Source organism: Vanacampus margaritifer, chromosome 10, assembly GCF_051991255.1.
Source record: "Vanacampus margaritifer isolate UIUO_Vmar chromosome 10, RoL_Vmar_1.0, whole genome shotgun sequence".
Taxonomy (NCBI): domain Eukaryota; kingdom Metazoa; phylum Chordata; class Actinopteri; order Syngnathiformes; family Syngnathidae; genus Vanacampus; species Vanacampus margaritifer.
Window position 1 is genome coordinate 24,719,837 of NC_135441.1, and position 72,089 is coordinate 24,791,925.

The following is a 72,089-nucleotide window of genomic DNA, read 5'->3' on the forward strand; positions in this document are numbered from 1 at the left end:
TGAACTATTTATTTTAGTTTCACTCTGTCAGTAAGATGGGGGCTTTAGGACCCAGATGCGGGAAGGCAGAGCAAGGAGGCAGAGGTGCAGTCCAAAAAGAGGTTTTAATTTCTAATCAAAAAAACTAACTTCAAAATACAAAATAAACTGAACTAACAAAACATGAAGCTAAACATGACAAAACAACTAAGGCGAGACTTACAACATGACATGGATCCTGATAAGGCAAAAAGGTCAGCGTGACGTGGCGAAAGACTTACGACAGTGGCAACAATGAACCGACACAGACAGGGGGGAGACAACCGACTAAATACACCAACACTAATGACAGAACAAGACACACCTGGCTGAGGGCACTGATTGGATGACACATGAGGGTAATGGGGAAAGGTGGACACAATCAGGGATCAGGGTTGACACAGACACCACACAAGGAAGGGCAAGTGACCTGAAACGAGAGGAGTCAGACTTTTCACAATAAAACAGGAAATGACACGACAAGGGGAACACACAAGGAAAACAGAGGCTAAACATGACAGGGACTAAACAAGACTGAAAATAAACATGACACACTCCCCCCCCCCCACACTTTTGTTAACAAGAGTATGAAAACCTAGATTTTTTTTAAATTGTACATTAAGAACAGTTTACAAATTTGAATCGCCTGATATCCCTAATTAAAAAAAGAAAGAAAAGATTATTATCATTTTTTTAATTGTAATTAATCGCATGACTTCACTAGCTCACGATTAATCCCAAATTTTATATATGTTCTAAATGTACAATAAAAAAATTCTGTTTAAATGAATTTTTGACGTCCATACCCGTCAATGGCAGTGAATGAGTTATGATATATACCAATTCATGTTTTGTTTTGTTTTTTTGCCGTACACCGCTCATGCATATACATACAAGGCAATGAACGTGTTCTGCGGATGTTCTTTGTTTTGCTGTACTAAAAGCACATTCAGCTCCCTGGTTGACTGACACACTTTAATGGTTTCAGTGCCGTCACGCTCCTCGAATAACATTGGGTGTAATCGCCAGTTATCTCGCATGGCACATGCACAACAATAGCCTCCTCGGAGTTTACGTGCAATTATGAAGAGCCTCTTTTTGTCTTGCCTGTCGGGCCGGGGAACAAAAGAAAATGCAGCAATTAGATATTTGCTGGATGGCGCTATGAGAATGCATCAATTGGAACTGCAGTGCTTTCCACTGATATGGAAATAATTCCCATTAAGTGCAGCTCCTCTGGGGAGATGGGAGCATAATCAAAAATGTACAGACGCCGTTAATGTCAAGCCTGCACACCTTTTAAGCTTTTAAAGCCTTATAAAGTACTAAAGGAGGCCCGATTCGGGGGTCCGTGGACCGGCGAGATCACATCCCTACGGCGGTTAATCAAATCTGATTTAATTTCCTGCGTCTTTGCTCATTTGCATAATGGCAAACAGAGCTATAATGGGTGCCTGTTAAAGCGTACACTATAAACTCAGAAACCCAAAATGGAAGTGAACAAAAGAAAGCTTATACTTTGTCGTTGAACTGACTTTTTTGTAGAAAAAGCACAAAATATTAGAGCACTTTTTATCTATATACTGAAATGACAGCTATTGGTATTTGGCAGCATGTGATGTTCAAACATTACTGGTCCAAGTGCAGACCCCTGTGGAACGCCATGGTTGAGTTTTGTGTATTTGCTATTGATTTACAAACTGAAAGTGATCGGACAAGAATAAATTAAAGGTGGCCGACAAGTTGGTTGATTGTTGCTTTTATTCTTACACCGTCTTGCCTTTGTCTTCAACAGTGAATAGTTACTGTCCGCCATTGGCAATACATAAGGTTGTCAACACTGCGTCTATTAAAACAAAGCAACGACCATTGGTTTTCACCATTTTGTGAGTCTTCTGCGCTTCTTAAAACCGAAGTTATTTTTGTTAACGAAAAAACTAAAACTAAAATTCAACAAACAATTTTGTTAATGAAATAATATAAAAACGGAAATGCTTTTTTTTTTTTTTTACGGAAACTAACTAAAACTACATTTTATGTTTACAAAACTAACTAAAACTAACTATCATTATAGCAAAAATGTCCTTCGTTTTAGTCTTTGGTAATTAATTTAATACATGAGCTTTTGGGGATGATTTTAAATCTGATTTCAAGTATATTTTTCGATATTAACCGGAATAACGACGTTTGAAAGTATGTCGCACAAAAGTGATGTCATCTAGCAGCAGCCAATAGAAACGCACCTTCAGATGACGTCGCTCCTTGGCGACAATTTTGCGTGCTTGACTTTTAGCTCCAATGGCTCGGCTGCTTTTTCATTTAACTTAGCCGAAATGCAACGCTAGGTGAAAAATGTGTTACTTTTTTTCATTTTAATATGTTTTTATTAAATATTGCGCAAAAGTAATATACATTTTAAAAAAAATTGTTTTTTACAAAAACTAATACTGAAACTAAAACTAAACTAAAACTAAACTAAAACTAGGCATTTTTAAAGTAATTAAAGCTAATAAAAGAAACACCCTGAAAACTAATTAAAACCAACTCAATTTAAAAAACAAAACTCAAAACAAAATGAAAAATAACTACAATAAAATTTTCAAAAACTATAAGAGCCCTGCTTAAAACAAAGTGAAGACGTTTTTGGATATACTCGTTCAAAACATGACAGTCAGAATTCAAAGGACATCGACACTCGGTCACTAAAACAAAGTAATCGAATTGACTTTCAACTTTTTACCTTTTTGAGAGTCTCTACTCATCTTCAATACAAAGCGAATGTGGTTGACTTGACGTGCCAGGACGTGTGATCAAGGTGGTTGCTTTTGCCGTATACGCACTTTTATTAGCTAAAATAGCGCTTGTAATGCTTGCAAATACAAATCAGATTTATTGCAAGAAAAAAGGCATGTAGGTGTGAATTTAATGGCATGACAAATGTTAGCGGGCGGCGGCCAATGCACAGGGGGTCTTGATTCAGCATTCGTCTTCATTACGGCGATCAATATAGCCAAATAGATTTTTCAAGCAATTCCTGAAACCCCATTATGCATTGTCTGAGTGATCAATATTGCTCTCTGTAAACATGGAGATGGAGGGAATACATGAAAAATGCATCAAAGCGGCTTTTATTTGTGAGTCTGTGTGGTGCCATGGCTTCCATTATTATTAGCTTAAACAGAGTCGGAGGGATGTGTCAGTGTCAATAAGCCAATAGAGGGGGAGGTCTTTATTTGCACAAACTGACTATTATGGAGAGAGAAACGAGGCAGACCGGGCAGAACAAATCAGTCTTGAACATAAACACGGACACACACAAGATTGTGGAGCGACCGCATGACAAGACTCGGCCTGAACGTTAATTGTCGTAAAAAGGCGCCGAGCCTCCATATAACGGGAAATTTATACTGCACAGGGATGTTGTTAACATTGACGTGCTTTGGTAGGTGCTGCTAATTTGGTTAGCATGGAGGTCACATGTACGAGTCTCAAGTGCGTTGCGACCTAAATAACAATGACTGCTTGCGTCCAAATAAAGTTTCGACAAAAATGTATTCAACTGGAAATGGTTTTGGAAAAATGAATCTCATTGCCTTAAATACATGTATAAATTATATGCTTGATGATGTTTATAGGCGGAAACTTGTATCTATATTTTTTAATTAACTCATTCATTGCCATTGACGGCTATAGACGTCAAAAATTCATTTGAACTATTTTTATTAGTTTAACATTTTTTTCCCACTTTTGTTAACAAGAGTATGAAATCCTATAAAAAAAATACTGTACATTTAGAACAGATATAAAATTTTTGATTAATGTTGAGTTAACTAGTGAAGTCATGCTATTAATTTTAATCGCCTGACGCCCCTAATTTTTAATGATCTTAAAAAAATAACATTCTTAAAAAATGTCTAGGTTTTCATACTCTTGTTAATAGTTCAAATAATTTTTTGTTGTTTATAGGCGTCAATGGCAGTGATTTTTTTTATTTTTTAAATTAATTGGTGGATTAGTCGTTCTTTGGAATTATCCTGCCAAATATTGTAATCAAATCAACACCAGGACAAAGACTCCATATCAGTTGGGCCTATTTTTGGCTACATCTTGTGGCATTTTAAGGAGTCCCAGAAAGCCCAAAAACTTGACATAGGTGAGAATATAGCTGAGGATATGTTTGTCAGAAAAAAAAAATGCAAAAAAGATGAATTCATGAATAGAACTGTGGAGTATTACTGTATAGAATTCCACCATATTATGCATCATTCCACCACAAATGCCGCTTCCTCATTCCAATATAGTCACAAGGGCTCCAGGGGACAGCCCACAGAATTATTTCACGACTGTTATTAATCCCTCTTAGTCTCAACAATTACGGGAATAATGCGGGCCATGAATATTTCAGACAGAGCCAAGGAGGGAATCGACTTGCACGCTTACACACACACGGGCAGACGCACACACTAAAGAAAAAGCAATACATGCAATATTAATGTTTCATCATAAAATTTGGGCCCCATCTGAGCACGAGTGAGAATCCAATGAGGAGTCAATACTTCACAGGGAGAAAGTCCAATGAAGCGTGCTTGCGTGTCTTATTAGATCACTGGCAGGCGCATATGAGAAGTCAGTGAGTTCCTTCCTGGGAGTTTTAATTAGAACAGCAGTCACTCGACTTTATCTTTGTTTTAAGGAGGGGGCTTCCAACATTCCTCAGCAGGAAGAGAGAAGACTGATTCCACCTGACATTACCACTGGATTTTACAGCAAAAAAAGATCCATTAAAAAATTAAGGCCTGTAAACAATCTCAGCACGATACACTCCACCCGGGAAACCTGCGCACACGCCATACTTTTGTGTCCAAAAATTCTTTTGCAAATATAATAATGCTCATTTCTGATTGACACGAACAGAAAGAGTCCAAAAACCTCCGCCAGGGAAGCTCAGTTTCCACTTTGGTTGCATTCAGAACAAGACTTGAGCTCTCTTTGTTTACATTCACTGGGGATTGCACTCTGCTGCCCCCTGTTGAAAGCTGTGTAACATGACCTAAATCTTTACATCATGGAATTGGGGGTGGTGGTGGGGGGTAATATTAAGTGTGCACATAATAATAATAATAATACACGCTTTACATTAAAACAGAAGTTTTGGGACACTTTGTCATGTTTTATGATGACTAGGTGTGTTCAAACTTTTCACTGTTTTCTCACATGTGGTCACTCCATAATGTTCAGCGCATTCGTGTTTATGTTCAGAGCTCTACGAAACTGTTATGAGTCCCCCCCCCCCCCCCCCCATCCCAATTTATAATTTAAACTCCAAATCCACTTATAGGCTCCACCTCCATGATGCATGACCAAAAATACAATAATGTCCACTATGTTATCCCTTATTTAAAAAAATAAATCTAAAAAAAAAAGCTGATGTTTGAAGCAGTCGTGATCCACAACGTGGTTCCGAGAAAGCCCCTCCCACCTCTCCCTCCTTATAAGGCACAGAGCGAGCACTGAGAGCTCAGATGAGACCACCACACTGGAGATATCGCACCATCCGGGAGGATTTTATTCTTCCCGTTCCCCGGCCAGCATGGATTTTCTCAATCACAACTACTTGAGCGCCAGGGGGCCCTACGACTACACTTTTAATTTCTGGAACGACTACCTGGGCCTGACCACGCTGGTCACCAAGAACCCTAAGCTGAGCATGCCCTACATGATGAGCCCCAACTCCATCACCGAGTCCCTGAAGGCCACGCTGGGGCTGGACGACGCGCCCGAGTGCGCCTGCGAAGGCGGCGCGCTGGAGGGCGGCGGCGGCTGCTGCTGCTTCGGATGCCCGCCCGGCACGCCCCCGCCGCCGGGCTGCGTCGCAGACCTCAAGGAGCGCTTCTCCATCCTCAGCCCCTTCCAGAGCCAGCTGCCGGAGCGGGAGGCGCACGGCTGCTTCCCCGGCTTCGAGCGCATGAGGAGCCGCGGCAAGCCGACGTCCGTGCGCGCCAAACTGGAGCCCAAAATCTGCGTGTTCTGCCGGAACAACGGCGCCCCGGAGGAGGTGTACGGCTCGCACGTGCTCAAGACGCCCGACGGCCGGGTGGTGTGCCCCATCTTGCGGGCGTACACTTGCCCGCTGTGCAGCGCCAACGGGGACAACGCGCACACCATCAAGTACTGCCCGCTGTCCAAGGAGCAGCCCCCGCAGAGGCCACTTAAGGGCGGCCGGGCTGTGGGGGGTAAGCGGATGAAAATATTCTAATAACAAGAGAAGTGATCGAAAGAAAGACAAAACGACTCTAAAATATGATGAAGAATTGCACTGAACAATTTGCAGATGACTGTTGCTTTTATTTAGACTTTTGACTATTCGTGCAGGGGTGTCCAACAAAATACATACAACAAAAATTCATACACCAATCCAATGAAGTGTAGTAGTCATATTTTAAGCAGTTAAATATATATTTTTAAATATACTGTATGTTTTGTGTTATAGGTGACAAAGCAAATACTGTATTCGTTTTTTAAAAAAAAAATATAAACTTTTTAGTGTGATTCTTAATCTCATTGTCATTTCTAATACTTAGACAATTTAATATTGTTTTAATTTTTCTTTATCTTTTAGTGTGTGTGTGTGTGTGTGTATGTGTATATATATATATATATATATATATATATATATATATATAATTTTTGTTTACTTTTTTTGTTGTTGCTCTAATTTGTTGATCTAAGTCCAATTTGCAATGCTAATTTTGATTCTGAAAAAAAGTTCATAATTATTCATTTATTTTTATTTTTGTTATACATATATATTTTTTCTTTTTTTTATTTATTTAAGTGTGGTCCTAAACCTCATATTTGTCATGTTTTTTTACACTCTTATTCAAATTAATACCATTTCTTTTCTTCTTTTTTTTTCAATTTAGAGTCACCCTAAATCTATTTCAACATGTTGATTTGAATGCTTAAGGCTTTTTTGTTTTGTAATTTTTTAAATGTTTTTTCACTTTTCAAATCTTTTATTTTCTTGCAACGGGCCCATGGAAAACATATTCGGCTGCACAATAGCCTCCGAGCCACACTTTGGACACCTCCCCCCCATGTATCCAGATGTATTTTTATAGTTCCTGTATATCCACTCGTAGACGCCTTGTACATTGAATTTATTTTTTCCCCCTTGATGAGCTAATGTGTGTATATTTCAATACACCAATGTACAGTAATCATTCAGAGAGATGAACAAAAACTGAGTATTTTGGTTAGTGGGCTTTTGAATGTCATGTTTCTATAATGAGTATTTTTGTATATCTGGCAGCAAAGCTGACCTCTTTTGTTGTCGTTTAGAAAACCAAAGTTTTGTTGGCCATCGAAAACCCTCCTGTTATGTTGCGGGTCAACTTGACCCATTTGAGACTTGAGAATTTTAAATATTTTGTTGGAATGGTTAAGAGATGAGCTATTAGTTACACATAAGTAATGCTTATTGTTTTTTTTCTTCCTGTTTTGAATACTTTTGGATTAATTATTAAACATGGCCCGGGTCGAATTGACCCAAATGAAACTTATTTTTGGCTTAATGAAAATGATGATCACATCTGTTCAATGATATAGTTAGTCACCTAGTTAATATTGACATTTAAATGATGCAGTATGGGATTTCGCCCCCCCCCCCCCCTGTTTTAGACACTATAGGTAGTGGTTCATGCAACACTCCCCGGGTCAAATTGACCCATATGATACTTAATGAAAATGATATAGTTCACATATTTGACAAGAAAGTTGTCATTTGAATAAAGTATAGGTTATTGGGATTTTTAAAAACGAATTTTCAGACATGAATGGATCATTACACGTTTTGGGTCAAATTGACCCATATGCAACTTCTTGATGAAAATGGTTAGTTTCATAAAATGAAATTGATATTCATGAAGTTAATAATGACATATAAACAATGTTTATTGTGACTGAGACTTTTGAATCATTAAGAACACCCCGGGTCAGAATGACCCGATGAAACAAATTGATTAAAACAGTTCTTTTCACATATTTGAATTAAAATGTTTCATAAGTGAGTTCATAAAAATATTGATTGGTATGTTTAAGTGACTGTTTTCTTTTCATTTCGCACAATTTCAGATCATTAAAAATAAAACACACACACACACATCTGGGTCCAATTGACCCACGGACATTAGCGAAAACAAAGGTAACAGGAGGGTTCAACAAAAGAATGTGTCTAGTCAGGAATTGTTTGATCCCACAAAAGTTGACAGTCGAGAGAGTCCGCAAAGAGGCGGGACACAATGTGTCCTCTGTTTAAAGGAGCTTCTGTTCTTTTCCTCCCAGGAATGTTTTTTCCCACCAAGTTTCTCAAAGCCAAACGCCTTCGTTTTTGTTTACATTGCCAAATAAGGGCATCGACACACTGGATTTCACGCTTCTTCTTCTTCCCACTCGGAGACAAGCAAATGAATGTCAACCACACGGCGGTTTTACTGAGGAGTTCCCAAATAACAATAATCATGCAAAACTGTTGCGAATGTATGCAGGACTGCGCTTGTCTTGACAGTTTACCAAAGGAATCAACGGTTCAGGCTGGCATGCGTGCGTGTGCGCGCGTGTGACGTCAGCATTTGAACAAAGAGTGACCACAAGAGGGTGCTACCTCAACCTGATTTTTGTACTTAAAAGAAGAAGAAAAAACAAGTCTAAGGCAGTTTATTGATAGAATGCCATTTATAATAAGGATTTTTGATAGTATTTTGAATCTTTGTATAACATAATTGTATTTCTGTTGCATTTAACACAACGGGAGAGAACGTTACCGAGCGCGTTTTTTTTTTGTGTAAATACTAATGAACATGCCCATACTTTTTAGGCAAATATACTTTGTTGTTGTTGTTATTGTTGATGTTTGGATTAAATGAAGAAATGATGATGATGATGATGATGATGATGAAAACACTGTTGTTATTTATATTTGAGCACATTTCTTTTGGGCTGTATGCTGCTGTGCAGAATAACAAACATATGAAGTCATTAGAGAAATAATAAACTGATTAAATATTTGTCCTTTTACTTGGTCTACACTGAATCTTTACTCCACTGTTGACATGATTCATATCTATAATTCGTAGCGGGGAGATGGCGGAAAGATAACAAATTTTCGGACAAATATAGGTCCGATTGATTAATTGTAATTTTTAGAAGTTGAGCTGCAGAACCAATGTCCCCGATGCCATGTTAACTACTTTGGACAGCAAACTAGTGGAGACTGTTTTTGGATACTTCACTGTCGGACAAACTAAATATCGCCAACTACTGGCCTGGCATGCAAATTACAATGTTTTCAGTAAACTTTGGACAATGTTATACAAAGTTTAATTGAAAAATAAATCAGAAACTAAAATAAGAATAAACATTTATACTAATTATAATGAATCACTTATAGTAAAAAAAACAAAAACAAATTATTAACATAATTTTTTCCAGGGGAGTGGCAAAATTACTGCCTTTTCATTCATATCTGCGCATCCAAACATATGAAAAAAGCAACAAAACATATTTTTTAAGAATTACAATGTGTCACTTTAGTACACAATTCACATCAATACTATTTTAATTTTAAACTTGTAAGTCAAGACACTCTTATCTCAAGGCACCAATGTATTGGGACTATCTTAGAAACGTTGTTTTTTTTTCATGGAAAATGCTTATTGACATTTAAAAAAAATGTTGGGATTTAAAAAAAAAAAAAAGCATTTATAAATGAGTGTCAATCGTGCGATGATTTTCACGATTCGTGGTCCAGCCTGGTCATTATGCCCTGCGAATAGCGCGGTTCCGCTACATAAATGTATCATAACATCACAACTTTTGTTGCATGCAGCCCGAAAGAAACGCATATTCCCTCCAGCCTCAGCCCCGCCATTAAATATGGATGACGACTAAGTGCGACTGCGATTGGCTTTGGCAAGCCCACACTAGGCTATAGCATTGCAGGCTAGCCGTGTAATTCCCCCCGAGTCGCCGCCTCCATTAGCGCAGCGCACGCTGGGCCCCGTATAATCCAGTTAGCCCAGCCACTTATGTGATGTGTATCTTACATGAATGTATAATATGCCTTAGCTGGCTGACTTGAGTGCACAATAAAGTCTGATGAAGGGAGTGGAGGCTTTTAAAAGAGTCACATCATGCATGATTTTTCCACCATTTAAAACAGTTCTCAGGGCTACCACTTCACATGCTTTAGTCCAAATAGGCCAAGGATCAAGCATCACAGCACGGTTTATTACTTATTAGTTATCGTTCTGAAATTAGCCACCGAGAACTACAGTAAGAAAACTCCATTGTTGTCATTTTATAGGAAAGTGGTTTAAAGTAGGGGTGTCAGGCATGACTTCAGTAGTTACGTACTTACGTTCAGTACTTATGATTAAGCACCAATTTTATCTAAATGTACAGTAAAATATTTTTTCAAAATTTTCATACCTGCAAGTAGGAAAAAAATAGAAATATGGCTGCATCTTTTAGTCATTGATACAGTCGTTTCATAATAATTCATAAAATGTAATTAAAAATAAAATGATTTACCGTACTGTAAAAAATTAGTGTGATATTAATTTGTGTTTTGATCATTTTTCTGCCACTAGATGGCATAATTGCATTTGTAAGACGTTAGTGACAGCGCAGTGCATTTCTCTTTTCATATTAAGATCCATCTAATCTTTAACATGAAGTAACTTGTGAAATTCTGCACGTTTTAAAAATTGTAAAATACAACTTGACCCCAGTATCCACAAATATATGCATTATTATAAAATTTATTACTGCAAAATTTTGATGTGGACGTGTCTGCTGCATTGCGACTACAATTCCCCCAGAACAGGATTTTTAAGTAGGGGGTGGTCATTAATCGCGTGTTCAAAGAATTTGCGGCCTTAAAGGAACTTTAAATGAATGCACTAATTTTTACACCCCTAGTTTAAAGTTTTAAAACTGAGGTGCTGCCATTATCTTGGGTTTCATAGGTTGAATCACGGATAGTATCATAGCCACCTCTGCATTGCTGTCTTAGTGTCTTGCAGCCAGATGTTGCTTGAAAATGGCTCTGAATCTTCACCATGCCTAGCTAACCATGTCACGGGTAGAGAATATTAAATTGGGGCTCACAGACACGTCAGAAAGTCAAATAATAAAAGCTTTGCCTTAGGTTGCGTACCAAATTTGAGTTACTATCGCAAGCTTCATATATGACTGCATTTGAGTGAAGTTAAAAGAATGAAGCATTTGAGGTACTGCCATGCCCTCACATGTGGGCAAGGAGAGTCGCCGTCGCCAGCGCATAGCTGTTAATGAATTGGCAATACAGTACATTCAAACATACAAATACAAAATGAGAACGCTTGCAAGGAGCTGCTGTAGGCCACAACTGACGGCCAGAGGTTCATACGCAAAACTACTTGACCAAAAGCACATTTTGATTATTGGACTTATTTTTGTCTGCCTAAAGGCCTCCTGTTTTGTTGCTGCTGCAAAGCTTCTAAAGGGCAGCCTAAAAATAGCAGACATTAAGAAAGTGCACTGCCAGTCTTTACAAAAAAGGAATACGTCCGTGTTAGTAGTTAATGATGAGAAGTAGTGTTTAGCAACTCTGAAGCTCAAGTAAAAATGTTGCTTAACAACATGAAGACACTGATGTTAAAAAGAATGAATCACATCATGGGGCCTTGTTTATCTCTATAGGATGACCGCACATTGTTATTTTGCAGGAAATTAAAGTCCTTTTTTCAAGAAGAGGATGGGAGGAAAAACAAGTTCCCTGCTGTCCTTGTTTATTTTTGGTGGAGCGGCTAAGAATAAACGAGTGATAATAGATACGCCGAGAGACCGCCTGGACTCAATGATGCCTTCAGGCGCACGGAAAACAAACACATAGCTCACATTTTGGTGATTTATATTAAAATGTTAAGAGAAAAAAAAAAAACGCTTAAATGGGGAGATTTAAAACTATGAGCAACATTTGTAGCCTTGGCTAATTTAACTCAAGCCTATGACTGCCGTTTAAAAAAATTGTTATCCCTCCACAAAATAGACACGTAACAAGCACATTCATACACTAACAGCACAGCCAAAACTGACCAAGTCGCTCAATGCGCAAACTAAGCTAACGCTACACTCTCGTTCGCTGACTCCGTCATTCAACAGGCCAGATCTTGCCTTTTAAAGCCACACACAATCAAAATCACAGATACTACAGCATACAACGTGAGGGTGGCTCCCCAAAATGGACAAAAGTACCTACACCTCAAATGTATACGTATTTTGTGTAGGTGTTGAGCATAAAGCTTAAAATATGTGTAAATATGAAAATGGATGCTTTTTTGCAGATTTTTGTATTGTAACTGTCAGGTCATACTTAATTAGAAAATATGACAAAAAGTGGTTTTAATCGCAAATTTTCCATTTAATATCACCCTAGATCTTACATAAAAGAAATGCTTATTGAATATAAACCCAATATGGTTCTGAGGTCAGCTGACTTAGGTCAATTAGTGGAACCCAGAGTTCAAAGCACACACGGTGAATCAGCATTTAGCTGTTATGCTGCACGCAAATGGAATAAGCTGCCAACAGAACTTTAGACAGCCTCAAGTGTGCTTTTCAAAACCAGCAATTTAATAAAAAAAGTGATTGGTCGTTATCTACTTTTTACTGCTGAAAATGTCTCAATGAGTCAAGTATCCCCTTTAATATACCACAAAAGTGACTCCAGTTTCTAGTTATTTCATGCCTTCATTTATAAGGACCTATTTAGCCCTCTGACCCACATGAGTCATGTTGACACTGATAATAAGTAACAGATTGGTAGATATGATGTATTGGTCCCATCACACGGGCAATAAGGACGTCCCTGCCTGTCGCCTAGCAACAACTCCCGGAGATAAAATTGGACCGCAGCCAAGCATGAAAGTCATTCCACAGAGCGGGCGCGAGTGTGAGGTGAAAAGGGATAGGATCTTTTAGACCCGAGAGGGAGGGAGCGGGTGAGGCGGGGCCAGCCGGGGAGTCATTTGGCACCGCTCAATTTTTTTACAACAGCTCGTTTAAGCTATGAGGAGGGATGTTCAAAATATATGCATGGTTAGTTTAGCATTTTTAATGTATTTCCATGAAATGAAGGCCACTTTCAAGCGAGGGCTTAATTCCACCTGTGTATTATGTAACACCCCCTATGTACAGATGTAGACCTACATGATTATGCAAATGATTGTCCTTTTGACTCGTACCAGCACTACATAGAGAAGTATTGGGAATTACAACAATGCATCTTCATTCATTGCATTCATTTTCCAAAGCTTTTGTCCTTGTACATTGAGAGAATCCCAATACTGGGGTTAGGTACCCTTTGACAAATGACAGCAGTTCCATTTCCATTAAAACAACTAGCATGTTTTTAATCACACTCATATTTTTTTTTTTTTTGTTTTCATTGTGAAAAGCTTAAAAGTTGTGTCAACGTCTTACTGACTTTGGTTGATTTACTTTGGTTTATTTTGTACTGCTGCGTATTAACTCTTCTTTGATCAAATTAAGGTGCATACATACAAAAATAAAAAAACATCCAAAGTGCTGTCAGAAAGTCTGATGTTATTCCAGCTCCACAATCGAACATTTTCCTCTACTTCCATAGCCAGAGGCTCCACATCATCATCCGGGTGCAGAAGAGATCAATCTTGAGGTGGTTCTAGTGACTTGGAGCAGCCACTCATTAAAAACAATGACTCATTATCTGGACCACAAGGAAGGATGTCGCTCCAGACTGATCCATCTTCTGATGGGACTTCCGTTTTTATTTGGAACACCTGCTGAGGGGACGACCTTTCCACGACCTCAAGGTCAGCACTATCGTCAAGTAGCAGCAACTCTGCATCATCCAGCCCAGCCTTCTGTACACCTGCACTATGTGGTTCCTCAGATTCTAACATCCCCAAAGGAAGTTTCTTATCTCTGAATTCCCCTCTATCCAACTGTTGTGCCTTTTCTTCCTCTTCCCCAGAAATTGTATATTTAATCTCAAACTCCAGTCCTTCATTAAGGTGCTCTGATCTAGACTCTTCTTCCGTTTTTTTATTGGCACATAGTTTTGTTTGACTTGGGAGAAACTCCGCACAGTCCTCCAGAGTGCACTGCAGAAGGCTGTGGATGTTCTCAGCAGGTGGTTCTACGTCTTCAAGAATGATGTCATCAATGCAAAGTGGCACTGCATCCTCCAGTTCAGCCCCCATTGAATTGGGACCTTGTGATTCATCGAGAAAATCCGCCATCAATGAGACATGCTGGTTTTCCCACTGCGCAGAGTTTATAGTTGTAGGTTGACTTCCAACTTCATCGGAAACAACCTGATGCACTTTTCCATCAGTCTGCTGAGCTTGTTCTCTTTGCGCTCCCAACTTTTCATCTCTTCTATCCTCTGCAACTTCACCCAGCTGCTCTAACTGCTCTACTTCAGAATCATCATTGTTTTCTTGGTTTCCAGCATCTTGCAATGTTGTTTGACTTTGGTGTAACTCATCTTGGGCCTTCACTAGTATATCCTTCAGAAAACTTTGAATGGTTTCACCTGGTGGTTGCACATCTTCAAGAAGAATATTGTCAATGCACAGTGGCTCTGGATCCAACCACCCCTCAGAAGATTCTACCCACAACATAGAAATATTATCCTGTTGTTGTGGTTGCTCAATTTGTTTTCCTACTCCCTCAGCAAGAACAAGATCTCCCTCTCTATCCACCTGCTGGGCCTGTTTAACATCTTCCGCAGAAATTTTATCTTCAATCTCGGCCTCCAATCCTTCACTCAATTTTTTCTGTGTTGTTTGACTTTGAAGAAACTCATGCTTGTGGATGTTCTCAGAAAGTGGTTCCACATCCTCAAGCTTAAGACGATCATCAATAGGCAGCGAGACTGTATCTTCCACTTGGATACTGCGTGGCTCTTCAGAAGGTTCTACCTTAATGAAAGGAATCTGGTTCTCCTGATGTTCAAGCTTAACAATTGTTGTAGGTCCAACTGTTGCTTCATCATCAAGAACATCATTTTTCTCTTCATCTGCCTCTTGAGCTTGCTCTTTCTGTTCTTCAGACATGAACACTTCCGTTGTGATCTGAAGTCCTTCATCTAGCTGTTTGGACATGGCTACACCTTTTTCCACATTTTCATTGGATTTTAGTGTTATTTCACTTTGGAGAAACTCATCTTGGGCCTCCAGTGTGTCTTGCACAGGGCTTTGGATGTTCTTAGCAATTGCTTCCACATCCTCAAAATCAGGATAATTATCAATGTGCAACAGTACTGCATCCGGTAGTCCAGTCCCCTCTAGACAGGACTCCTGTGGCCCATCAAGGGAATCTATCACCACTGAAGGAAGCAGCGTCTCCTGATGCTTATTGTTTACAAATGTTGTAGGTTCTATTAATACTTCATCACAAAGTACATGGTCTTTTGCTCCATCAGCCTGCTGAGCTTGTTCTTCGTGTTCTTCTGATGCTGCTTCTTCTTCTTCTTCAGTTCGGACTTCCAATTCTTTATTAAACTGCTCTGATTTGGAGTCTTCGTCTTGATTTTCATCAGATGGCTGAGTTGTTTGACTTTGGAGAAACTCCTCATGGTCCTCTAGTGTTTCTTGCACAAAGCTTTGGATGCTCGAAGTAGATGGTGCGACATCCTCAAAAAGAGGAAGATCAATGTGTAGCAGTACAGCATACCGCAGTCCTTGAAAAGAATCTGCCTTCACCTTAGGAAGTTGAGCCTCCTGGAGCTTGAGGTTTACAATTGTTATAAATTCACGTCTTGCTTCAACGGCAAGAACCCGAACAATTTCACCATCACCTTGTTGAGCCTGTTCATCTTTTTCAGATGCCTCCATTCCTTCCTTTTGGTTTTCATCATATCCCTGTCTTTTATTATCCTCATTCGCCTCTAGTGTGTCCTGCTCAAGTGTATGGATGTTGTTGGCAGTTGATTTCACATCTTCAATATAAGAACTATCATCAGTGTGCAACTCTGCATGCTGCAGTCCTGTGCACAGTGAGGTGGGACCTTGTAGCTCTTCAGGAGAATTTACCACCAAAGGAAGCTGGATATTCTGGAGCTCAGGGTTTATAATTGTTGTAGGTCCTCGGCCTGCTTCATCATCAAGAACCTGCTCGTCAACTCCACTCATCTGCCAATCATGTTCATCATGTTCCTCTTTCTCAGACATCTCTTTGGCTTCCAGTTCTACATCAAGCTTCTCTGATTCTGACTTTTCATTTATTTCTTGGTTTTCCTCAGATGGCGGCATTGTTTGAATTTGGCAGTACTCCTCATGGGCCTCCAGGGTGTTGTGCACAAGGGCGTGAATCTTCTCACCAACTGGTTCCAAATCATCAAGAATATCATCAACATAAATTGCATCCTCCAGAACACTGGGACTTTTTGTCTCTTCAGGGAAATCTACCTCCATGGAAGAAAGCTGTTGCTCAGCGTTCAAAATTGTTATAGGTTCTCTTCCTTCTTCGACAAGACCCTGATCCTGCTTACCATTACCTCGCTGAGCATCTTCATTATCTGCCTTGGACACATTATGTATAATGTCAGTCTCGAACCCTTCATCAAGCTGGTTTGATTTGGAGTCCTCAGCTTTTTCCTGGTTTTCATTAGCTTGTGGTGGTGTTTGACTTTGGATGTAGTCCTCATGGGCCTCCATAGTGTTGTGCACAAGCCTGTGAATCTTTTGACTGTCTGATTTCAAATCGCAAAGAATATCATCAATATGAAGCACCGTTGCATCCTCTAGAACAGTGGGACCTTGTGCCTCTTCAGGGGAATCTACCTTCATGGAAGAAACCTGTTGCTCAGGGTAAGAAATTGCTATAGGTTCTCTTACTTCTTCATTGACAAGAACTTGATACTGCTCATGACCTCGCTGAGCATGTACTTTATCTTTCTCAGACATCTCATGTTTAATGTCAGTCTCTAACCCTTCATCAAGCTGCTCTGACTTGGAGTCTTCACCTTTTTCCTGGTTTTTGCCTGCTTGCAGCATTGTTTGACCTAGCAGAAGTTCCTCATTGTTCTCCACTGTGTCCTGCACAAAGCGCTGGATGTTCTTAGCAGGTGGTTCCACATCTTCAAGACCAGGAATGTCATCAATTTGCAGCAGCTCTGCATTTCCCAGTCCAGCCCCCAGTGGACCGGGACTGTGTGCTTCCTCAGAATCATCTACCCTCACTGAAAGAAGCTGGAACCCCTGGTCATCATGGTTTACAAATGTTAGAGGTTCTCTTCTTGCTTCATCACCAAGAAGATACTTCTGTCCATCTAATTCTTGGTTCTGTTCAACTTGCTCAGACATTTTATCTTTAACCTTGGCCTCCATCCCTTTATCATCTTCCTGATTTTCACTACACCGAATTGTTTGACTTTTGAGAAAATCATCTTGGGCATTCAGTGTGTCCTGCACAAAGCTTTTGATTTTCTCAGCAGCCACGTCCTCACAAGAGACTTCGGAAGAGATGGAAGCCTCAGAGTCACCTGTGAAAAGGCAAGTAATGGTCATATGTATATCGATGACATTTTGTGTTGGACAAAAAATAAAATGCGTACCTCTCTGAGCTTCCTCTTTAAGGCGCAGTCTCCGCTGTGCTTTCTTTTTAATCATAGACAAGGCATCCAAGCTCTCCTGGATCTTCTTTCTGTCCTGGTTGTCCCACTGCTCCCTCTCCTTGCGTTCCAATTCAAGACCACCCAGGGCCCAGGCCTCAGCACAGGCCCTGTCCCTGGGGAAGACGGGCCGGTCGTCCAGGAAGGTGAGCTGCCGAAGGCGGACGATTAGCGTCTTCCTATAGTTGGGAATGTTGCTCACCACCTTATTGCCCATCAAATTCAGCACCCGCAGTTCCGGCATGGCCTCCAAGATGGGGACAATCGCCGGCTCATGGAGCAGGTTGTGCGATAGGTCCAGAACTGTGAGGGCCACACATTCGCTCAGATGCTGGATGTCGTGGACCACCTCCAGCCTGTTGTGGGCAATCTGCAGGGTGCTGAGTTGAGGGAGGCAGGAGATGTTTTCAATTGTGTTGATGTAGTTGTTGGAGACATTCAGGGAGCACAGCTGCTGCATGGGTGCTAGGTTCTCCAGCTTGTGGATCAGGTTCTGCTGCAGGAACAGGCAGCGCAGGTTGATTTGCGCATCCAGGTTCTCAATGCACTGCAGCCCATTGCTCTCCAGCCATAGACACTTGAGACCGGTGTACTCCTCCAAGTTCTCAATGGTGCAGAACCCCTTAAAGTGTAGGTATAGTGTGTCGTTCAAATGTGGTGTACAGTAGAGCCTGTTTTGCTTGCAGTGATTCTTCAGGAACTCTTTGGTCATCCTTGGTCCGGAGAATTTTTTCAACGGCGCATTTTCGTTACTTTTTAATGTACCGGGCTTCAAAGCGGAAGGTGCTTTTTCCATAGTGTCCCTAAACTCAGCACGGCTAACTTCCGGTTTCGTCATTTAACGTAACTCACCAGCTCGTTTGTTTAATTGCGTTATTGAGCCCCCAAAGTCGGCAATTAAAGCTGTCAGGCGCTGAAATTTGCCGGAGTGTCGTCACACAGGAGTACGTTTCTATCAAAGCGGCACAATAAGCGAGGTGGGGTTACGTCAGAAAACGTGGGTGTTTGAAAAAAACGTCACAAGCGCCGTGTCATCCGACCCTGATGGCGAATAACTCCCGCTCTGGTTTAAAGATAATTAACCAGGAACAACATGCCGTTATTCCGAACCCGTCGTTACTTTAAGAATGGTCTGTAAAGTTAGTTCAGCAGAAGCTTACCTGCTCCGGTACTCGGTGAAAGCAGGAGTCTACGTCCATCGGTAGGTTTTCCTCCCATTAACCAAGAAAGATGTTATCATTCCCTGTGATTTCAAGTGGAGACATTCACTTATTCAGCCATTTTGTTTTTCTAGGACACAACCAGCGTTCCATCCTTCCATTGTCGGAACCGCTTATCCTCATGACAGGTATATTTGATATTAGCATTCATATGGCCTGCTTTATTGTCCATATGTACATAAACATAAACATAAAGTCACTTGCCAATGAAAAGCATGTATCTCCAAATTCAGGAAGCTTATTAGCAAAACTCCACCATTGGGAGGTATAGGTGAAACACAATTTTTGTTGTTTAATTTTGCTTAAGAAATATAAACAAACAAACAAACAAACAAATTCCGAGCTTACGTCACAATTCAAAATAGCGGTCTTACTCGGTGAAACGACCTCGCCGTCCATTGAAAAGCATTGGACTTTGGATCGCTATAATTTGGGTTCTAAGGATAATTTTGATTTCAAAATATGATGAAATGTCATTTGACTACTATAACAATCTGCCTGGTTTGTATCCTAGTCACAGGCAAAAGCAATACAATACGCGGTTTGTTTTCACCTAAAGGTAGCATTTACATTCCGGAGATATCAGTAATGCTCAGATGTTGGGAATTGTGAATAGGCACATACAATTTAAAGTTTTTTATTTGCAATATTTGGAGATACAGGCTTTGGAATGGGTAATGACAAGTAGAGCGAAGTTCTCCGCCAAGGCAATACTGTGCAAAAAAATCTTCCACCTTGCCACCAATGTTATTATTAATACTGATAATTTATTCAATCACCATATTAAGAAAAGTGGTCTATCAGGATATCAACGGTTGCAATTTATTTTTTTTAAACCTTGGCGGAGGTAGTAGTCAAAGGTGACACAATCCATAAAAGCAATTTGTTAACAGCAGTCAGAATGTTTCATTACCATGCTCTTATGACGTGACACTGTAATAAATATGTGAATTAAATTGCAGCTAAAAAGTGGAGGTATACAGTCAGAGGACGCCAGTGAGCATGCCCCTGACAAAAACACCTCTTTCATTGGCCTGCTAAGAAAAGGATTCGCAAGAGCTTCTCAACCAATTGGAATTAGCACCTAGTTTAGCTTTGTAAAAGAAAACAAAAAAGAGAAAATCTTGCTACTTAAAGCAAGACTCTTAAACAGCTGTGACAGTTAAGACTGTCGCTGCAGTCTTTTCATTCCAACCCTCCCATACTTCTGCTTCAGGAGACATGGTGGTGAGTGTGATGAAGGCTATTTTGTGATGTCTTAAAAACACCCCACCACGCAGGATGTTTTCCAGCATCCAAGTGATATCCTAAGCACTTGCTTGGGTTGGCATTTTTATTTTTATTCTATCATGGGATGAGTCTGACTCATTAGGTACGATATCCAATTGTCACAATTAGGGCTGTCTTAGTATGCAAAGAATCATAGTTTGGTACGTACCTTGATTTGACGGTGATGATTCGGTTCATGTTGGGTACCGGGGGGGGGGGGGGGAAGAAGCAAAGGTAAGACATTTAAAATGCAGCATAAACTACAAACTGCTAGCAGTAAATTCACCAATAAAAGAAAGTTTGTCTTCTCTTGAAGAAAGTACAATAAAAAAAAGTTTGTCTTCGTTTTCAAGAATAACACGAATAATTTGTCTTTATATTACTAAAGTGCATCATTGATATTTTGTCTCTTTGATAGTTTGTCTTTATTTGAAAGTACAACACCATTAGGTTGTCGTCTTTTTTTTCTTATTAGGAAAGTTTGTTCTTTGTCGTAAAGGAAAACAGTAAAATAGTACTAATAATTATCTTCTGCTGACCAGAGCATCAAACATTTTTAAGAAGCACCATATTGAGATTGCGTTAACTTCAATTTTCATGATTTTTACTATTCCAGAAACTAACTCAACTTATTGAGAGGCTTTACCATGCTCAAAAGCGCACCAGAGTTTGCAACATTTGTATCTTGGGGAAAAAAATGCATGTACTTGAGTGGTCAAAAGAATTACTAGTGCCCCATAAGAAAGGGAAAAACAAACGTTGACCCCTGACACCAAATTCACAGATTGACAGAACATTCTGAAGAACCCATGTGGGAAAAATAACGAAAAGTCATCCATTTTGGGTTGAATCAAACTTGTTTTCCTTTCATAGCGTGAGTGTATCTCAATACACGTGGGTCAGGCTGGCGTCCAGATCGGCAATGCCTGCTGGGAGCTGTACTGCCTGGAACACGGCATCCTCCCGGACGGACAGTTGCCCAGCGGGATGGCCGTAGGCGGCGATGGTTCCTCCAACACCTTCTTCAGTGAGACCGGGTCGGGGAAGCACGTGCCCAGGTCGGTTTTCGTGGACCTGGAGCCCACCGTCATCGGTAAATCCACCGCTGATCCGCCTAGTGGAAGTTCTAACGACTCACAGTGATCTTAAATCTATAGATGAAGTGCGCACCGGAACATATCGTAAGCTCTTCCACCCGAATCAGCTGATCACAGGTAAGGAGGATGCGGCCAACAACTACGCCCGCGGACATTACACCATCGGCAGAGAGATCATCGACCTGGTAGCTGATAGGATACGCAAACTGGTGAGCACTCATCTGGGAAGTACCGAAGCATATTTTGTGACTTTATAAACTAGTGGCAAATTTGCAAGTTTATAAAGTGGCAGATTTGCGAGAAAAAACTCAGAAACTTGCGAGAAATACACATAGCGTACTACTCTGATGTGTCAAATAAAGAGATAGTAATGGCTTTAACCATATTATGTTTAGCATTCACACTTTGAAGTATTGAGTACTGCCAGCGACAAAGACACCTCGCTTTGCGAATGTCCACACTGAGGATCAAGCATTTAAATTAATTTGTTAAAATAATTATTTACTTGTACATTTATGTTTCCAGAATTATTATTTACACATTGATCATTTTGGTAATTTTTTTTGCTGCTCTCCGTCATTAACTTGCATTGACCTAAAGTATACTTCATAAAGTGGCAAAGTTTTTTCTCTCCTCTAAAAAATATATTTATACGTGGCCCTAAAACACCATCGTATAAACATGACATTATGATTAATATTACATTTTTGGAATATGAGGTAAGCAGCAAAATCCAGCAGTTTTTATCCATCTCAGGGGGCGGCCATTTTGCCACTTGCTGTCGACTGAAGATGACATCGCAGTTGCTCATAGCTCAGGCAACGACCAATCACAGCTGACCTGTTTTCTGAAGCTGCGCTGTGATTGGTTGCTACCTGAGACCTGGGCAAAATTGATGTCATCTTCATTCGACAGTAAGTGGCAAAATGGCCGCCCCGTGAGATGGATAAAAATGACCGGATTTTGCTGCTTTACTCATATTCCACGAACACAATATTAACCAGAGAATCATATTTAGACTAGTGGAGCTGGAAAAAAATATTACTGTCCCAAAAAATTGGGTGGGTTGACTTTCCCTTTCAGTATTATAGTATGAATTTTTCCGTGGTGAGAACACTCCTGTCTTGTGTATCGCCAGGCCGACTTGTGTTCCGGCCTGCAGGGTTTCCTGGTGTTTCACAGCTTCGGTGGCGGCACCGGCTCGGGTTTCACCTCGCTGCTAATGGAGCGTCTCTCCGTGGACTATGGCAAGAAATCCAAGTTGGAGTTTTCCATCTACCCGGCCCCCCGGGTGTCCACCGCCGTGGTGGAGCCCTATAATTCCATCCTGACCACCCACACCACCTTGGAGCACTCAGACTGCGCCTTCATGGTGGACAACGAGGCTATCTACGACATCTGTCACCGGAACCTGGACATTGAGCGTCCCACATACACCAACCTTAACCGGCTGATGAGCCAGATCGTATCATCCATTACCGCCTCCTTGCGCTTTGACGGCGCCTTGAACGTGGACCTGACGGAGTTCCAAACCAACCTGGTGCCCTACCCGCGCATCCATTTCCCGCTGGCCACCTACGCGCCGGTGATCTCGGCCGAGAAGGCCTACCACGAGCAGCTGTCCGTGTCCGAGATCACCAACTCGTGCTTTGACCCGGCCAACCAGATGGTGAAGTGCGACCCTCGCCACGGTAAATACATGGCCTGCTGCCTGCTTTACCGCGGCGATGTGGTGCCCAAGGACGTCAACGCCGCCATCAACGCCATCAAGAACAAGCGCACCGTCCATTTCGTGGACTGGTGCCCCACCGGTTTCAAGGTGGGCATCAACTACCAGCCGCCCACCACGGTGCCCGGAGGCGACCTGGCCAAGGTGCAGCGGGCCTTGTGCATGCTCAGCAACACCACCGCCATCGCCGAGGCCTGGGCCCGCCTGGACCACAAGTTCGACCTGATGTACGCCAAGCGAGCCTTCGTGCACTGGTACGTGGGCGAAGGCATGGAGGAGGGCGAGTTCACCGAGGCTCGCGACGACATGGCCGCCCTGGAAAAGGACTACGAGGAGGTCGGCGCTGACTCGGTGGTCAATACATATGAAGATGCCGAATATTATTAAATGTTAAAACCTCACGAGACACTCAGGAAGCTTGGATTGGTCGCTGTGAAACGGCGGCAAAAGTGGATCGGGACTAAAGGGACGGCTGCTTTGCCACATCAAATCATTGAAAGGATTAGGGATCAATTAATATGTGAATTGATATTTTTGTGTATATTGGTCCAAATAATGCTGCCCGATTTTGAAGACTGATTAAAAATGGTGTTCCTGTACTACTCAGAACTCAATTCAATTGGATTCATGCCATAATTGACAAAAAGTACCCTTTAGAACAGGGGTGGGCACACTCGGTCCTCGAGGGCCGGAGTCCTTCCTTTCTTCAACACAGCTGATATATGATCAGCTCATCAGCAAGCTCTGCATAAGCTTGGTAACGATCCTGTTGATTGGAATCAGCTGCGTTGTAGCAGGGAAACCTCTGCTTTAGAATGTAAATGGACATAAACTGATATTTTTCAAAATCACGAGCTTTTAAATTAGCTGCAATATTTACAAAGCCTAATGTAAAATGAAATTATTTGCATATAGGTCGGTTAATTAGAAATTCAAAAGTTTCATTTCCAAAAATGCTTTTTTTTTTTTTTTAATACTTGGAAGTTTTTAACATGAGCATTTTGCAAAATTTGAGACTGCACAAGTATACATGTTTTATCTAATCACATGTGTAAGTAGTAAAAAAAATCTTGAATATTTTTTGTTGCTGACAAACTGCTCCATGCTTATCATTACCATTTATCAGCAATATAGTACAAATGAGTGGTATTAACATTGAGTTGAATTAAAGTGTGTGCCACTACAATTTCTACTTAAGCCCCAAAAATTTCAGGTTAAGGACCACTAGTAGTAAAAAAAAAAAAAAAAAAGTCTAGATCCCTGGTCATGTTGTGTAATGTGAAATGTTATGTACACTTAGAATATTACCTTGGCTGGACGTTCAGGAAGCCTTCTTTTCTGCCTTGAGTGGGAATGTTACTGGTAAAAATCCATGTGGGTAGTAAGTGCCATATGCTTGTGGTTTGTTTGTGATGCAGGAAATGACAAGAATGCAGCTTCCTGTTAAAAGTGTTGGCTCTTGTCTCGCTTCCAGGTGGCAAAAGAGCAGGAGCAGTTTGGAGCAAGGGAATTGTGGAGCAACAGCGACATCCAAAGGACGACGACTGCTTGTGAGTTATCTTGAGTTTAATTTCCCAACACTGTATTCCAATATCATCCAGCCTCCAACAGCGCACTCTATAGGACTTTTTGAGTACTGCAAAAAAAAAAAAATATATATATATATATTTTTGCATTTAATTATTTGCCAATCAAGATTTATCTTCTGTATGAATTTGTTTTGTGACGTCTTAAAATGGACAATTCAAGTTAAAATTGCAGTTGATTAAAACGATTTTAATTTTAAAAAGTTTCTTTTATAATTTAATGACAAGAAATAGCTGCAATTTATAACAGAAATAGGATGACCTTATCTGTATGTAAAAATTCATGTTCATTTTGTTCAGTCAGTTTAGTATATTTTAGCAGCTTCATAAAATGTAAATAAAATTATGAAAACTCGTTTTTGTGTAGAATTCCCCTAGCTTGTAATTCGCCAAATTGCCACTAGGAGTCACTGTTTAACCACTTTAGTACAACTCTGACACCTGATAAAGACATGGGCACACTTCAAATCAAGACGTGTAGGGTAGACTTTTTGTTTGGCGCTTTAATATATTGATATAACCTAGATTTTAATAAAATTTTAACGTCACACAATTATGTAAATTTGTTATATTTGAGTGTAAAAAATAAAATTATAGTTTAGAAAATAGCTGACGTTCAAAAAATGCCGTATATGTTTTTTCCCATCCATCCATTCATCCATCTATCTACTACCACTTATCTGAGGTCGGGTTACGGGGGCAGCAGCTTTAACAGGGAAGCCCAGACTTTCCTTTTTCTCAACTGGAAGAGTTTAAACATGTTACATGTTATTAACAAAAAGATCTAAAGTCTAAACATAAAATAAATCTAATATGAAATGGAAAATAGCTGCCACAAATCACATGATTTTTTTTAATTAGCTGGAATATTTGAAATGTTTAGTGATTATTTTTTATATCTGAAGTACAGTATATAAAGTGACAATATAAATAGGAGCTAGGTTAGAAAATAGCTGTTATATTAAAATTAATTTTATGGAAGTCTTATTGAAAAATTCACTTAGCTGGAACATTTAAAAAAAAAAAAGTAGATCTGAATTGTAAAAAAAAAAAAAAGATAGAACATTATATTTGTAAACTACCTCTAATATTTTAAATTCAAATGTGAATACACCATTATTTGTTTAGCTGTTTAAAAACTGAAAGAATAAAAAAAAGCAAGTGTCGGCCAGTGTTTGAATGGAAGCATCTGGCGGGGCGTTTAATGGCTCACTTAACTCAGCCAACTTAAGTCGGGAGCCGCCCTGGTCAGGAGCGTCCGCCAAAAGAATTCACCCCCTCTTAAAATATTCCACCTACTTCCACATAATAGCACTTTTTCTTCTTCTTCTTTACGCCCCCCTGGGGCCCCCTCCCAACTGCAATGAATGTCAACGCAATATGGCCGCCGCCTGGCTAAGGGAGGGGGATTGACTTGTTTCCAAACACTTAATTCAATTTGTCATCGCCGCCGCTCAGGGGTGGGGGCTGAAGGTGGGGTGGCTCAAGTGCTCTAATTTGTGTTAATGAGGGCTAATAAAGTCATAGCCTCCTATATTACTGCTGGGGGAGAAGGAGGGGGATGCGGGGGAGTGTGTGTTACATGTGTCTCCTCGGGCGGTCTCACCTGCTTTTAAATTAGGTGCAATTTTTGAAATTCTAGTAATGTGTCCTTGTGTGTATACTGTTAACATTGAAATCCAAAATTGTAATCTCAATATGAAATTTGATCAGAAAATTTCAAAACCTGGGGCAGTTGAAATGAATAGGAGGAAACAAATGGCTTATTAATTGTAATGTTTTATCCCAATAGTCTGGCTAATATAGTCATAGCTTCCTTCTATTCGAGTCAGATGGGTGGGCACGATCGAGTGTGTGTGTTACGTGCGTGTCATATCAGGCAGCATCTCTCTCCCTATTGTGGGCCTAATTAGACGTCTTTTGTGGAGTTAATGCCGCCGCCATCTGGCCACAGCCTTCCGGGGGTGTCGGCCACAACCCCCAGCCCCCACCCCTCCCCTTCCACCAATCACGCCCCACCCCGCCCCTTGCTCAATAGCACCGGCGGGAACCATCTTCCAGCTTTGGCTGACACCACCAAGACCCTTTCACACTTGAAGGAATTAGTGAAAGATTGATGTTCTCCCAACACACAGACAAGCCCTCCACCCAAAGCCACCATATTGTCACCTGTGTTGGCAACAGAGGTCAAATGTCACTTTTTACAAAGCTATGCTTGCGAGGACACGAAACATTTACAGAGTCAAAATTACACTGCATATTAAGAACATAAAATGTGCTATTTCAAAATGTTAGATTTTCCCGAGGTGTGATTAAAATGACGATTAAACAATAAATATATATTTTGTACTTATTTGTTCATTTTCAAAATGATTTTTTGTTACCATGCATTTGTTTCATTAATACATGATTTTAATCTTGTACTGTTTTCTTTCTGAAACATACGAATGTCAACCATTGCGTTTATTTTGTTAATAAGGTTTGTTTGTGCGCATACGTCAAGCCCGTCCTCCTCTGTCATTGTCGTCTTCCTTCAAGCGCTGGGCGCAACCCTTTGCCGACCTCCAGCAGTTGGCCGCCTTCACGCCTCTTTTCATCCCGCCCGGCAACAACAACGTCGTCCATGTGCCCCCGCCTACCCCACCTACATCACCCCCCCCTCCCATCACGCCAACGCTGACAACACGCACAAGAATGGCCATGTGCCTTCATACAAACAAACATACACACTTTTGCTGTTGCTGCTGTTAACAAGAGCTTTAACATGACGCTGCCAGTTTACCAAAAGCAGGGGTCACAAACTGTTTGGGGTGCGGGGGAACATAATCCCAACGCCGATTAAACATAAAAAATTCAAATGCTTTTTTCCTAAAAATAGCTTTATTTTTTAATTGATCTTTTTTTCACTAAAGAGTGCTTTAAAAAAACTTTTTAATCTGTAAAAAAAATTATTCTATTAGGCAATGTAATACTTGTTAAAAAAAAAAATACCTAGAAATAAAATGTTTTTTTAATGTAAATTTTTCTTGAAAATATCACACTTTTTTGGTTAAATGGACAATTTTCTCAAACGCATCTATCTGACTCTTCTCAAAATTATATCGACTTTTTTTCCCCCTCAAAAATATGACTGTGTCCCTTGAAATGAAACAATGACTCTAAAAACAGTCAATTATAACCTTTTGTTTCTCTGAATAAACAACTGTAATCAGCTAATTAAATTCATATTTTCCCCTTTTCATTGTGGTCTAGATAAAGAAAATTCAAGCAAATACAACATCTTGGAACTGAAGCGGCATCCAGGAACGGATCGTTTTCCGCCCTAACCGTTCACCAAACGTAAGTCAATGTCCTCTTGTGGACATGAATTTAAGCGCATACTTTCACACTGTTGATCTTCATTCCTGACATTTTTCCGCACACATGAAAGTCTTAAATAGCTCCCCAAAAATCACTCTGCTTGGAAAAGTGTTATTATAGCTGTGAAAGTTGTTTTTGGAATCCTCCATTTCACATACTTGGCAGCCCAACATCCTCTTCGTCTTCACTTCCATCTTTTAGTTTTTCTATGATTGGTTTTCCGCCCCTCTCTTCTTGGTGTAACGGCTTAATTAGGAACCCAACTGGACCGCGGCTGTGGAACCCGGATGAAATCAGACACAATTAGGGAATGTATTAGTTCTTGTCATGTTCGTACGGGTAATACAATAAACATGGCTCTGGAATAATCGCAACCAGAAGGGGGGCATGGGTAAGGAGTTGGGGGGATTCAGTCATGCTAACAATAGTTTCCCTGAATACGTCTGTACAGTGTTAATGTACGCTGATAACATGCGTCCTGCCAAAGGTGTGTGCACTGTTAGAATATTTGCACAAATGGATCCATTTCAGGAAGTAAACACAGGGGCGGCACTTCATTATGAATGAACACAACATTGTGGAGCCATCACGTCAAAGGCAACTGGAAACGTGGAGTCGAAATCAAAATACAGTTATGCCATGACTTGGCAATTCAATGAATTCCGTGGCCACGTTAAGCTTAAGCAATCAGGGCAGTTTACTACAAAACATTATTGCAACAACTGTCACAGCTCCATAGTATGCTAATATTGAAAGATAACACAAAATGTTTTTTCCATGGCCGATATCAATTATTAGTAGTCAAGTCAAGTAGTTATCGGCAAATATTGTCACCAACAGCCGACCTGGACGATAATCACTTTATTACTACTTATGTTAGTTGTTTTTTCTCAGAGGATAAAGAAAATATCCTTGCTGGCATTGTGATATTGTATGTGCCCAATTTGTCTTCAAACATCCATTTGCTTAACATTTTCACTATTGTGACATTAATGCTAGTTTTGTTAACCTCTCTTTGGTGTTTCCCATTATGTGTTTATGCATTAAGCTAGTGGATTTTCGTAAGACAGAGAATGGTTGTTACAAATGTGTACAGTAGTTCACTGTATACTGTTTATATTTTGCCAATATAAATATTTTGGCCAAAATACTGAAAGAAATTTAAAAAGCAAAACTCCCCCCCGCCCCCGCCCACAAAAAACAAACAAACAATCAAAAGACCCTCCTGTTTTTACTAAATCCCCATAATGTAAACATGCCATAAAATTTGTGATATTTTGCCTCTCCCTTAAAAAACACACAAAAAAACAGTCCCCTGCTGCTTCTTAACACCTCATGGTGGCGTGAACACCCAGATAAGCACAGCTCCTTCACGCTCCAACACACACACAAACAGCACACACACAGTCGCAGGGTTAAACTAAACGTCAGCGCTGAAGCATATTGCACCCCCGCTAGCTCCTCTCTCTCCACATCCTTTATTCACAGCCGCGTAATTGGTAGTCAATTGGAGCTCCCCCTTTGCCCATTGTGGGCACATTTTGCTCTTGACAGAGTGCGGAAGATTAATGGCTACGAGCAGCCGAGGGAGCCTCGCCTCAGCGAGCATGAGCGCCCTAAATTCATTACGCCAATTTCCCCCTGTCCTGCGCTCCCTTACGCCCAACCCACATGCTGAAAAAATAAGAAATTGGTGGGGAGGGCTGTAGGGAGTCAGATGGTGGCGGTGGAGGATGAGGAAAGGCCGGAACAAAAGGCCTCTCTGAATAACAGCGCTTCTATCACAAAAAAGAAACATGTTATGAAAAAGCTGAAAGGTAGCCTCGCGCCATCTACAGACGTGGAGTGAATCCTGCATATTCACGGTTCGGCATTCACGTACCGTCGTTATTTGCTAAAAAAGAAATAAATAACAACTCAATTTTAGTAAGATTGTTTGTATTGTTTTTTTTTTTATATATTGTTAATTGTAAGCAGAATTTTTCCTGTGTACAAAAAGGCAACCACCTCCACCATGTTTGCTCGCCACTTCCAGCCTGAGTGACTGATAATGAATTAATGCTTTAACCTAATAATAGTCATATTCTTATTGGAACCATTATTCTTATTATTTGAAACATGGAATTATTATATGTTGCCTGTAAAAAATGAAAGCGAGTTAGTTGAATTTACAAAATACATGCACGTCATAGCGCATGGTCAGGATTAGGGATGTTCATTACCACTTTTTTCCCCGACTGATACACAACTCTTGAGTAGTCACCGTTACTGATACCAAATACCGAAACCACTAGTAAATAAAATTCCCCGCCCATAAATGACAGATGATTTTAAAGAAAGACCTACATATCCCCATATATTACTTTTCCTTAAAATTGCAGGAAGTTACTGGCAACTTTGTATTCATATAATTTCTAATTGTTTGTCCTTGATCGTAAAACAGCCGCAGGAGGGCGGTTGATAACGGCATCATTCACCACCGTAAGTACCGATACCTTAAAAGAAGACTGGTATTGGCACCGATACCACCATATCGGTAGTCACCCATCATAGTCAGGATGATACCACCTCTGCCTAAATTTGAGCCAGGGAAAAGTTAAAAATGACTTTGACATTTATGCTAATAATAATGCTAATGCTAATAAAAAGAAATATGTGTTTGAAAAAAATTTTGTTTAGACAACTATGCCATTAGGCGTTAAGCTATTTTGGGGTCATAGTCCGTGGTGTATTTATGGTTAACGTATTAATAGGCGATCATAAATGTTTTTGAGGGCGCACGTGTCAATTAAATGCAACTTTGCTCTTCGTTGTCAGGCTTGGTCACTATCCAATAAGAACTGCTGTGATTATTGCACACCTTTATTCAATGAAATCGCCCATCTGCAGTTAAGTAAATACAGTGAAGAGACACCTTGGATTTGGGAATGGGCCACAGTCTGTAGTAGCTTGTAATTGTGATGATTTATTCCCGCTGTCAAAGGCAAAGAGCCTCTGTCGCACCCGGCCTGCATTTTGGGAAACGCTACACTGGGCATGCATGACGGCCATGGCGCCGTGCCCCAAGGACTTGTTTGGGAGGGGGTTATGGAGAGAAAGGAGGGTGGAGGCGGTCCATTGGAGGATGTCAAGTGACAGAAAAGCTGTCTGTCATCCTGGCGACACATTGCGGCATCATGTCACTTACTGTTTGCACTCCACCCCAGCATTTTAGCATACTCTATTGTTCGGTCTTCATTCATGTTGCTGTCACGTAATTATCTGATTAATCCAACAGACCACATTCGACTTTTAATCTCATGCTTTACGACGGAAATATTTGGTGCACCCCCTCTCCCCTGCACACACCATTTAGAAAAAGCCTAAAAAGGTATGTAAAAATGTGTAAACCCCCAGAGGTGGGTACACCATAGTGTGCTCCAAATCCGTCTTTCCACATTTACTCTTCTAAAGTACATCTCAACAGAGTTCTCTTCCACACGCCCTTCAAAAAAGTGAAAATGAGTAATTACTAAAATATCAGGAGGGTGGACATGCCACAGTTTGGGAGTCCTGATCTAAAGCTTTTCGCTTATGCGCCCCCGTAAATATCCCGAATTGGCGCATCCCATCTGCCTGCATAAGGACTAAAAAGTGAAGTCAAGTGAATTTGAGTCCAGAGTGGTTCTCCTTAGAATCTGTCCTGGTGGGTGTATGCAGAATCCTTCACATCAACGTCTCTATGAAGACAGGAGAAGCAGCAGTTGAACAGGCCAAAATCCAGACATGGTTAGTGACTGGTTGAAAATTCGTCATGGGTTATAAATGCTACTGTAGAAATACATTGCCGAGTAATCTCTAATAAGATGTAATTTTTTTTTTTAATTTATTGTAAGATGAATTCAAAATGATAGCACAGCCTTTATATTTACAGTTTAGGGTGTGTTTGAGAATCCAGTAATTTTTGGGAAATCGGAAGGTGAGAGGGGAGAAGTGGCCAAAATCTAAATGTCAGGAGGTGACGCAGAGTGAGAGACTATTTGCATACTCTGTGCGATTTAACCAAGTCTAGAAATAACTCAAGATTTAACCGAATAGAACAGGATTCACCAATTCTTCCTCGTGGTCCGGAGTTCTGCATGTTTTAGATGTTTCCACCTACGAACACACCTGATACCAAAGATCAGGATCGTTATCAGGCATGCTGATGAGCTGATTATATGAATCAGGTGTGCCAGTAGGGAAGAAACATCTCAAACCTGCAGGACTCCGGACCTCGAGGACCGGAATTGGCGAACCCTGGAATAGAGAATGCTGTCGAACCCGCTGACGTCTTCTTGGCTCTCTGAGTCACCAATAGACCAGCATGTTGTGAGTGCAAGGCTCGGGGTGGAACAAAAGGTACCATTAAGTCAGCAAGAAAATTCCTCTGAGGGTGCGTTCACCACAGTTTGGGAATCTCTGCTCCGATGTAGTCTTTCCCGAATCATTTAAGCTATGCAAGAGTTGGTGCAACCCATTGCTCCAGCACACCCCGGCCCAAAAAAAGTAAAAACAAAGCCTTTACATAGGCAATAAAGGCCATCACACTCACACAAAATTTTATATTCCATCTGATTGCCGTTACACTTTCAATGTCACGCACCCCCTGGCGGGCACGCACCAAAGTCTGGGAATCCCTGAATAACTTTAAGGGGGGCTTGCGGGCACTTTCCAGGCCAGCTCATAAATCAACGCAGGACCGAAAGATTCATCTAGTGGTGTAATGTCGACAAGGTGCACTGGTTCAATTCCCATTTTCACAGCTCCTTTAAGGAAGACGCCACAAATGTTTTGCATTAATGTCTCACCGTCTCCGGGTCGGTGCGGGGGTGTCGAGGGAGGTGCAGTTAGGTGAAGGCCAGGTTTATAGAAGTGAGTAACAGCGAGCCTTCATAAAGATGTCACAAGAAGACACAAAGTCTCAATTTGGGGGCCGAGGCACTGCCAGCCAGATGTGGAGACGCAGAGCAGCGACGGGATCGTAACGCCTCCCCGACACCCCAGAGCGAGCGCGCGGAACCGCCGCGTCCCTGTTTGAAGTGGTCGCCAGGAGGTGTCCGGTCGTCCTTAACGACTAGCGATTTACGACAGGCGAGGAGCGAGAGGTCGACGTTAGCGCCGCTCGGACGTCTTTGTCAAAGCTCTCTGTCTCTCGGCGCCTCCTCCCCGCGCTCTAGTTTTATTCGTCCCGCTCTCCTCTTTCGCCGCACCTGTTTGACACCTTGACTCCGTTTACGACCTTTGTCAAGCCGCCGTTAAGTATTCCGGATGACGGCCGTCTCCCGAAATATGCAGCTGGCCTCAGCTACGGGATCGACGGTATTTCCTTCTCACACTTTTGTCCTTATAAAAATAAACAAAACTTAAGCAGTAGGGGTGTAAGGAAAACCAATTTGATAAGAGTAAGCGGTTTTGATTTAAAAGCTGTGAAGACATCAAGTCGAACCGAATTGTTCCACTGTAAAATGTACCGTCCTTCAATCGTATCACACCCCATGTATCGAGATATGCATCGAATTCTCTTGACATGAAAGTAACATACTTTACATAAACAACAATATTTAGTCTTTGAGGGATATAATTTATGTGTTTAGTAATGATTAACGACAATTTCGGGTCTTGAATGAAGCTAGCGTTCATGATTTTGTAAAAACTGAAAATGATTTTGAGCCTTCAGTGAACCAAGCGTTTGTTTTTGTAAGCTTACGATTTAGTCATAAATTAACCACTCTTACTGTTTTTGCAAACAAGGATATGTATGTGTTTTCGTAAAAATTTACAACAATTCTGAGTTTTTAATGAATCTAAAGTACATGAGTAAATTTTTACTCTTTAGTTAACCAAACGATGAGTTTTGTATTTACGACAATTTCCAGTCTTCAATGACGGTACAGCTTTATATTCAGTTTTTGGATGATTGATTAATGTTCTCTTTTTACAAGATTAATGACGGTTTTCAGTCTTAAATGAACTCAACGTACATATTTAGAAAATATTCGTCTTAATCAAACATTCACAAGCATACGTTTTATAAACGGTGACGACAATTTAGTCTTTGAATCTAATATACTTTATTTGGTCAACATTAGACATGATTTTGAATCTTCAACAAACTCAATGCGCGTGTCTTCATAAACACTGGAGACAATTTCAGCGGCTTTTGTGACTCAATATATACAGTAGTTGTCATTTTTTATTTTGGGTCAAATTAGTTTATTGTTACATGGTATGGTATGTACTGTAGTGTATTTGTTTTGAGTAAGGAAGAAATGCTCAGTTAGGTGATGTTAAGTGGAAATGTTATTTGACCCGCCGCTGACTCGAAGCAGCGCCATATGGCCTGGTGAATTCATATTAATCATAAAACAAAACAGTGAAATAGAACCCCAAAAAGAGCATATGGACTCCTGGATTATTTTGCTCTCCAATTAGATGAGTGTGTATCCTCTTGCGTTTCACTGGAAATCAAATGTTGACATACTTTCTTTTTCCCCCTCTCTCTTCTCCAATAGGAAGTAGTTATTGCGGCTAAGGAAATTGATCATTAACTGAGATGGACGTTGGCCACCCTCTTAGGGGCTGTGTTAGACTACAAACATGGATGTTTTTTTTTTCTTTCTTTAGTGTGGTAATTTCAATATAATGGCACGTTCACACTAGTATGCAAGTTCCTATTAGCGCCCACGCCACTACATCTGTGTCCACTTTGTATATGGCGCACAAAAAGACCGCCGTTTCTGTTTTCTTTGCTAATGAATTGTAGCGGTGGAGCGAAATTACAGACAGATTGGAAATTATGAGCAATTTTTGATGCGTTGGATGCAGAAAAATGCATCTGCGGACGTTCATATTCGTATTTATGGCCAAGAATGTGTGCAAACACTAACGGGGGATTTGACTTTTGATGAAACGCATGGTGAGATATACACGAACAAAAATATATTAATAAATGTAGTAATCCACTAAAATAATGGTAAAAGCAGTAAAAATATATACATTCCTTGCAAAGTATATGTTGACGTGACCAGGTGATGACTGTTTGTGCTATAAGTTTGTTTTCTCTGACTTTATTTCTATAGTGAATAATAAGTCCCAAATTAAAAAAAAATGCATTAAAGTGTTAGAATTTATGTTATTAATGTTATTATTAAAATATGGTGCCATATCATTAGTCCTGCCAGTCATTATTTATATCTGTTTATTATTATTATTATTATTATTATTATTATCATCATCATCATTATGAGAGTTGTAGTAGTAGTATTAGATTACAATGGAGAAAATGACACAGAGGATCTCAGAGTGTTCAGTCATATGTCCGTAGTGCTGTTGAACATGTTAGCACAGGCCCACTGGGCATAAAGTTACCGAACATGTATACATAGTGTAGTGATGCTCAACATGAGACAACATGACTACTAGTTGGAGTGGGGTGGAGTCGTCATTTTGAGGAAGGGGTCATCAGTGGGGGTTCCTGGATGGCACCGTGGCCCATATGGCCCGTCACTCAAATTAGAGACGAGGTGTGTGTTTTTAGTTTTTTTTTTTTTCAAAGGAGCAACTTGATGCAGGACTGTCTCCATGGGGTGTCTGCGGCTGTCTGGCGCCCCCACCACCAACCTACTGCACCCCCCCTCCCCACCCCCTCATGAGTCTTTCCCTGTTTAGTGTAGCAGGCATGCTAACAGGCTAAAGACCATGACCTTGAGAAGCAAACACATTTTCAGGGTGATTAACCAGCTTCTTCTTTACACCTGTTTTTATTTGGACAAAGTCCATATAGTTACTAATTTCTACATTAAGACAATAAATACATGCCACCCACAAATAAAAATATAAATGGCAATATTTTATGTAAAAGAAACATTTAAGTGTTATATTTCCGCAAGTAGTGGCTGGATGGACATTTATTTACTCAATTGCAGATGAAGGGAGGCTTCTCTTAGGGATGAGGTGTTGAAAATAAATAACACCTACAAATGAATCAATAAAAATTCACGATATATGACAATTTAATTCAAGTCAAAGTGAAAAAAACAGCAAGATAACAAGGAAGCTTGATGGCTAGCTTTGACAGAATGATTAGCGTACCAGTATTTATCTTGTTTAGATAAATCAGTAACATTCTAGGATAGGTAGTTGTAATTGTTAAATAGATAAACTAGTTCTGACAAAAAATTAGTTTGATAGTTAGCCATGCTGTTTCTTTGATACATCAATAAATAACTCGATATTTTTGATGAATATATAGATGTAACTAGTTATCCCTGATAGATTAGCATACTAGTTACCCATGCTGGCTCACTAAATTACTTTTTCTATTACGTCACTAAAAAACATATAGCTCTGATAAATTTGTAGATGTGTAACTTGTGTAATATGTGGCTACCTTTCACAGATCAGTTTACTCGTTAGCTATGCTAGCTATTTTATCTTGCTTGGCAAATTTGTGAGGAGTTTACAGCAGATAGGCCTACAATAGCTTGCTTTTTACTAATGCTAATGTAACGTTGATAACATCTCACTTAGTTAGCTTACTAGATAGCCACGCTAACTAGCTATTGAGCTAAATAACGTATTACAAATATATGCTAACTATATAGGCAGATGCTTGTTGTTAAGTACCATTAGCTTGACAAGAAGACAAATGCTAAACGCGGCTGTGTGGATTTCTCAACCCATCATGTCAGCATTCCTTTTTTCTCTTCTTTCAGCTGCGCTTCTTTGGTGCCGGATCATGAATCACGGAAAGTGATGGTGAGTGCGATCGCTGGGGTCAGTGACCACTCGGTGTGACCACTTATAAAGACACGCTGACGCCAAACTAGCTTGCCCTGATAGATAAACGCTCACATCGTTCGGAAGGAATGAAAATGCCCCGTTTAAGATTACGATGTCCAGAGTCGGCCGGCGGCTACTCGGAGCCTCGTCCGCTCGTGTCGTTTGTCTTTAGGGCATTGACTGCTACACTGACAACATCTTTCCAGTACTCTGGATTCCTGGAGGAGGTAACACGTCATGAGCTGACTGACGAGGTTTGGCGGTTCGGATATCGTTGCCGTGTCCAGAAAAACACACGAGAACGCTAATGCTGCGGTGTCCAGATAGGCGAAAATATCCTGACCATTTCAAAATGTTATGGTGAAAAAAAAAAGGATTTAGTTAGATTAGCTAACCTGTGAGCTACTATTAAGTTGCAAATAATGCTGCTAACTGTAACATACAACAAAAGGTAAATGGATCATTTATTTATCTTAGACAGTTAGATAAGCTAACTAGTTGGCTAATCTAGCAAGTTAATATAGATAGTTGGCTAAGATGGCTAAATAACATAATAAGATTGATGATTAGCGCCATAGTCAGGTCCACAACTGTCTTTCATTCCTGCTTGGTCTGCTCAAATCAAAGCTGAGAGACTGCCATTAAATTACTTATTTGTTTAATTTCAAATCCATCTTGGTGTTTAAAGCCAAAAAGAAGAGATTTGTGTCCATATCCCATATTTACCTGATTGTAGCTCGTTATGCTATCTATCGATCTTATAAGTAAGCTTATGTGTCTTACCAAGTTACTCGTTTAATTTCAAATCCATTGTAGTGTTTTGAGTGAAAAAGAAAAAAAAACGAGTCATGTCCCGATATTTATAGATTTAGTTTTGTTATCTTACATAGTTTGCTAGATAACCCAAGTTGATCAAATACAGGTACTTATTTCTTGTTTACGCCGGGTTGGTCATCATTGCCTCTAATTGGCCTGTGTCCTTTTCCTTTCTTTTTTTTTTGGTGACACTTATTTCAATAAGGCTTTAACCTAACTTTGTTGTCATGTTTTTGTGGCACGCCTTTCGCACCCCCACCTCGCCACCCCTTAATGATTCCTCCAGATTGTCCGTCTCTTCTTTTATTGTGACGATAAATCTGCTGTAACAAGCTGAAAACAGCCATAAATCTGGACTGGGGTTCAGATTGCAACGCACCAATCCTCCTGGGGGGAGCTCCGTAAAAGAGCTGAGTGCGTGTGACAGTGTTACTGTTGTTATTGTGGCCTGGCAACTAATGTGTCGTCTCCCCCCCCCCCCCCTTTTTTTTTTCGACACCACTCAACCTCAAGCATATTATTGCTGTCTTGTCAGGGTCTGAGTGACAGACTAGCAAAAGTTTTTTTAATTAATTTTATTCATGAGGAGATTAAGGGCAGCAAGAAAAGCGGGCATTGCGAGACATGCTAATAAGCAACACAAATAGAGTGTGACAATTTTAGTTTTGCTTACTGTGATAAATGCAGGTACAGTAACAGATACTATAATAATTACCCTCATTATCATTCTTTGTTTTCTCACTGGACTTTTTGTCTTCTTGGATAAAATGTGTCTTCTTACTTTGAATTTAAGCATTCACCCTCGCCCATTATTTGCTCTTTTGGATGTCTTCTTAGCGAGCAGTAAATATCTCTATTTGTCCTCATTTTCCTTGTTATTTGTTGTATTTTTTGTAGTTTTCTGGACCTTATTCTCCTGTCGGTTAAAATGTCTTCATACGAAAAATGCCAGTATTTAACCTTGTTCTTTTGTTGTTGTTAGTTTCCCAAAGCTATCTTTTCTAGCTGTCCTTCATCATTTTGGATAAAATGTGTCACCTTACTGACAAAGCATACTGAAAAGTAGGCACTGTGCACCCGTATCATTTATTACATGAACGCATTTTTGTATAAGTATCACAAAAAACTTGAGCGTGTTGTGGCCAAAGAGTTTGTCGGAAATAAGAGAGCATAATTGTACTGGCGGTTAAAAAAAATAAAATAAAAAATAAAATGGCTTTAGCATGAGCAAAGGATAATATTCAATCACAAGTGGGCCTAATACGGACTCCTGCATATTTGGACTTGATTAGCGGCGCAGCCTGCCAAAGGTTTTTTGGCAAGGCGCAGATGTCTTTTTGTGGCGACTTTCAATGAGATGAATTAGAGACAAAAGAGCGAGTGGACATGGCGTCTGCACATCAAACACACTCGGCCATCGCGCCCGTCATCCTCATTCTGCTCCACGGGCCGACCAACAACAAGGTGTCCCAGCAAAGATCCAGAGCGAGTGCTGAAAGACGCACCTCACGCTCCTCCCTAAAACCCCCCTGGCCCCCTTGGCTAATTCATCTTCCCCGGGAGCGTTCTAATGAGCTCCAGTTGTTCCAGAGCAGCCCTGTCAGGAAGTGGATGTTTGGCCCCGGATCAGTGCTTCTTCACGGAGCCACTTGTATGCCGCTAAAAAGAGAGGGGAAAAAATCTAGAGGAAAAAAAATACTCTTATGAAATGAAAATATTGAAAACTAAATGATGATGGGGAAAATGTTTTCAAAAATAATAAAAGTTGAAACCACAATAAATAAATAAATAAAATAAACAAAAACAATAAAATGTTCAAATAAAAAAGTGAAGTGGATTAAAATTTTGAAAAACACGGAAGAGAATTACAGCCAGTGACGAGAGGAAAAAAAAGTTTGGCAGGATTCTCACTTTATTTTCAGAATTTTCACTTTAAAGTCAGAATTCTCACTTTAAAGTGAGAAAGTCAGAATTCTGAGAAGAAAGTCAGAATTTTGACTTTAAAGTCAGAATTCTGAGATTAAAGTGAAAATCCTGCCAACCTTTTTTTCCCTCTTCACTGGCCCTAATCCTCTTCTGTATAAAAATAAACTCTAAAACTAAAGAAAATAAAATTAGAAAAATGTGAAAAAATTTAAATGAAGAAAGGTTGTCATTTTCAACAAATCTAAATAAAATGGAAAAAAATAATAGGAAAACATGGGAAAATGTTAAAAATTCCACACAAAAAAACTAAAGAATGTAAAGATGTAACTATTCACACGTGACATCATACTGGGAAGTGTTTGTCATATTTTGTGGGCTATGTTGCCAGGCAAATATTAGAAACAGTCCTCCCCACTTCAAACTGAAATGAATGGACGCGGTATCAAGCGTCCACTCACTAAATCTTTCCTGACCGTTGAGTTAATGAGAGGAAACGGCGGCCAAAGCTGCTGCTTATCTCGCGAATCAAGTTCTCATCAATTACCGCCATCAAACGACGCCGCTTTGACCGGCCGAAGTGAATTGTGATCATAAGCGTATCGTCTTTATTACTTTTCGTAATAGATATCGAGCATATACGCTTGACCGCATGTATTGATTTATACGCCGTGAGTTTGTCAAACACACGTTGTATCTTCCGGCCGGAGAGTGAAATAATATCTCGTCATTTGCGCAATCCATCGAGTCATTTTGGTGTTATTGCCGGGAAGACAACGAGTGGCTTCAGCCAACTTGTCGTTTTGATGAGCTGCCTGACAATGATCCTTTCTTTCTTTTCTTTCATAAAGTCCCCATTAAAAAGTCATAAGGAGGTTTGCTGTCGAGCTTTGGTTGTCGCTACCATTTGCGAACTGGTGACTTTGGCGTTGCTGTTTGCTCTCTGTTCTGTCTCGACCCTCGCAGGCCAAATTATTTTGGTAGCGCTTGTCTTTTGCTGTACAGTGGAAACAAGACAGTGAAGTGGTTTCCTGTCATTACTGGTTGTATTTTTGCCTTCTGTTATTACTTTCTTTTCCCCTTTCTCTGCAAGAAGGGACTGCACTACTGTCATTAATGCTTGTAATTTAATACCAATCATCACATCTGCCTTCAGTCAGTGTTATTTTTGCGTAGGTATTACTTGTCCTCACATTGAACTGTTTGTCCTGTTTACTGTAACTATTGTCAGACATTGGCAGAGCTAGAGAAGTGTTTTTTTTTCTTTAAAAAAAATTTAATTTCACAAGACCGCAATTGATGACGGCGGTAATGTTTGATTTTGGGGGTGTTTCATGAATGCGTACCCCCCTGTCAGGCCGCCAATGATTAGCTCCAGGAGTCGCGTTGGAATGCCGTATCTTCCCGTGGTTGATGACAAATACATGACATCATTAAAGGTTATCCCAGGATGTGAGGGAGGCCATTGCAGTGACAATGTACAGCCCGTTTGATGTAATAAAGATGCATGCGCGTGTGTGCGGAGAAACAAATACATATTCAGCAGGCAGCACAAATGTTTTGACGTTGCTTTCTGGCAAGTGCAAACACATAAGGTATCACTCTGCATTTACGTTTATTAAATATTACAAGAAAAAAAAGATTTCCGGCCATTTGCATGTGTTTGATTGTGCATGTGATCTTGCACAGTGACCTCATTGTGATGGATTATTGGTCGCGGTCCAAGTCATCCGCCAAGCCAGATTTTCTTTCCGCACAACACTGTACTCTTCCAGAGGGAATTGTTCTTGTTTTTTTTTTGTATTAGAATGAGCAAATAGCTGATCCATTCCAAACACCAGAGGTCATTGTTACCTCCACCAAGCAACAGAGTTATCTAAAGATTGCTTTTAGTTGGTTGATTGGTGTAGTTAGGTAATTACTTCAGTTGCCTCATTTGGTAATTGGTTGGCTAATTGATTGGCTAGTTGTTTGGTTGATTAGTGTGATGGTTGGTTGGTTGATTAGCTGGATGAATGGTTGGGTTGTTGGGTGGCTGGTATGTTGATTAGTTGGGTAGTTGGGCACTAGTTGACTGCTGAGGTGGGGTGATTGGCTGCAAAGTTGGTTGATTGGCTGGATGACTGGTTAGGTTGTTGGCTGGTATGTTGGTTGGTTCGTTTGCTGAGTGGTTATTGGCTGGTTTGTATGCTGGTTAGGTAATTGGTTGACTAACTGGCTGCTGAGGTAGGTGGTTGGCTGGCTGGTTTGTAGTTGTTTGGTTGAGTATCTGGCTGCTGAGGTTGGTGGTTGTTTTGTGGTTGGTCTGCTGATGGTTAGTTGGCTAGTTGGAAAGCCTAATAGTTGGTTGGTTGGTTGGTTGAATCGTTATGGGTAATTCTCTTTATTTAGGCTATAAAAGCCAAAGAAGAAGTGTACACAACAGTGGTCTGGTTTTCTAAAGTTTTGTGCCTATTGTAGATTTTAAGGCATTCTTGGAAAATGTGTCACCATAGTTGTATTTGCCTATACACAATCTACTTCTTTTGTTTTAGTTCTCTTTCATTGTTTAAATTTTGGTCACCTTCACAGTTTATATTGTTGTATTTGAATGTAGTACATATGTTTGCAAGCATTACGTGAGCAGAGCATTCATTTAAAGCATTGTGAGAGCGGAGTAGATCACCCAAAACCTGAGTGAGATGAGAACAAGAGCAATAAAATTCCAGTTTCCAGCATATACCTGCCTCTTCCCGACACTTTTAAGCATGAAATTCCCCGGGAGCCAAATTTCAAAGGGTCTTGCATCAGAACGCGAGAGCCCTATGAAGTCAACAAGCATGAAGGCGGGCTTTGGCTTCATAGCGGCAACACAAAGCGGAACGCGGGGCAGGGTGGATTACATCCATCAGCGTGTATACGTGCTCTCATCCAAAAAAGGCCCCAGCATGTGACCAGAAGGGGTCCAGACGGGCCACGAGGGGGCTCAAGGCCGGCCTCGTAAACGCAGCGTGATGTTAAGTATCAAATAGTTACGGCTGTGTGACAAAGATCTGAGTGGGACGGACAGGGGCAATGGCGGTAGAAATGTAAACACGGTGGCGGTGATAATTGCAGCTGCCCGCGGCCATGTTACAGGAAAAAAAAGCCACGAAAGCCGTGACGCTCGTAAAAATGCGAGAGGAAAGCAGCTGTCGTGTTGTACATTGTTTGGGAATGCCACATCAACAACAATCGTAGTCAAAGTGAAAACATTGGGATTGGGATTGGGAAAGTGGTGATGTCAATATTATACTATAAGGGGCAACATTTTCAAAAGGTAGGAATGCACTTGTGTATTCTTAAGAACATGGGCAATTGGGAATATTATTTGATTTCATTCTACAGGAAAAAAAAGCATAATGAGATATTTTTTCTCTAAATTGTAGTACTGTGAGATTAAAGTTGTATTTGTAAACTTTGGGGTAAACTTCAGATAGTGACCCAAATGGTTAATGTGGGCCTCATATGGCCCTCTTGGCAAATCTTTCTCAAAAGATGTAAAAAAACAGAACTACAATAAATGTATTATTTTTATGAATGGTCCCTGGACGGTGATAGTCAAATTGCGAGGCACGTATGTGTGTACGTACACGTGTTTGCTAAAGTTCAAATATTTTTCTGTGGAATTTGTCTGATGATGAATGGACTGATTTATTCAAACGAGTTGTGCTTTTTCTTCTCAGCAGACACATGTTAATAATCCACTAATGTTACCACAATTGTTGAAAAGGAAATATCAGAGACATTTCAAACCGACATAGATTGGAATGCTGTTGAGCCTCCACCCCCTTTCAATGTAATTGACGTCTTTGGCGAGGAGGCGAATGTGAATCCAAGCATTTGATGCTGGCCAGCGGTTGGCACGCTTTTCGGGAATTTGGTACACGCCCGCCTAGCATGTTAAACACGCCAAACTGACAAATCAATGAAAGACAATCAGTGTGGTTTCTGTGGCTTTTCAGGACACCACACGAAGAATTCCCAAATCTCAAAATTATCATTATTATTGTTATTATGAGTCCAACTGACAGCGATTAATCGTGACAAATTGATTTTATTTCACCCATCTGATGGAATCTTGGAATATTCCATTCAAATGCTGTCATAATATACATACAGTATGTGTAAACACACATCCAATTTTTTGTTATTTTCATTTATCTTTAAGTGTGAGCAGCCGCCACATTTTCAAATACAATTTATTTTGTTAAATTGTGCTGGCACGACAAGGGAGAACAGGCTCTTGTAAGGCGACACATAACAAATGGACTCGTGATGTGGCTTACATATGTGTGTCATGTGCGTTAAAAGATAACAACTGCGTGAAATAAAATGTCCTGCGCTTTTCTGGCGGGCCGCCATTATCGCTGCTGTGTCGGGAGTCTTAAATGTATGTATGTATGTGTGTCAGAGCACACAACTGGGAAATATTACACTAACTAATAGAGCATAACAGTACAATGCGTTCAATATTGTGAGAAGTAAGGTTTGTAATGATTGAATTTCTGGAACAAATATATGGTGTAGTTGGTCGGAAAATACGGAGAAATTGCAACAAATGAGGTACAGTAGATAGGGTGGAACGAAAACATGGACGCACAACATTGTGGGGTGACCCCATCTACCAGGATATTGTGAAAGTGGAATTGGAAACAATACGAAAGGACTATTACAGAAAAATGCCCTCCTAAAATAAGAGGAAGCTTTACGTACTGAACATAAACGTGAATGCACACAACATTATGGAGTGACCACCATTTAATACAGTACTTGTCAATTTACAGTACTGTACTGTATAGGGCTGGTTATCGATTCTAATCTCCTCATTGATTCGATTTAGATTCACAAGAGTTCATTTTGATTTGATTTTGATTTTGTCCGATATGATTCATTTCACTTCAATCCAATATTGATTACTTACGGCACATCAATTCCACAAATATAAAATTCCAAAGTAAATCTTGCGGAGCCTGTTACTGACTGGTCAAATTATTTCGTTTATTAATGAGAGTAACACTTGCTATAATCACTTAAGTCTTACACAAACATTGACATCAGCAAGGATGAGATAAAAATATTTTCATAATGTAATTCAATGATTATAAAATAAATAAATAAATATTCTGAATAGTCTTAAAATGCAATGTCATGTCTTTCATAAATGTAAGAAAATACTCTTAAATTCATGTGAACATTAAATTTCAAGAAGATTTTTTTTTAAATGGCCTTTAAAATTATATTTTCTTAGGAATTTATGGGAAAAAGATATATAAAATAATCGATTCATGATTTTATGAATCTATGGGGCTTGAAAAGGAAAATCAATTTGATATTGATTATTAGATTTTTTTTTAAATCCAGCCGTAGTACTGTAAGACTGAACATGTGACTTCATCTAAGAGACTTTACTACTGCTCTTTTAGTTAACAACTGACTGAGTTATGTTAAAAAGACACCTCCCTTGTCGGTAGCATCACGCTGGCTCGTCACCTTTTTACCTCCAAGGTGTCAAACTGTCAGCGAGACCCCCTCCTCCCCACACCCATGCAGACTTTTCGTTATCCGTGACAAGCCCAGGAAACAAATCAAAAGCCGCAAAATAGCTTCAGTGACGCGATCTCGTCCTTGTACAGGCGTGTATTTTCTGACACATCCCAACGTCAAACAGCTGTCTCTTCTAAGACCAGCGCAGCAGGACAGAAAGTGCTACATCATGGGGGACTGTGTCAAATGATGCATTCCAACATGTCATATGGGGGAAAGAATACATTGGTCATCATTACCTTCACATAAGACCCCCGAAGCACCTCCATGCTGGGTCAGACCCCCGCTGGCTTTCCCACAGTCACCACTTCTTGCGTGCCAACACAACATTGCTTTTTGGGGACCATGCTCCTTATTGCTGTAGAAGTAGAAACAATTTAAAGGTTGAATTGCTCGTTCAAGGCCTGAATTGCTTGACTTTATCACAGATCAATCGTTTTTTTCCCTTTCAAATAATTCAAAATAATTTTAAGCATGTTTCTTCTTCTATGGTGGATGCTGCATACTTGCAATTTGGCATATATTTTTCTAAATTTTTTTATTTTATTTGTTATTTGTTGTGGGGGCGGGGGAGGGGAGCCAAGCCCATTTTTCATGGAAAACACGTGTTGTAGGTTGATATAAATGTTTTGAAAAATTATTGGATTTAAACTAAGGTTGTCAAAATTAGTCTATTAATTTTGACTTAATTTACCAGTAATGTTCTTTTAACGCCACAAATTTTCTTAATGCACAATTACTGCCCGCCCCTTTTTTGGAAAGCCTGTACTGGGGGAGTTCCAGTCGCAACGCAGCAGACGCGTCCACGTCAAAATTTTGCTGCAATAAATTTAATAATGATGCAATTTGTGGAGATTCGGGTCAATTGTATTTTGCAATTTTTAAAATGTGCAGAATTTCACAAGTTACTTAATGTTAAAGATTAGATAGCTCTTAATTTGAAAAGAAAAATGCACTGAGCTGTCACCGTCTTACAAATACAATTATGCCATCTCGTGCCAGAAAAATTACCTCAACACGAATCAATATCACACTCATTTTTTGAGAGTACAGTACATCTTTTTAACTTTAACTAAATTTTATGAATTATTATGAAATTACTGTATCAATGACTAAAAGATGCAGCCATATTTCTATTAGTTTTACATTTTTTCCACTTTTATGTTGACAAGAGTATGAAACTTTAAATTAACTATAATTAAAATATTTTATTGTACATTTTATTGTAATTTAGAACAGATATAACATTTGTGATTAATCTTGAGTTAACTTTTGAAGTTATGAGATTAATACCGATTAAAAAATTTACTCGCCTGACACCCCTAGTTTAAACACTTTTTATTCTTATTGCATTTCAATAGGTGCCAATTATATGCAGATTTTTTTATATTTGTGGGTCGGCTAATAATAATAAGGCATCGGATTTATATAGCGCTTTTCAAGACACTCAAAGACGCTTTACAATAGAATGGATACGTTATTCATGCACTCACACATTCACACTGTGGTGGGCATGCTGACGGAAGTGTGGCTGCCAGTGTGCGCCTACCGACCCTCCGACCAGCACCAAACATTCGCACCTTCCATACACCAGTGTGAGTAGCACTGGAGGCAATGTGTGTGAAGTGCCTTGCCGAAGGACACGACGACACCCTGAGCCACGGCCGCCACTCTCCCACTGTACATCTGGTGTGTGGTCCTGTGTGGCCCCCAGTAGTGCCAAAGTGTGTTCGAGGGGGAAAAATATATTTTATATAGTTTTTTGGTGCTTAGGATTTAATGGATTTTTTAGGTATTGTGAGTGGTTATGGAACCTATCCCCAGTGATAAACAAGGGTTCACTGTATTCTTAGAGCTAATAATACTTCAGTATATGGTGAGTGACTGCGTGATTCCCACCCGGGTTAGGTTCCTGTTCTGGAACAATCAGCGTGTCCTGCCAATGGAAGCCATCCAACAATCCGCTTTGCCTCAGCCTCCCAGTCATCACTATGTTAAAACAGACATCGGAATGGTTGGGTTTGGGAAGCTGACTGCTCAGCTGTCAGGTGTCCTTACCCTGGCTTTCTAACAAGCGCAGGTTGCAAGACACGCTTCCCAGAAGTCAGCGATACCAGCTCGTACAATAGTCTCCATTTCAGGGGGTGATGACTATTTTGGTTGGGCAAAAACCCTGGACACCTTCCAGACCTGAGAAAAAAACCCAACATATACTTACTCGAATTGGAGAGGACGGGGGCGGCCTAAGCAGAGCGCACCAACGCATCCGGTCCACTTGTACATGGGAATTTATAGCCCTTGTCCTCTCCTGATAACAGCCGGCAATTTAGTGATATGTAGATAGATAGATAGAAGGCTGGCATGAATATTGGCGTGAACTATTTTCAGACTGTTCCTGGGGATGATACCTGATTCGATTACGATGGATAGATGGATGGATGTAGTACTGGACTGGCACAAATAATCTGCCCTGGCATTTTGACTTTGGCCCGCCAGCTGAGCCCAGCCCAATTCCTGACCACCCTTGGCTACCACGTAGCTCTACCACTGATGTTTATTGGTTCAGTTTGCTCTCTATATTGTAAGTGGATTAATGGGCTGCCCCTCTAAATTGTGGGCCGGTCTCGGGGTAAAATGGAACAAAAATAATTATTGAATAGCACCACATCGGTCCCAAAAGACACCGGCCCAACGGGCATCTGCCCTATATGCCCTGGATGGATGGATGGATGGATGGATGGATGGATGGATGGATGGATAGAGGGGTGTGTAGGTCAGCTGCTGAATGAAGTCATCACCACCACATTGCCTGGTGTCAACAGAGATGTTTCCCACAGCAGGAATGAGGAGCATTTGGAGGTCACGGAGCCTTTGGGGGCCTTTTAAATGTTAGTGTGTGCCTTTCAAGAGCACTCGACGTCACCTACAAAACCTCTCCAAGCTCAACAGATAAGAACCTGCAGCATTTTGTGAGCAAAGGACGTCGGTTGTCCTACAGACTGCTTTGTTAGCGTCTCGTGCTCGTCACTAACCTAGATTATTATTATTTTTTTTATAAAATTGCCTTTTGTGATTTGAGTCTAAATGTTTTTTTCTGTGTAAAAAGAATCATCCCTGAGTTTGTGATGATCTAATTAATTTTTTTATTTTGCTTTCAGTAGGCGAATCTATCTTTTGTGACTGGTATACAACTGATCTGTTTTTTCCTGTTTGACAAAAAGGAGCACTGTGTGGGGGACATAGGCTGCTACATTAGCTTCTTGTGCTAACCACTAGCGTAGCTGAAATAAAAAAAAATGTTTTTTTTTACTCATTTGTTTGCGCTGTTTGACAAAAAGAACAAAGCTCAGACTTCTACAATAGCCTCTTGTGTGAGGCACTACTATCACACAGAATTCATTTTTTTCCTTTTTGTGTCTTTGATTCAGAGCAGTTGTCATTATTGTACTATCCTTTTGAGTCCACCTATTTTACTGGTCGATCAGAAGGCTCACCGAGTTATCACTTAGACTACATTAAGTTCCCATGCTAGTCCCTATCATAGCTTAGCAAGTTTGGTGCTCCCCTACAGGCTTTTTTTTTTAAGGGGGAGCCCACAACACAACTGACAACAGAGACGTCGGATCATGTTCAAAAGGAAGACGCGTGTCTGTGGTATGCTGTCTTTGGCGTCCAAATTTAGACCATGGCACCGGTTTTCACGCTAAAGTTTCAGGCCTTGTCCAAAGGCCTTTGCACTTGGTGGGGAAGCAGATCTTCCACAGAGCAGGAAAAATCTTTTAAGTCTTGTTTGTATAGCTGCGAAAGAAGTAGATCCTCCTTGTTGTGTCTGTTTGCTTTAGCTCTGAGGAAGCTCAAGCAACCGAGCCTTCGTTAAGCCGCGTCTCAGCGGGCTCCTGCAATAACTCTCCCTTAAATCGTTGGTAGCAATCATAAGGATCTCATTTAATAGACAAAATCTCACGAGGATGTTATTGAGCCCTTTGGAACTTCATTTATAAAAAATAAACACCTCCCTCGAATAGAAGCCGCCTTTGTTGGCTTTGTTCAAGCTGCTTATTCTTAAAAACCCTTTTCAATTTAATTGACCACTTTTACTTAACACACTGATGATAGTGAAAAACACAATATATTGTATTAGTCCCGAAATGCATCGGCAAATAATAAACACCTCGCTCAAATAGAGGCCTCCCGAGGCAAAACATGGCCTTTGTTCTCATTGTATTTTGTAAGCAGATTTAAATAATGCAGCAAATATGTAAAAACAAAAAACAAAAAAACACCTTCCTCAAATGCTAACGCCCTTGTCTGCGATTGTTCTATATATTTCTATATAACATTTCTTACGCATAATACAGTATTTCTATGCCTTCATCTAGAATAGTCATTTATTTTGTTCCAAAAGCTGCTTTCACTTGAAATAGGATAGATTTTTTTTTTATCCAGAGATGTGAAATTAAACACCCCACTCAAGTAGACTCCGTCTGCATCAGTTCTTGCTATAACTTGCAATTCTCCATAATAGCCCGTTTTTAAGTTTACTTAGTATTTCATTTATTTAGTAACTAAGAAAATTCCTCCCACAAATAGTCCCCCCATTTGCAGGGGACAACAGCCAAACAAGTCACATTAATGAAATATTGCTATTGCTAATAAAACTGTCTGACAGTTAGTCCAGTTTAAAATGAGAAATCAAACCCAACGTTTACATGTCCTCTCTGTCACAGTGTTTTCAGTGTTAGATTGCCGGGTGCCATGTGGTATCAGCGGGGCACAAGGGGTTAGGGGGCAAATGGCGGCCCACGCTCAACTGGGTCCCGGGGGCTGGCGCCAGGCGAGAGAAAATAACCTGGCCGCAGTTGTCACGGGGCAGGGGAGAGTGACAAGGAGAGACTGTCACACTGCCACTCGGGTTTCAGAGGTTGTCATCAGACAGAGGTCGTTACTGGGACACTAATTATCTCACCTCGATGCACCACCACCGGCATGTGAAAACCGTGTGATTTCTCCTTTGGACTGGGTGAAGCAGCATGTGGCTTGTTAACCAAGGTTACTGTATGTTTGTGTTCTCAATATGATCACAGTTATAAGTGTACGTAGCCTTACGTTTGCGATGCACAATTCCTCCTATCTTGCAAGATTAAAACAAAAATCCAAAGTCTTTGTGCTTGTCCGGAGTGTATTATAAGTATATAAGTGTGCCCCCAGCACCGAAACCTCCATTTGAGCTGGGGAGCCCATTGCATTCCCGGGGCCCTTCATGCCACATTTTATGGTCCGGCTCAGGTTTCCATCACAGGCTGGCGTTGTCCGAGGGGGCAGTTGCGCGTGACCTGTGCTCAAGCTTGAGTTGTGCCTCAAACAGCGACCGTACCGCGATAACGATTTTTATTGCGGCCGTGTTGAGCGCCGGATTAGCTTTGAACCCGAGCTCATATTGACAGCGTGGAAATCTCAATGGAATTTGCATTGTATGGAGCAAGCTTAGGCATCCTTTGACCAGTGAGACAAATAAGTCCACAAGTCAGTAGTCTAGTAAGTAAAAATAAATCAAACTTCAGTGGAACTGTTGCAAAAAATGCGCAAAGACAAGACCCGCTTACATGCCTACCTGCCGAAAAATGTAGTTGATGATTATATCCGTCAGAGTCTACTCCACAACACAATCTCTTGTGGGCCTTGAACAGTGAAAATGCATTAAAACACCTGGCAGAGAATTAGTTGATTACAAACTTTTGTTTTGGTTTCAACACGGACAGTATTATTTTTTTTTTACACTTTCAATTTTAAAAATATAATAAATAAAATTATAATATAATAAAATATAATGTATTAAATATTATACATGTAATATATATAATAAATATAATATAAATAAAACATTTTTAGTGCAACTATTTGAGTTATTAGTTAACTTATTTTTACACTTGTTTTTTGTAAAAAATAAATAAATAAAATAAAACAGCTTGTCTGACAGTTTAAAATGTTCAATAATTGCATAAAAGGTGTAAAAAATAATAGTGAAAAATTCCCCCCTGGCACGTGGTTTTTCCCTGTCGTTTTTCATCAACGTGGCCATTATTAATTGCCCTCTTTATTCCACCATTCTAAGTGATCTCGAATCTGCGCTGTAATATTTATATATGCATCCGAAACCCGATTACTCTATCCCAGAGACGCCGCTAAAGATCTCATTTGCATCCCGCCCATCTCGGTGAAGGTTAAATGACGACAGCGATGCTGGAATACGGATTGATTTCCTCCTTCGGGGGTGCACCGACGGTCAGTAGAAATGCGATAGGGTCAATTAATTGATGAGGACTGGGCAGGATCACGCCAATGAAGAGCCCCATTGGCTAATTGAGTTAGCCGGATTTGAACCGGACACGTCCAGCATATTGCACCCTTTACGTCCGAGTGAGAGGATTAGTTGGAGGACATAATTATACGGCGTGTGAGACATTGACACTAAGTCAGCGTCGTTACCTCCACCAAGGAGGTCAGCGCTATTTGCTTTTGTTTACGATCCCTGCTGCACTTTTTCATATAGCAACTGGGATCATTTTTTAACTTCATTTAAAAAATGCATTTATTAAAGGGTCTGCTGTTGTGTTTGTAAACCTGAAGCATTCATTAAAACGTGAATACAGATAAATAGATCCACAAGTTACATTGGAAAAAAAACAAATTTTTAAATGATTTTGGTAAAAAATAAATCAGAATCACAGAAATATAATCAATGAGCTTTACCAAATAATTAATAGTTAGGGCAAATACAAAAAGTTATACCTAATTAAAACCCAGAAATATTTTTTTAATTTTAGAATTAATTTATTATTTTTTATTTATTCAATCTTAGTTTGTTTTTAATTAAACAAAACTAAACAATTCATTTTATGTTTTTAGATCTCTGATATAAAATCAATCTGTTTTACACAACATTTTATACTTATAAAAACTCTATGTATAACAAATAAAAAAAAACATTTGGGGAAAAAATTCAACCTTAGATTCATATTTAGACTTATTTATGTAATAATATATTTGTTTTAAATTAAGTTCTATATTTGTAATTCAATTTTATTTTTTATTAAAATACATTTGAAATTGTTTTTTATTCCCCAAAGTCTTTCAGTTATTGTGTTTCCTATAACATATTATATATATAACAAATAATATACTTTTATTTATTTTTTAGAATAGAGTTTTACATAATAGTCATATCAAATAAAAATAAAAATATATCCTTTTTATCATGCTTCCCCCATTTGTACATTTTTGCTTAATAATAATAATACATTTAATTTGTAATGCACTTTACATTTCAAAAGAAACCTCAAAGTTGTAGTGTGTACTATTTTGCATACTCCAAGCCAGACCTCAGATTGAGAACCACTGCCATACCGCCTAACCCCCAAATAAAAATAACATCATTGCAAATGTGTCCGATTGACAGCGACCACTCGCAGAACCCACCCCTCCCTTCGCGACCGGTGTCAAGGCCCAATAAATCATCCCGTATCAAAGCGGCCATGTATCGCTTCTTACATTTCAACATGTGTGGAATCAGAGCGCGTCTGTCATCGAAGAGGTGGGGGAGAGAGTCATTCCCGGTGTAATGTGCAACACATGTGCCATTGATTGGCCCCGTGTTTACCTGAAACAATGTAGACCACAATCAGCAAGGTGGATAAGTACTAGAGAAAGGCTAAAGTAGTCACACTTTGTACTTAAGTAGAAGTGCAAATACTTGTGTGGGAAAAGATTCTGGTAAAGAAACTAAAGACATCCCTTGGTCTAGAAAATGTCTTTGTTTCAAGAGTTTTTTACTGTTCACGCAAATTACTTTCCTTCTTTTTATAAATTAAGTATTGCTGGGGAATCCCTCTATTTTACCTGTTTCTATTTATACATTTTGATTTTTAATTTCAAGTTGACATTGGAAAACCTACTTTGACAATCAAAGTAGAAAGTACAGATAACGATTTTCAAATGTATGGAGTAAAAGTAAAACGTGGCCAGAAAAAGAATTACTCTAGTAATAAAGTACTAATACTTAAAAAAAAAAATACTCATGTACAGTACCAAAAGTATTTTTACTTTGCTACTTCCAACTACTGCCGGGAACCACAGGAAAGTGGACCCCAAACATACTAGAAATGGCCTCCAATTCATCTTCATGATATTAATGGGCTGCACTGTCATGTCAGGTTTTAAGTTCCCAACAAGCGTGTGTGTGTGCGTGTGTGCGTGTGTGTGTGTGTGTGTGTGTGTGTGTGTGTGTGTGTGTGTGTGTGTGTGTGTGTGTGTGTGTGTGTGTGTGTGTGTGTGTGTGTGTGTGTCCCTGTTCCAAGCCAACTCTGCAATCTCCTGAACGTTTGTACTCAAGCCTGGTCCTCCATCTTGCCTTGTAAAAGCCAGCATTAGGAGCACGGGAAGGCCTCATTTAGGATTCGGCTTTGGTTAATGCAGATGTTAAAAGGCAGGAAATATGTATCTGTTGTATTCATCGCAAAGGGATTTTGATTTATTGCAGAAAAGAGGAAAAACATTTTACGAAACTGCCTTTATTTCTACAAAAAAAGATTTGGGGAATTAATACCACCCTCCCAGACGTCTTATTCCAAATGCTTGCTGGGTGTTTGAGTCATTTAAAGAAATAAACATCTCCTTCAAATAGAAATCATTCCCAAATTGGTCATATAGAAGCATAAGACAAACAAGCGGCTTCCTCAGATACTTCCTGGGCCTCAATTTGTTTGCTGGATGCATCATCCACCCAAGACAAATAAATGCCTCTTTCTAATAATGGCTCCAATTAATTGCCGGGTATGCCATCTATTCAGGAGAAATAAATGCCTCCTTCAAATAGAAACCATGACCAAATTAGTCACCCGGTGCATTTACCAAACAAAGAGAAATAAACACCTCCCTCAAATAGACACCTAGTCTCAATTAGTCACTGCATCATCCACTGAACAGAAATAAATGCCTCTTAAGGGAGCTAAATGTTTCCCTCTAACAGACAACTGCCCAAAATTAGTTGTCGTGTCTGTCATCCTTTCAAGAGACATAAACACCTCCCTCATATTAACATGCCCAAATGTGTTGCCAGGTGCATCTTCCACGTTAAGAGAACTAAACACCTCTCTCAAATAGATGCTGGGCCCCAATTAGTCATCGGTTGCATAATCCACTTTAGATATGTTAATGCCTCCCTCAAATAAGAGACCATACCCACATTAGGCACTGTATGCATCAGCCACTTAATGAGAAATAAAAAGCCTCCTCAAATGACGTGGGCCAGTTTGTCACCAAGTGCATCATCCATTTAAAAGAAATAAATGCTTCCCTCAAATGGAAAGGGTCCAAATTAGTCACCAGGTGTCTCGTCCACATAAGACAAATAAACACCTTCGTTATTTGGAGGCCTGGCCCCAATAGGTGCCCCAGAATTGTCAATGGTGAATCACCAACTTGAGACCATGTGTCAGTCACTTAAGAAGTAAACACCTCCCTCAAACAAGACTCCTTGCCCCAATTGGTCACTGGCTGTGTGATCCACTTAAGAGAAATAAGTGCCTCCCTCCAATAGAGGCCATACGTTGAAAAGAAAGAAATGGCTTCTTCAAATAAGCGCCAGGTCCCTATTAAACTTTGGTTACCATGACCACCTCGACAAAGCTAGGGTGTTGAGATAAGACAAGCGGCATTACTTACAGAAAGGGAGCCTTGAATGTCAACAAAATGTCATTGAAAACAACCATGTTGCATCCTCGTAAGGAGCGTACTGTTGTAGTAAGTAAAAAAAAAGCCAGATCTGCGTCCGGCGCGTACAGCTGCTGCGCTGTCTTGAATTTCCTCCGTGCTGCACTTTCAAAAAGAGCAGATTAGATTTCCATCGCTCATTTTTTTTTCCCGCCGCATAAAAGATTTATCTGCACATCGTTCTCTTCGATAGCCGCCTGGCTTTTACCAAAGACGGCGACCCTGTAAGCGGTGCTACTTTTTGGAAAAGTGCTATTGGTTTCACATATGGCCGCTTGGCCAGGGTTTTACGGAGCTCTGGTTTTTCCACTTCAAAGGTGTTGGCTGCAGACGAGGTCCATTTTACAGCTGAAGGTGAGAAAGGCGGCTCTTTACTGCCCAAATAGTGCCATAAAAACACAGAGGTTCGCTTATAAATCTCGTGCCGACAACGACGAGCCTTTCAATTGAAATTCATTTCATTGCGTCAGTGCTGAATAGCACCTAAATTATTTACAAATCTTACACCTGTTGATTTTTGACAATTTTCTCAAAACATTTGGTGACTTTCAGCTTAATTTCAAAAATGTTTCCACAAGAAAAAAAACTCAAAATTTTACAAATTCAGCAATTCTCAATCAACTCAAATCGTCCAACTGAACAAAGACAGAAGTCAATTTGAATGTCAACACTCGCTGGCGTGAGTTAAAAAAACGATGCAATGCGCTTGTCCTCATGGGAAATGTGATCTTCCTTCAGGCATAACAATACCGCTTTTGTCCATAATCAATGGAAACTGAAAGTTCCTAAGTGTTGATGTAATGTAAAAAAAAAATCTTACAAATTAACCCAAAAATTTACATTTCAGAACCAATTCAAACCATGCACAATGACATCAAAATGTTCAACATTCTAAATATTACTTTTTGAAAAATTCCACATTTTCCATGAAAAAAAACAAACAAATTAATGGAGGAATTTCACAAAGTTAATATTTATCAGCAGATTCAAACCACTCCAACGTTAAAGTATTCTGCTCATTCCGGACAGGCAAAATATTTTTTCCCAATCCCACAATTGCCATTTACCCCATGAATAAACGTTTTCACAGAAAACAAAACCATACAAATTAATGAATTATTTTGATTTAATTACAGTTAATTCAAATTTTGACTGATTCATTTCAGGCCAATCTAAAATGCTGAACTAGTTTCAACCCTGCCATAGTCGCAGTGGTGAAACTATTGCCGTGGCTCATCTTCGCGGCATGGTGCAAATTCCCAGGATTAGCGTAAATGACGAGTAATCTGAGGCTCCCTGGATTGGGGAGATCCTTGGGATTAAGGGTTCAAGTTGCAGTTGACGTCCCGGAACAGCCACTTCTCTCGCTTCCCGCTTGAAGCGGCGAGGCGGAATGCAAATAGAGAGGTGCGCTGTGGGAAAGCTCGCCCGCTGAGGATAAGATAAGATAAGAAGTCAGGGAAGTGACTTCTCATTTTCCTCCCCCAATTAAACGAGGAAATGAGATTGGAATGGACTAAAGTGTCTCCTGGGACGCATTCCAACTTCAAGCAAGTTGCGTTGATTTAAAGCAGAAGCAGGAAACCTTTTGTCTGGCTCCAATGCTCCCCCTACAGTCTTAAAATGTAATTTACGTTTAAGACACCGCAATAAATACAAACATCCAACAAGCATTTAACATTTTGTGAGATTATTTTGGTTTATCGGAAATATTAGAATTAGGAAAATAAGAACTTTTGTGGTTTTCGCATTAAGAAGTGACTGCACAAATAAAGTAAATCTTAAATTAAAAAAATATTCATGTAATATGTAATATAATAGCTATGTTTTCTTTTTATTTATTTGTATGTTTTGTTTTTTTACTATATATCCTTGCATATGGAAAAGGAGAGTCACTGTTGCACTTTTTATTAAACGCCTGAAAAAACATTAAAATTAGGGGTGTCAAATGATTAAAAATTTTAATTGTAATTAATCGCATGACTTCAATAGTTAACTCATGAATAATCACAAATATTATATCTGTTCTAAATGTACAATCAAATATTTTATTTTACTTATTTTATTTAAATGTTTCATTTTTATGGCTGCATCTTTTAGTCATAAAGTAATTTTATAATAATTCATCAAATTAAGTTCAAATAAAAAAAGATGTGCTGTAAAAAACGAGTGTGATATTGGTTTGTGTTGAAGTTAGTTTTCTGCCACTAGATGACATTATTGCATTTGTAAGACGTTGGTGACAGCATTTTTCTTTTCATTTAAGAGCTATCTAATCTTTAACATGAAACAACTTGTAAAATTTTGCACATTTTTTAACTGTAAAATACAACTTGACCCCAGTCTCCACAAATATATGCATTATTATGACATTTATTACTGCTAAATTTTGATGTGGATGTGTCTGCTTCGTTGCGACTGGAATTCCCCCAGTACAGACTTTCCAAGTAAGGGGGCGATCATTAATCGCACGTAAAAAAAAAAATTGTGGAACACACACATTTTGACACCCCTAATTAAAACACGATGAGTATACTTATGCAGGGACTGCTGCCTGGCCAACATCACACATCGACCCTGCTAAGCCCCGCCTCTTAAAGGCACAGCTAACACATTTATACTGCAATATATGTTTTATGCTTGTTTAAATACGTGTTTAAAAAGGCAAGCTACAATCTGGTCTCATTTGGGAGGCCACCTGGCGCAGGTGCCCACCAGATGGCCTCAAATGTCAGGATTGTGCTATTTTTAGGCAATAAATAAAAATGTGTGTAAAAGACAAACTGTAAGTGGCACCGGAGAGTCATCACGACGACCCGGTTTGACGTCAAGGTTGCTGTCTGTTTCGTTGAAATATTCCCGCATTGATCGGCCTGCCCTTGATCCCGGTGCCGCCCTATCGGCCCATACGTCCGTTAACAAAGTTAACCTTCTCCACGCCGCACCGCGTCTTGACCCCAAGCCGGAAGACAGACAGCTGTGCGTACGCTTACCTCGGCATAAAAAAACACGGGGTCGTCGTTATCGAATGAATCAGGGCTGTCACAACGCGCTCGCTTGGATCCCGTAACACTCCCAACGTGCCTGAGAGCACACACACTGGCAACCAAAGAGGGCCTCTTCATTCCTCATTTGGAAGGTTATTAAAGGGCTGATTAAGACCTTAGCAGGCTAATGATGAATTACAAGCACATTTAATTATATAATTTAATGCCAGTATTGAAATGTCACTATGGGTTTATTTTAATGTAATTGTAAACTAATTTTACTTGCATGCAGGAAAAATGAATGAAAATGAAGATTTAAAATGACCCATTCCTCCATTTTCCCAACTGCATATATTCACTAGAATTAAAAATGAATAGCTGATGTTATTTTTATTTCCATACTTTTGAACATATTTTGTCGTATTTCCATGCAATTTACTTACTCAGTTACTTTTCAATTTATTACGTTACAGAAACGTGCTATTCGTGTCATTTTCAGATGTGGATACAGAGATCACACTAATCCAATATTTATACAACTAAAAACTTTAAAATGTAATGACTTGATGGAGTTGAACAGCCTTAAAATAATGTATAAAGCCCATCATGAAATGTTACCAGTTAATGCAAATCAAAAGAAGAAGAAAAAAAAAAAAAAAGGGATAGTGTGTACAAATTAAGAGGAACAGATATTTTTTCCCAACCTAAATACAGAACAAAACATAAAGAACAATGTATTTCAACGCAAGTTGTCAGTTTGTGGAACAATCTGGATTATAAAACAAAATCATCTCAGTCTATTTGTATTTTTTTTTAAATGTATAAAAGCACAATTTTGTGATAAATATCTATGTATGATTTGAATGAGAAACAATAGCCGACATATTTGTACCCATTTGCATTGGGGACATAAAATATTAGTTCAAATAAAACTAAATGTATCATTTTTTTCGGGACATTAAATAAAATTAATGTTAATAACTAATAATAATTAATAAAATTAAATATTTTAATAAATAATTCATGTTTATTTCAATATTTTATAACTACAATTAATATGATATGTTTATCTTTTATTTTATTTTTTTTTTACACATTTCCAGAACATTAGCTCACCTGATGTTTAATAACTTCGGCTACATCATTTATGTGTATGTGTTTGTGTGTTCGTGTGTGCGGGTGATGGAGGGGATGCAACAAGGGAGACGTGATTGTCACATTGATTAACTCTTCCCTGTGACAATAAACTCTGTACCACTGGGAGCCTGACACATCTGACACACATACACACACTGCACGTGCTCCCTGGGGTCCTGCTGGACGCGGCTATCCCCGCTGTGCACCATTTCATAAACACATTCACTTCATAATTGAAATGGAAACTCGGGGGGGTGTTTGGCCACTTAATCCATTTAAGGTGCGTACGGAGCGCATGTGTGTCTGTGTACTCAGTGGACATGACCCAACACCCACCATGAGGGGCTCTATCTCCCCCCCCCCCCACACACACACACACACTTCCACCCCTCCGCTGCAGGGTCACGGCAGGTTAATGAATGATTATTTCTCACTTTGTAACACAATGGGATACCGCTTGAGAGGGCAGACCCCCACCCCCCTTGAGTATCCGCAGTGGTACGGGCCAGTGTGAGGTGCGCACGCCATATGCAAGTCCATGAATAAGCCAATTTTTAGATGTAAAAAAACCATTGAAAGGCAATCCCCCCCCCCCCCCCCCCTCCAAAAAAAAATATCAAATGCAGAGCTCCTTTTTAACTTTTATATTTTTTTGGGTGATGTCTTGCTTTTATACAACAATTCTACAAGTGGTATTTATTAGTTAACAGTATTATACAAAAACAAATGATCATTTGTTTGTTTAATCAGTTATTTGGCTCCACTAACATAAATGGTACAGCAAACTGTGACTTTAGCCACTGAGTTAGCCGTTAGCACAACATGCTAGCCGTTGAGTCATCATCAATATTGACTCCCCCCAAAAAACGGTTTATTTAATCAGTTATTTGGCTCCGCTAACGCAAATAGTACAGCCAACAGCGACATTAGCCACAGAGTTAGCCGTTAGCACAACATGCTGACTAGCCAAAAAATCGGGGTCAATATTGATTTTTATTTTTTTTTTACGAAGCTTGTTTTACTGTTTGACTTTCTGTTAGTTTACCTCATGTCAAGTCACGTCACGCTAGTACTTTATTTAATGGATGCAAACTATGCACTCATTAGCCGCGTTAGCATGTTGGCCCAGTGTCCGCTCATAATGGTACATGTAAAGTTTCTTTAACTTGTCATTTAATCACATGAGCACTCTTGTAGGTTAGCGGTGACATCTCTTGGCTTCTTGCCTAACCTTTGTCCACACCTGACGACTATTTGTACTTTAAATCAAATTTATTTCTAGAAATATGTCCATCTTTGCAACGCCCCACAGTAACGTTGGCTAACTCTAACCAATGATGTAGGCCAAATCAGCAAGCTTAAATCACCTGTGAGGTGGAGTGATACGTAAAGTCAAAGTCAAAAGTGAAGTTGCTGGATCAGAACTGTTTTATAAAAAGTAAATATTAATAAATAAATAAAAATGTGACGTTTATTTGCACCCCTTTCAACATCCCGACAGAAATGACACACCTCCATGCTACTGTACACAACCGAGACAAAAGAAGTATACCAGCTAGCTAATATGTAGCATTAGCTCTTGATTTGTTGCAATGTTTCAGTCAGTGTTGGTTAAAGTCATTTAACAGTGCAGTTAACAGCGATACTAGAATTTACCAGTCATTTTTTCAAATGTTCTTGTACAGTATTTTAACTCATTCACTGCCATTGACGACTACAGACGTCAAAAATTCATGTGAACTATTTCTATTTGTTTAACCTATATTTTTTATTGTACATTAATAACAGATATAAAATTATCATGCGATTAATTACAATTTAACACCCCCTAATTTTAAATATTTTTGTTTAAATTAGGCCCGTCAGGCGATTTTTATTTAATTTTATTGTAATTAATCACGACTTCACTAGTTAACTAATGATTGATCACAAATTTTATATCAGTTCTAAATTTACAAGATTTTTTTCCCTAGGTTTTCATACTCTTGTTAGCAAAAGTGGATTTTTTTTCAAAAACGAATAGAAATAGTTCAAATTAATTTTTGACGTCTATAGCCGTCAATGGCAGTGAATGAGTTAAAGTGACTTTTCATGCTTCTTAGTAGGAAGAGAGGCCTCTACTGTGTGTTATTAGCATTTTGACAAACGTAAGCGTGTCCAAAGTTCTCGGATGTGTGAAACCATCCTTGAAATGGTGACAAGCCCCTCATAGAAAATGAATGATGTTAGCTGAAAGAAAAACAATCAGCGGTGCGTCACCGCAAAGCAGCTACTACTGTGACGAGAGATAAATCAGCCCCGAGCTATTGTTTTTCCGAGCTCCTATTTGGAGTCGGAGGCCACTTTCCTGTGTACGGCACTCTGTAAATCACTTAGCGCATCAAAGAGCTCCTGAGTGCCGCCCTCTCAAACGCTGCCGTCCAACAATAGGGGGGTCGTGCCAACGTTCGAACATGACAAGGATGCAGACCCGCGTAAGGTCTTCCTCTCCTGAGGTGATGACAGTCGTGGCAAAAGATTTATGACGAGACTCGGAATAGCGAGAGGAAAAAAAGAACATGAGATATCGTTTCGGTGGCAAATGCTAAGAGATTAATGGGCCAGTTGTTTTGAATTGTACCTGGTCACGCAAAACTGCTTGCTTTACTCCATACCTAAGCATAATTTTGTTTAGTGTCCCAAAAAGGTCTTATAACACAGTAGATGTCTTAGGCAAATGGTCTCCCATCTGGCTCCTGCTTCTGATTGGGACTCATTTGGTCAAATGATACGATACGATACGAGGCCTGGAATTAGCGAAAAACAGATGTTTTCAACAGATTTGTGAATAATGATGAAACTTAGCTACATTCTTATGCTAATTTCTAATTCCTGATGAAAGAAGAGACTCTAATCTTTCTTTTGGTAGATTTTAGTTTTAGTTTTTATAGCAATAATTGTGTGGACCTTGCAACATCAGTCAAAATCCAGTAAAAAAGCCAGTAGCTTCAGTTGCTACAGTGAAAATGGCTGAAGGTGAATGAGTTAATTGGTGTATCTAGTGTCGGGGATGAATTTTTTTTTCAACTTTCCAAGTCATGCTGCTTGGTTAGTTTTTGGAGGTTGTGTTTGGGACTTCTTAAATATAAACCATTTCCCCAAGGATACACGCCCTAGACAAAATTGTGTTGTGAGTTTTCAGGCATGCTGAGGCCGCGGGAATAATAATAAACTCTCAGCGATTCATTCTATTTTTCGCCTGTTACATTCACTGCTGTTGCGTGACAGGGTGGAGCGTACTGTCACGTATTATTTTTTCAGCCTTGGAGACTCTCCGAAGGAAACGCACGGTCGTCCCTCCGCAAGCACACGGCGCTGAGTCACGTTGTCAAGCTGTGAAAAGCTGCCAATTTGTCCTCACCTATTTGCCGGGCTGACGTCAAGACGGGATTTACGCGCCTCCGTCGGGCCGCCCCAGTGTGTCTTGCCGGCTCCGAAAATCCATGCGAACAGGAAAGCGCGGGGGCAGATGACCAAGTGCTACCTTCCCTCCTGCAGGAGAGCGTGCGGCGGTGAGACCCAAGGCCAACAACGCGCCCACGGCTCACATCCTCTGTGGAAGCAAGGCCCTGATAGGTCCGAGCGGAAACAGGCCGCGGTTGTACGAGGGCGGCACCGACACCATTGTGTGCTCAGTGAACGCTTTAAAAGGCCCTTTTACGCCAATTTTGTGAGTCCACCATCTGGTAGTGGCAAGCAAAGTACATCACATCACAACAATTTTGTGATTAACCATTGTACAACTGCTGAGCTATTAACTCTCACTCCCAGCCATTTTCACTCTAACCTCCTTCGCTCCCGGCTGGTTTACGGGATTTGGACTGATTTTCCAAGGCAAAAGAAAGAATAGTCTCTTCTTTCATCAGGAAAAAAGTACATTTCTATCTGTTTCCGTTTTGCAGCAATTATCATTAGAATATAGCTAAATTTCATCATTATTCGCAATCTGTTTAAAACTGTGGGTAAAACAGCTTTTTTTTCAACATAGCCCTGGTTGATCTCTTATACTCTGCTGCCACCTGCTGGCCATTTTTGTAATAACTACTATTGCTTCAACCGTTCTCTTCAGTTCAGAGGCTGCATCAAAGCCTTCTGTATGATCTAGCATTTAAAAAAACGTATAAATACGTTTTGGGGACACTGGTAGTATTTAAAATAGAACGTATTTATACGTTTTTTCTGGGAGCAAATTAGTTAAAAATAGCATATACAGACTCTTACCAAAGATTGAGTTTTCTTACATATATAAACAACATTTAACAGTTAGCACTAGTGATAGACCGATATGTTTTTTTCAGGGCTGATACCGATTATTAGTAGTCAAGGAGGTCGATAACCAATATTTCTAAACGATATTCATTTGCAGTAAAAGAGAAAATGAGCGTCAAATATCTGCACCGATAATCATCCCGGCCGATAATCGATCTATCCCTAGTTAGCACTATCGTTAATATATGATATATAAAATGTTACTTTACTCATTTTCATGCGGCTTACTTAGTAGTCAGTTGTGAAACTCTTCTTCATGTGTGTCATTATGTCTGTATTATACCTCCCCCTGGTGGCCAAGGTACCCACCCCACAAGGACCAGCTTAATATTTATTGAATTGAAGGAAAAATGTGTTTAATTCTTCACATTCTATTAAATGTTGTTATTAAAAAAAATAATTTATTTTGTGCGAGGCCTTTAGTGTTGTGGTCTCAAACGGGGCTTCCAGACACTAAGGGGACCATGAGCATAACTTAGGGGTCTGCAAAACAATTTTGGATAAATGCTTAAGGACATTGATGAGTACAGGCGAAAGATATAGCAACGATAAATACGCTAAAATATTGCTTAATGAGTGGAGCCAAAGCAGCAAGCGCTATAAAGGGAGGTAGGAAATGAGAGTGCGTGAAAGGAGCCTTGTCGCCCTGGGCGATCAGCGAAGCGATGCTGCGGGAAAGATCCACCCGGGGGAGGAAAGAGAGGGGGGCATCTTCATCGCTGGAGGAAGCAGCCACCCTTGACGCATCAAAAGTTGTCAGATGGAAAAGAGAGAAACAGCAAGGTCACGGCAAATGTTGCGGGCGACCTTCTCGTCGCCTGCTGATGTCTTTTTCATTATCCCGCGAGGGGGGGAGTTGAATGAGGGTCCGATACAGCTGACTGCCACCCCGACCCTCCACGTCGGCATGAAATGCGCGGTAGCAATTGAGGATAATGTCATCGGAAAAATAAAAATTATATGAAAGAGATCCTATAAGGAATTACCATCAGCGTTCCTGAGGACTTGCAACGGAAAACGCTGCAGTTTGCATGCCAGGCCACTAGTTGGCAATATCACTTAGGTTATAAACTTTGCAATGCCCTTTGTTGACATATTTATCTGTTTAGGAGTTTGTGTAATGTAAATAAGTAAATACATTTGAAATAATAGTGGTGTCATAAAATGTTCCAACAAAAATTAATTTTTATTTATTAATTTTTTTAAATACACAACACCTCAAAAACCGTAACCCCAGCTTAAATTAAAAATTGCCGGTGAAATCAAGAAAAAAAAAAAGCCTAGCCCGAATGACAATTTAAGCATTTTCACTCTTCGAAGATGGCACACCTAATTGCTCCATTTCGCTTGTCGCGGCTGTGTATGTGATATTGTCCTAGTGTCAATCAAAACGGAGCATTATTATCTTTGTTGAGGCGTGTTTTTGGATACAAACGGCTTATCAGAGGATGAAGAATGGTAGGAGAAGAGATTGCTCATCCCCTGACTGGGAGTTCATCCATCATTGGAATCAGTGTGTGCTGTAATTACTGTGTCAAATAGATGAGACCATGCGTCTGGTGTGCCTACCCTGCTATGTCTTTAAGCGCTTGGCACGAGCTGATAGTTTGTGTGTGTGTGTGTGTGTGTGTGTGTGTGGTGGAGCCGCTCTCCCGTGAATCTTCATAATCATGCCCCCACATACACAGCACATGCAGCTCTCATCTGTCATCCATAGGCGGGGCCCTGTCAAGTGGCGCTGTCATGCAACGCCGCCATCGGGCGAGGATGTCTTCCGGGCGCACGTGATTCAGTGGCAGATCGCAGGAAGGAAGGATTTTTTTGCGGGGGGAAGTCTGAAAATCTGGAGGGAAGAAACAAAGTGCAAACACTCAGGTATCTTTTCAGAACTATGAAACGGATGTGCTGTGATTTCTATTCTAAACATTAAAATGCAAACCCAAGCTGTTATAAAATACATTCAAAATGCAAACCTTGTGAGATTGAGACACAATATATTTTGAAAATAACAATAACAACAAAATGCTGGTTGTTGCCAGTACTCCTTCCTGGACAGTCCATTTAAGTGAGAATTGTTCAGCCAATCAGGTTTCAGCTCATTCATGTTGCTAGGTGAGAAGAAGTTGGCCCGGACGATGTTCAGCAGCACATCCTTGACATCATTTTAAATACATAATAATTAAACTCGCCAACCTTTTGACTGAAACATTTTTAAGTTAAGTTCATGCCAGGGCTAAAATATGTCATCACTATGTCAACATTTTACATTCTTTCACCGAATCCTGAGAGTACGAGCAGTCACAACTAGCTAGCAACAACACCTGTTGCTAGCAGTCCAAGATAACTGTTTAGTTGTTGATTTTTTTTATTTCATTTTATTTTTACCCAAAATGACCATTAAATGTTTGTGCTTAGCAAGAGAATAGAATGACAGACACTAAGACCAACTGGATTGTCTACAATAGTGTCCATGGCTTCAGAAAATGACTTTAGTTTGAAGTGACGTTTAGAAAGATGACTATTTGAAATAGTCCAGGGGAAGAGGCTCGAGGATGTTTTTTTATCTCCCACTAATCAACATACAGAGGTTTCAAATCCAGGTCCAGAAAGTAAAAACCCTGCCACAGTTTGGCTTTAGCCCCTGATGCTAGCTAGCTAGTTCCCTAAAAGGTAAACAAGCACCACGGGAGCTAGCTAGCTAGCACCTGGAGCTAAAGCCAAACTGTGGCAGGGTTTTTACTTTCTGGATTTGCCACCTGTGTCAACATATTGGATGAGTTGAATGCATTGTTAGGAAATAATATGCAGTATAATAGCTTTGCTATTTGACTGATAGTGTACTGTTTTATTTTGAAGTACCTTTCTAGTATCCTATTAAAATGGCACCATTATTAAATATTTTGAATATTGCTAAAAAGTGCATTACAATACGAGCTCAAGTGGATAACAATTCTCGAAACATACTGATTTCAAGTTACGAACTATTTTCGTTTCTTTAAATGTGTTTGTTTTGTGATTAAGCAACAAAACACATTGATTTTGAATGACAACTAATACAAGATTGCTGACCGGTCTCATAAGTACAGGGGCTGACTTAATTGACTGATTTATATAAAATATTTCAATAAAACAATGTCATAACATGTTCCACGACAAAGTTCTCGAGTAGGTGAGTTTGGGAATATCAGACATGCACAATATACAATATAATTAATTAGCAATCAGTTCTACGCTATCGACCAAATGTATTGATTAGGATTTTTGTCCATAATTCTCATCGTACAATAGGTACGTGCAAAACATTAACTCTGGATTATTGGCGCACGTAGCAGCCAACTGCTGCCCGACGCCGCTGACATGTCCTTGAGCAAACGACAAAAAAAGTGGCATAATTGATTAGAATTCCGCTCTCGTCCTCATTTGTGAGCAGCTGAGAGCACGGCGGAACCCGATAACCCGCAATGTTGGCAGAACCAATTGACGGCGAGCCCTCGATGCAGTAGCGAGCTGTCGCCAGGCAACCCCAACCCTGTTTTCCATCCTCCTCCTTTGCCTCTCAGGGGCCATTAGGGAAATGTAACATTCGCTGCCATATGTTGGCAGGTTGTTTGGGAATAGCGAGGCGGCCATATTGCGACATGCTGTAGTGTGTGTTTGCCAATTAATTACCATGGCAACATCAAGTTGAGGAGCAAAACGCGGAGGCTGAGTTTGGTGAAAAGATTGATCCAATTTAGGGACCTGGTCGAATATGGAGTACGATCACTGTCAAAAAGGCGTAAAAACCGAAGGCGTAACCATGATAAAGTTTCATGTCGATTAGTATCCGTAATAGTAATGATTTGTGTGTTCGCATGTCAAAAATGTGTGTGTGCGCACATTTTTGGGGGGGGAGTACGAAACAAAATACGTGCATGTGGATTTTTTTCTTGCGGATACGACTCCTCAGTTGTGAATACACCTTCAGTGCTGTGGATGCAAATCCAGAACATGCAAACTACGATGACGTTACAAGCAGGTCAAGAAAAAGAAAAAAATTAACAAGCGCCAAGAAGATAGAAGATCACTAAAATGGCGGACGTGCGTGGTTAAGACGGGGCTTTTCTCAGGTCAAGTGTCATCGCAACGTAACGTTAACGTAACGTTTTATTTTATTTTTTTAAATAATTAAATTAAATAAAAAGCTTCTTCGCAGCAGTTAACGTCAGTATCCAATTTATTTTTTATTGTTTTATTATTTTTTTAAAGAATAAATTAAATTACATTAAACATTTCTATTAAATAAAATTTAAATTTTAAATTGGAAGACCTATTTTAATTGTCCTTTAAAAGTAGTTAAAACCTTGTAGTTTTGGCTTCACTCATACAGAGATTCTACAAAATGGCTGCAACAGAGCTGTAACAGAACATTAGGCATTGTGCCTGGGAGAGTTTTTATGTTTTTGTTTTATTTAAGATAAGTACCATGCCATCCAAGATTCTTGAAGTTAAAATTAAGATCAGACAGAACATTATTTTCTTCTTATGGTTCTTATGCACCTTTCCCGATTTAAAGGGCTATCCAAATGTTCTATAACATCATCTTGAAAATGATCATATCAAAATGAAAAAAAAAACAATTCTGAATCTACACACGCAGAATCCTGTGAGCGTTTCAGCTCTGATAACTACCCCAATTCTGTATCAATGTCGTTAATACAGAACAGCAGCACTGAAATGAGGGTTTAAAAAATTTGCTTTTTACAGTGTAAAATGCTAAACCTCCAAGCAGAGGCTGAATCGTTAGCTTGCTGGTAATACCGTTGACACCAGTGCTGAGCACAGTGTGTGCGCGGGAACGTCTATATATTTATATAGAATAGGTGTGTGTATGGTCCAAAAAGCCCTGGGGCTGTTTACACAGGGCGGCGTTCTGACTGACTGGCACACTTCTCTTAATCAGCATGCGACTAGCAGAGGTAATTTAAAGACGCCTTCGCCGCTGACAAGAATTAAATTGTGTTTTGATTTTCTCATTAGCCTAATCTCAAGCGGGCCTCGTTATTGTGTAATTTTCCCGCCTTGACACGACATCTTGTTCTGGGCGATGACAGCCGTTGTGGGGGTGAGGCGGGAGGGGGCGGGGCCAAGAGTGGCTGCGTGTTTTTTTCTTCCTCCTTTTTTTTTTCTACGGTGACAGCTTAAGAAGTGATTTGGTTGGCGAGCAACTCGCCCCAACGCACAGGCTTTCAGCTACCGCTGATGGGAGGCTAGCTGACGTGAGGTGGCTACAGGGGGTGGCCAGGTGTGTGCGTGCAGGGACTGTTTCAATGGGACTGGTGCTGAAGCATCATTCTGCCAATGTGCAGTGTGTATCAGGTGCATCATATGTTTAGGGACACATTAAAGTGCGGTATTGTATTAACCGTACACGGTTCGACGTTTGCGCCCCGGCTACGTCCAAAAATGTAAGCTTTTTTTTTTTTTAACTCATTCACTGCCATTGACGGTTATAGACGTCAAACATTCATTTTAACTATTTCTATTAGTTAAAATTTTTTTCCACTTTGTCAAACGATTACATTTTTTAATCAGATTAATCACATCTTAAAATTTTGATTAATTAAAAAGGCTTTTTTTAATCAACATTTTTTGCCTGCCAACTTTGAAGAGCACCTGTTATATGTTAATTCTTTCGACATTTAATGTTATGAGGACGTCTTCAACATTTTTTGATCCATTGCAGACTCTCATCCTCCTCTTTTTCTGATCAGTTTATTACTTGCATAATTTAAAATGGGAAAAAACAAACAAATATTCTGAATGTCACACGCTAACATTTATTAAATGCTTTACTTTAATGCATGTAATTACGTTTATTGCTCAAACACAACTATCCGCTGTCAGCTAAAGGATCATCTGCGGTCAAATTATATAGCGTGATTAATCTGCGTTAATACATGATTAATGCAATATTTTTTTGTGATTAATTAGTTAACGCTTTAACTTTGACAGCACTAATGAAAACCTAGAATTTTTTTTATTTTACATTTAGAACAGATGTAAAAAATGTTGGTTAATCATGGGTTAACTAGTGAAGTCATGCGATTAATTACAATAAAAAATAGGTCTATCCCTAGTTTACACTAAAGATGAGCTCTTTTCGTCACCTTTAAACCAACTTTTTTACCAAACCCTGATTTTTATTTTTATAGGTGACTTCATCCAGAGGGTGTCTATATTTATTATTATTAATTTTTTGGGTCATAACAACTCAAGAGAATTCCAAATCTCCCCTAATAATATGTTCTTACTGTCACGCATCGCTAACGCTAACTTAGCGGTAAAATCGTCTAATAAACAAAATTTACAGCTCTAGCTGACACTTCTTGGTTTGACTGCAATAAAGTCTTAAGACGAGCACTGCAAGATGTCACTTTGTGGACACACTCGGATGGAGTTATTGTCCAGGCGCTAACCCTGGCGGCTGTTTTCCACGCAGCCGAGCCCTGGCAGAGGCGATAAATCACGGCCTTTTAGTATCCCGGGTCGCAGGGCTCGTCGCGGGTCTCGTGTTGCCCGGTCTTTGGCGAGCCAAATGCGGAAGGCCTGTGTGACCCGCTTACGCCGCCGCGCACCTGTTGTTGTGCATCCCGCTGCTCGTCAAGGTGTTACGAAAAAGACGTCAGGATGGTACGCGCTCGACACAAACGGGACCTCAAATAGTGGGCGTGGCCACTGAAAGCCTCATCCACTAAGACAAATAAACACCTCACTCAAATAGACGGCTCTCTTCTCTTATCAAGAAAAGATGCTGCTGTCAAGTCTCAATTCTCAGTTGACAAAAATCAACAACGTCCCCTGGTCTAGGAGTGAGGAGAAGCGGCAGTAAAACAGACCAAAATCCAGATGTCAAGGGTTGAGGCAGGGCAAGAGATGAGTTGAAGAATTGTTTTAAATATTTCTACAGAGTTGAGCTGTCAAGATTAATCGACAACTATTTTAATAATCGAGTAATTGTTTGGAGCCGTTTTTTAAATTTAAAATTGTCCAAATCCTCTGATTTCAGCATATCAACAGTGATTGTTCACTGATTTCTGAAGTCATTCATGAACAAAGACTGATTATCTTCTGTGTTTAATCAAAATAAGACCTTTGCAAACAACAGTTTTTACTTTGGAGAACAATTACCGAACATCAATCCCTCTTCTTTTTTCTTTTTTTTACTTATTAACTCCCAAAATCATATAAATACGTGCTACTATTAAATATTACCAGTGTCCTTAAGACATATTTATACATTTTTTATGTTTTTTTAATGCTACAGCATACAGAAGTCTTTAATGCAGCCTCTGGACTGCAGAGAATGATTGAAGCAATGGTAGTTATTACAAAAAACGGCCAGCAGGTGGCAGTAGAGTATAAGAGATCAACCAGGGCCATGTTGCAAACAAGCTCTTTTCCCCACTGTTTTAAACAGATTTGTGAATAATGATGAAACTTGGCTATATTCTAATGCTAATTGATGCAAAACGGAAACCGATAGAAAACTGAGAGACTCTAATCTTTCTTTTGGTAGGTTCCATGTTTTTATAGCAATAGAATACAATATTCTGTGGGCTTTGCAATATCAGTCAAAATCCAGTAAAACAGCCGGGAGCAAAGGGGGTTGCTTAAGGGAAAATGGCTGCCAGTAAATTAGTTATTAATCACTATACGAATTGGAAGTACAAAATAAACACCAATCACTGGTTAATACATAGTAATCAGGGGGAAAAATGCTTTTGTAACACACTTGAAAATGAATTTAAAATGAATCAAATTAGTAGATGAATCGATTGATTCATCGATTTAAAATATATTCAATAGTGACAGCACTACTACAGAGGTAGCCCATCTAATATCCACAGTTTAGACATTCCACAGTACGGAAGCCCGAATCAAGAATGCTCCAGAACTGAATGCCAAATCCTGCCAAAATGGCGACAGTCTCATTAAAGCCATTCTGCAGATGCCGTCCCCCGTCCCCCGTCCCCCTGCATCCGACAGGGAAGCTGTTTGTTCCTCACACTTTCATGCATCAAAGTCATCGAAGGAAGCGCATCCCGACGGGGTCGCCGCCGTTTAAGCCACGGATCGACGCGAACAATAGTGTGACTTCATCGCGGCGGTCGTCGCCACGTTTAGCTGTCATCACGGCAGCCTTGGTTCCCACGCATCCGCGGAGAGTAGAACCCCCCTCTGAAGAAAAATGAGTCCTTTGACACATCGTGCGCACATTTACAGAAGTCCTCATCCTTCTTGAAGCACATCCTGTTTGGACGAGGGGGGCCACGTGGACTCTGACCCCCAACCAGCTCTCATGGGCTCTCGTCAGGAACTCCACAGCAGCAACAGTTGACATTTCTGTCTCATCTCGCTCTGTTTTGCTGGTGCATAGTGTAAGAATCCGGGCTCTAATTAGTCAACACACAATTGTTTTCTTTTGGAAGGCAGTCGGGGAAAGTTTTATCACCGCAAGGCTGGATTTACACCAGAGAACAGAGTGCATAATTCCGATTTAGTGCCTTCCTTATATTGTCTATTTATTTAAGGCTGGATTTATGATGCTGGCCCAATTCGGATTCAATGTCTATATAGATTTTATTTTTATTTTTTTTCTGTGTCCTCCTGAAGTTTTCCAAATTGTAATCGAGCCATGCACATATCACTGGAAAAAAAAATGCCCCAAGAAATATGCACTGTATACGGAAATCAATGTTGATCTTCCTTCAGTGCAGGGTTATCATAGTTTTGGAATTTTCATTTTAGTTAGCTTTTGTTT

General features: G+C 39.9%; 3 protein-coding genes and 1 long non-coding RNA gene across 7 annotated transcripts; 3 read left to right on the forward strand and 1 right to left on the reverse strand.

Annotated features, from left to right (window-relative positions):
• The first annotated feature begins 5,530 nt into the window (after positions 1-5,530).
• Positions 5,531-9,093, forward strand: nanos1 (nanos homolog 1). The gene has a single exon (XM_077578960.1). It carries the CDS (start codon positions 5,609-5,611, stop codon positions 6,272-6,274), a length of 666 nt encoding a protein of 221 aa, XP_077435086.1. The 5' UTR covers positions 5,531-5,608; the 3' UTR covers positions 6,275-9,093.
• A 4,352-nt stretch (positions 9,094-13,445) lies between these two features.
• On the reverse strand, positions 13,446-18,954 carry LOC144059084 (uncharacterized). 2 transcript variants are annotated; one of them, XM_077577926.1, is made up of 3 exons: positions 18,880-18,954; positions 17,663-17,870; positions 13,446-17,590 (listed from the first exon to the last, which is right to left on the reverse strand). In XM_077577926.1, exons 1-3 carry the CDS (start codon positions 18,916-18,918, stop codon positions 13,746-13,748), a joined length of 4,092 nt encoding a protein of 1,363 aa, XP_077434052.1. In that variant the 5' UTR covers positions 18,919-18,954; the 3' UTR covers positions 13,446-13,745. The 2 variants fall into 2 exon arrangements, with proteins under 2 accessions (XP_077434052.1, XP_077434051.1); XM_077577925.1 differs by lacking the exon at positions 18,880-18,954 and having other exon boundaries at positions 17,663-18,837.
• Positions 18,955-19,021: 67 nt separating this feature from the next.
• Positions 19,022-23,614, forward strand: LOC144059085 (tubulin alpha-1C chain-like). Of its 3 annotated transcripts, none has more exons than XM_077577927.1 (4): positions 19,022-19,067; positions 21,082-21,301; positions 21,366-21,514; positions 22,444-23,614. In XM_077577927.1, exons 2-4 carry the CDS (start codon positions 21,196-21,198, stop codon positions 23,419-23,421), a joined length of 1,233 nt encoding a protein of 410 aa, XP_077434053.1. In that variant the 5' UTR covers positions 19,022-19,067; positions 21,082-21,195; the 3' UTR covers positions 23,422-23,614. The 3 variants fall into 3 exon arrangements, with proteins under 3 accessions (XP_077434053.1, XP_077434054.1, XP_077434055.1); XM_077577928.1 differs by having other exon boundaries at positions 22,468-23,614; XM_077577929.1 differs by having other exon boundaries at positions 21,413-21,514.
• A 222-nt stretch (positions 23,615-23,836) lies between these two features.
• Positions 23,837-27,940, forward strand: LOC144059086 (uncharacterized). The gene is made up of 3 exons (XR_013295562.1): positions 23,837-24,085; positions 24,509-24,584; positions 27,873-27,940. It is a non-coding gene; the product is annotated as an uncharacterized LOC144059086 (long non-coding RNA).
• The last annotated feature ends 44,149 nt before the right edge of the window (positions 27,941-72,089 follow it).

What these genes read in the sequence shown, in the direction of transcription:
- nanos1 (XM_077578960.1), top strand. Translation starts at nt 5,609, where the DNA reads ATGGATTTTCTCAATCACAACTACTTGAGCGCCAGGGGGCCCTACGAC.
- LOC144059084 (XM_077577925.1), bottom strand. Translation starts at nt 18,557, where the DNA reads ATGACGAAACCGGAAGTTAGCCGTGCTGAGTTTAGGGACACTATGGAA. An exon ending in TAAAGAGGAAGCTCAGAGAG is followed by an intron (nt 17,591 to 17,662) that starts GTACGCATTTTA and finishes GCCTTTTCACAG; the next exon opens with GTGACTCTGAGGCTTCCATC.
- LOC144059085 (XM_077577927.1), top strand. Translation starts at nt 21,196, where the DNA reads ATGGCCGTAGGCGGCGATGGTTCCTCCAACACCTTCTTCAGTGAGACC. An exon ending in CCTGGAGCCCACCGTCATCG is followed by an intron (nt 21,302 to 21,365) that starts GTAAATCCACCG and finishes TTAAATCTATAG; the next exon opens with ATGAAGTGCGCACCGGAACA. An exon ending in CTGATAGGATACGCAAACTG is followed by an intron (nt 21,515 to 22,443) that starts GTGAGCACTCAT and finishes GTGTATCGCCAG; the next exon opens with GCCGACTTGTGTTCCGGCCT.